This window comes from Cupressus sempervirens, chromosome 4, assembly GCF_028749045.1.
Source record: "Cupressus sempervirens isolate cs-2001-9-10 chromosome 4, ASM2874904v1, whole genome shotgun sequence".
In the NCBI taxonomy this organism is placed as follows: domain Eukaryota; kingdom Viridiplantae; phylum Streptophyta; class Pinopsida; order Cupressales; family Cupressaceae; genus Cupressus; species Cupressus sempervirens.
In genome coordinates, this window is record NC_143121.1 from 897,438,877 (window position 1) to 897,510,965 (window position 72,089).

The window sequence follows — 72,089 nt, forward strand, 5'->3', positions numbered from 1 at the left end:
CTGAAATTGGTGCAACAGAAGCCGCTTGTGTCTCCACGCTAGCAGGTGCTGATACTTCGATGGAAGTAGGAAGAATCGTGGTTACGGCTGCATAGGATGGCTTGGGGGCCAAAGGATTCAAGGCAGGCTTGACTTTGTGCCCAACAGTAACCCATTCTTCTTTTTTTCCTTCGACCTGCTTGACAGGCGTCGCTTTAGGCTGGGATTTGACCCTAGGCGTGGCCAAAGGGCAGTCCCTGATCTTTTGTTCCGCAAACTGGCACCTATAACAGGTGTTAGGTAGGTTCAAAGCCAATCTGGATTTCCATCGAATCCTTGAGATCTTTAGAAAGATCAACTTCAATGCAAACACGCCGCTGAGGGTGAGCATTAAAAATTTTTTTTGGCTCCTTGGTAACAACTTTGCCAAGGGCTTGGGCAATAGACTCAATAAAAGGCCAATAGGGCAAGGGTAGACCTGGAAATTCAACCCAAACAGGAACCCTAAGCTTTTTATCGTCCGAGACAGAGAAGTCTCGGGACCATTTCTGAAAAACAAGCAGAGAGGAATGCACAGACCAAGGGCCATTGGTAAAAATTGTGTCAGCTTGCGATGGGTTAGCGAAGCGAAATTAAAAAAAAACCTTTGGTAAGGTTTTGCATAGCGTCAAGGCGGATGCCATGCGGGGTCCAGCTTTTGTTAACCCATTCTCTGAGCATAGCTTCAGAGGAGTCCTACCAACAAAATACCCAATCAAGGTATGTTGTTCTAACTAGTCACATGTGGCATCAAATTCTTGCAAAGGAAGGACAATATCAGGCTTACCTCGTGGAAAACCTTCAGGACAAACTTGCGTGGGTGTTTGTTCGGTGGTGGCGCCATGGCAGTCCGAAGCAGCAACATGAACACCAAGAACAACTGTTTAACCGCTACCCAGAGCCATTATATCCTAACCTAAAGCTCCCGCAGTAAATGTGGTATGAAAAGTGCTGACAGATGGGGAGTGCAAGCGAAAGGCCGTACGCAAAAAAAATTGCAAGTTCGCATGAAGCAAGAAAACCCTAGCAGAGCGAAAATACCTAAGTTTCTTGCTCTGAACACTATTTTTCTTACTCTTTATTTCACAACTTACAATGTTTTCACCCATTCACAGTTCATGTTATTTCCCTATACACATAATATTTGGTGGAGCATCATTGATTTGAAAATTTGGAAACATTATTTAGGCTCTCTGCCTGCCTTGTGGGTTCGATTAACTATTTCTTGAATGCCTAGTTCGAAATGCTTGGGATAGAAGCATTTAGAACTAATTTTTGGTTGTGTCCACTTCATTTTCAAGCATAAAGGTTGTTAATTTGATTTCTTCAAGCATTTAATAAAATCAGTTATGGATGCTTGAGTTTTGAGAAATATCAATTAGGATTGGTTATGATAATTGACCATCTAATTTTTTCAAGAAACTTAAAGAAAGAGTTAAAATAATAAGTTTTTTCTATTCCTTTTTCAATTCTAAGCATGAGTAAATTTTCATTGGTTTTGAGTTTGATTTTTATGAGCATTTTAGTTGTTGATTTAATTTTTTCAAGCTCATACTTTTTCAAGCTCATTTTTACGATAACTAGTTACTCATGCTTTCTTTTTGAGCATTAATCACTCCTTAATTCTGATTGCTAGAATCTCAAGCACCATGTATTGCTCTTGATCTCTAACCCTCCATTTTAAGCATTTCTAATTCTTTAAGTTAGAATTTGTAATCTTTCAAAGTACTTTTAGCATTTAAAATTGTTTTGGATAAGAAATTTTAATTTTCCAAGTAAAGGAATATAACTTGAGAAATTTAAGTGAGTTTTTGAGACAAGTAGCCTCATTTTGAAGGTAAGAAAGAGGAGAATAATAAAATAATTAAAACTATTTGGAAAAATGTTTTTAACTATTTATTTGTCTATCAAAACTAGATTCACACAATTTGATTGAATGTTTGACAAGAATTTTTTTAAAATGGGTTGTACAAGGAAACAAGTAACATGAAGGCTAGTTATTTGTTGAAAATATTATTTTTTAAAATAAATATGAGAGAAGTTGTTGCAAAAGTGAGGCTCTCTACGATTTGGGATTGTAGAATCACTGTGAATTAAAAAATTACTTAATGTTGTTCACATCTATACCCTACAAATATATGCTTAAAATTACATCTCTAGACTCATTTGGTTGTACTTGTATAGCATGGGGAAAATTCATTTGATTTTTGACTCCCCATATTATATTATTGTTGACTTCTTGTTTAGCATACTATGTTCTTAAATGAGCATATAAATGATGTGGAATAGAACATTAATGTATGTTACACAGTTTGAATTCTAGTTATTAGATAGTTTTAGGTTGATATGGACATTGGGAAGAGAGAGTTGAGAAAAGGGCTTTGGTTGTGTAGGCATCCAATGGTCCTTTTATGATTAAAAAAAAAAGTGACATGGATATATGTTTGAAGATTAGAGAAATATTATAGTCCATTACAAAGAAGGAAGAGTATAGAAAGTGATGAAATCAGAATCCACAACAGAAATGAATTAACACAAAGAGGAAATGATGGACATGGGGAGATACATCAATCATCCAAATCATTGGAATTATATTTCATTCTAATTCATCTTTTTTATATTCCCCTTTTGCATACAAATGGTCCCATTATATAGCTATAAATGACCAAATGCATAATAGCTAATTAGTTTTGCCTATCTTCAATATTATCTTCCTAACTATCTCCTATATTCTATCCATAATATTTTCATGATTCTCTCAACAAAATCAATCTCTAAAATCTAACATATCCTAACTTTTGAACCAATTCTCCTCAAATGATAAATTGCATGTGTTTTCCTTCTCCTCAAATGATAGATGCATGTGTTTTCCTATTTCCTAAATGAATATCTACACTACTAGGAAAACCAATCTACAATCCCAAATTAGATTAATTTTACATAAATTCAATTCAACAAATGTGGCTTCCACGACTTGTAGAAATGCTCTTAAAGATTAGGGGTTGAAGAGATGGAGGGAAGAAGAACAAGTAGATGGGTGAGAAAATATGAGGGGGTCTTTCAATTTTAAATTTTTAAACTTCAAAGCTCACAATACACTTATTCTATAAAACTCTAACCTTAATATTCTAATAGATTATTTAACACTAGTTCAACATTTAACTTTTCAAATTTTTATATTAACCAAATTCACTACAATAAATTATAATTTTTAGTTAATTTTTTAGAATTGCCACCAATTAAACTTTGGTCTTCTTACACATATCTGATATATTTTTAATTAAAAAATAAAATATTGAAATATTGAAATGTGAATTGTTTATACTTTTTCCTTTAAGATTGCGAAGTGTTATATAGAGCTAAAGGAATATAGTAGATATTCTTTTGTCCATATTGTTATTAAACTAATTCAACATTTTTTATCCATGTTAATATTACATTGGAAAGGACAAATTACAAAAACAATATTGTCTAGGAGCAGGAAACAAGCAACTGAGGAACAAGACATACAAAAGCCATCCAAGCCCTCCAAGGTAAATAGTTCACACAATTAAGCTATAATTGTTTTTAATTTTAAAATTGATTATAATATGTTTTATTTTAATTCAGAATTATAAATCTAATTTGATAAATGATCTTGTAAAATATTTGGTTCCCTCTTTGACAACACCCTATTTTAGGTGGATTTTTCTCCAATCTATAGAAAAGTTATCTCCCCAATTAAGATTTTATCATGAATTATGAAAATGACATAGATACAAGATTCTTTGAAATCTTAGTTATTTTCCATTTTAATTTGAAATTACTGATAGAGAAGTGTTCATTATATTGAAAATAATTAACTAGTCTGGTGGTCTTTGAACCAAACTTTTTTCACTAATATCCTGAAATAATAATGGTTCCACTGTATGGATTACTGCAGGCAATAGATCCCCATATTTTTTCAAAGTTGCGCTCAGGACTGGGCAAATTTTGGAGCACATTGCGAATTATATGGGAGGAATATGCACCCTTTGAATTGCCAGAGTATAATAGCTTTTTAGCAAAAAACTATGAAATTAAATATCATCAAATTTTAAAGTCCTTGGCTGTCATTGGCAGGCATGATATGGTAAGAAAGAGTTGTATTGTTGTAGATTCTTTTGCCTCCATAGAATTGTATATTACATTCTGACGATTCTTGATGAATATGTGTATACGTTTCTTTAAATTTTAAAGGAAATAAATAGATTAAAAAATATAAAGTGTAAAGTTATTTCTCAATGTTGTCTGATAGCGTAAAGTTGTTTAAATGGTGAGAACAACAACAGTGTATGCCAGAAAGAGAACCTTGTAATCTAAGTGATGTTAGAAATAAACCACCTTCATTGACATTACCTAAACTCTCTTAGCTTTTATGTTATATTGTTTGTTTAGTATTTTAAAAGTTTGATATGGTACTTAAGAGTAAGAATACAAAGCTAAGTAGTGGAGAGATCAACGTACTTTTACATAAATATTCTAACATGCATTTTTAATTTCATTAAGAAATTATTAACTCCATCTTCATTAGTATGCAATTTTTAACTTAATGATTAGTATTCTCTATGGATCTTGTGAGCTTCAGTTTAAAGAAGATGGAGAAAATGGATCTGGAAATCAAACCGCTAGTGAAATGTCATGGGAGCAAAACTCTTTGCAGGGGACTACACCTTCCATTAGATGACTGTATAATATAATGCATGGCATTACAGGAATGAAACCGAGGCATGGGTGGGTCTAGCAGTAAAAATCACAGAAGAAATTGAACCAACAATGATGGTGGCTCACAAGCTGAGAACTAATTGGATATATAACTCAAGAAACTGCAAAAATAGTATATGTTTGAAAGTGATATTCCCATTCATTCTTGCACTAGTTGTGGCCATCTTTATTAGTATCATTGTATGGCCGGTACTTGCTACAACCCATAATAAAGATATAAAAAAACTTAAATACCAGCATCCATGATTGTTGCTATTTGGAGTTTGGGAAAATTGGTCATGTCTTTTGTCAAACCAATAAGTTCTCAAGTGGTGAACTACATGTCTCTGCCAGACCATAGCCAAAAGCTTGGTTATCATCAGAAGGTTATTGATGATATCTATTTGAAATAATCAAGACTAGCTAGGTTACTAAGAGGGGAGGGGTGAATTAGTAACCTCAAAACTTTAAATCAATTCATCACTTAACCATATAAATCATTCACCATTCATTCATCTAATCTATTGCATGCATGAGAAAAGATAAACATTCATAACACACGAAAACAGTATTTTGGTGACCCAAAAACCTTCCAAATAGAAAGTAAAATTGAGGTGGGGATGATACCCACAAAACTTCACTACTGCAATATAAAGTTTGCCTATTAGGGCTTACATTGACCACTTCTGATGATCTACCCTGTTAAGAGCAATTTAGACTACTAGGTCCACCTTGTTAAAGGTTTTACAAACATACAATGAAGTATGCACTCCGTTAGGAGATTTATACAAAAGATTGTTAATTCTACCCTGTTAAGGATTTGGAAAACTAATTCACCTGTCAGGATGAAATAGTAGATCTGACTTACAACTTGATTACTAAATAGACCTTGAAATATAGATCACCTCTTGTGACTGATATGTCTTTGCTACTCCTTAATGACCTTGTTGAAAGCTCTACTCTACTGTTGATTTGCATTTACTCTTCTCAAAACATTACATGTCCATTCCTTAACATGCTCATGATAATGATAATACTAATTACATTACAAATGATATAATACATTACATATATACCATTCCAATAATTACAATTGCAAGGTTGGCTAAAACAAAGGTAAATAAAATATTACTGAGTCAACCAAACAGTAGAAAACTCAGGCTCTTCAAGTTGACTCGGTGACCTTCTGATACTCGGCATCCAATGCATTACTTGGCATCATCATGCACTCAGTAGAAGTAGAAGCATGATCCATACTAATCACATGACGTAGCTTGGAACTCGATAACCATTGGAGACTCGGTAGACATAGTGTCACTCGATGAATACTGAAACCTTCGTTTACCTTGTTGTCACTTGGTAAACACTACACATTCATTACTCAGTAGAAACTAACTTCATATCATGCAAACTGATGAATCGATAGATACTATGAAGCTCGGTGACCATTATCTATTCGATAAACACTGTTGAACTACACATTCACTCGGAAGCCTTAGGAATGCTCAGTGTGAACTACTTAACTGGTGAACTTACAAGGTAACCACTGAATGCTAAGTATAAACTATGGATTGAGTGATGACTTCGGTAAGCATTCAGCATTAAATAAGTGTTGTCACTAATGACAAAATATAATATAGTGCCAACAATCTCCCCCTTTGGCATTAGTGACAAAAACACTTATGAGCCAAAACTTATGTACACTAACACTCTAATTTTTGATTTTTCAAAATTGATCTTTGTAAAGCTACTATATATACATATCTTACCTATCTCCCCCATACATATGACATTATATATACATATCTTTTATCTGTACATATATCAATCTATTTTCTCCCTTATTTCTCCACAAGTCTCTCCCTTGTTCTTATAATCTCATACTCCCCCTTTTTGAAAATAATGCCAAAGGATATATACAATATATTCAAATAGAGACATCAAAATGTGAGAGAAATTTGGAGTGTACCTTGAGAATAAGAGTCAATGTCTTATCCCAATTATCTTGCAAAATTGTGCAGGTGGAGAGGGCCACTTGAGTTTTTGCAAAAAGTTTGATCATATGATCTGCTACTAAAAAATTGTTATCTTGGACCAATGTTTTTAAATATGCAATATGTTTTTGCATCGGGTCCATAACTGGAAGGATCATATTCTAGATACCAATCAGTGTAGACCTGATCCTGGCTTCCTCTCTGAGTAACTTTGCCTACATTTCTGACAAAAATTTCACCTTCATGTGATGTGTTGAGCTTGAGCTAGGGTCAAGCTGTAACCTTTGAACACTAGCCTTCATGTCTACATCAATCTTATTCAATTTCTCCTTAATATCCTTGGTATACTCAGTAACATCACAATGCTTGCCAAAAAGTGATATTACATTAGTGAAGGATTGTTCAAGGTTGCTCAAAATTGCGGATAATTCTACCTAATTTATTGCAATGTGTTGAGCAATGTGCTCAAGCACATTATTGTCGAATTTCTTCTCTGTCTTCTCAATGAGCTTCTCTTGACCAGAAGTTTCCTCATTGAACTTATTTACAACCTCTTCTAATTGTAACAAAATGTGTTGATATGGATCAACATCAACACCTATAGCCTCAGTAATTATGTTTTTGGCATTCTCAATTATTGTGAATTCTCTGTCTCTCTCTTCTCTAAGTTGCTTCTGCCTTGCCTTTTGCTCTAATAGCTGACTGACCAATCTCATTTCATTGGCTATGGCAATGCCCAAATATATCTTAGGGATAACAATTTCTTTATCCAAGTCTATGTCTTCATCAATTGCCTTGCCAGTAAGTAGAAGTTTTAGAGGAGTCTTTGGTTTTACTTTTGTTCTTACTTCCTTGGATTTAGAAATGGAAACAATTATTGAAGTAGCTGGACCAGAAAAAAAAACTTGAATTGGTCCAATTGGAGGAAATCTGAGAGAAGTACCAACTGTATCCAAAATTGATGTGCCTCCCAACAATGATGTACCAATAGGTAATGTACAAGCTGGAATATCTACAATTGAAGAACTAACTAGAACAAAAATTGGTGTAGTTAAAGTTGTGGTAGACAAAATTGTAGAACAAACTAGCAAACTTACTGAACAAGTTGCAGTAGAAGTTGATACAATGGTAGAACTAGCAGTTGTGCATACTGCTGAGATAGATTGTCTGAGTGCTGATGAAGAGGGCTACAACTTGATAGATAAAGTAACTAATACTTCCATTGAAGATACCTAGAGTTGTGAGGTGGCAGGAGCAGATGGTATTTCTGATGTAGTTGCAATCAATCCTGCTAAAGCTTACTCCAACCTTGATGATGTTGTTAGCTTAGGTGGAGAGTGAGGAAGGGAAGCAATGACTTCTGTTGCAATCTTTGTTCTTCCTCTTCAACTTCTTCCTCTTTCTCTTCATCATCAACCCTTAGTGTCTGATAGTCTTCAACATCAACAGTAGCACATGGAGTGTTATCATCTTCTTCATCATCACTATCACCATCATCATCCTTGATCTCAACTAGATCATCACTAGGCTTTTGTAGATGATAGATATTCTTCCACATGATTGTTGCATCTCTTACAACATGCTCAATATCCTTAATTAAAATCAAACATGTGTGGAATCTGATCATCATTTTTCCTTCATTGTTCTTCATGGGTACCTTTACTTCTGCATTAGTAAGATTTGGCAATAGTTTCCTCAAAGATTTTTCATAGATATCTTTGGTTGTTTGTGCAGCTGACTCCCATCTTGGCTGCAATCTTACCAACAATTCCTTTGAGATTTGAAGAGCAATCTGGTCTAGGGAATACTTCCATTTTCCCATTTTGGTGAGTACTAGCTCCTCAATCTGTATCTTCTCGGCATAAGTTCTTGTTTCAAATTTTAAAGCCTTGAAGTTTGTGATGTCAGCTCCTTCTTCCATCTGTTTAAAACTTTCCTGAAAGGTAAGTGGAGGTTTGTTGAACATAGCTTCACCTTTACCTTTGCCTTTGCCTCTCCTGGTGAAAATAGTTGTGGAGGCTTTTAGTGGTTTGGTAATAATTACCCTGCCCTTCTTCTTTGTTGGCTCTGCCTCCTTTTTAGCTTCTTGTTCTTCTCCTTCTCCTTCTTCTTCTTCTTCATCCTCTCTTTTTCCCTCAATAAGCATTAAGGGACCAGTGGCAGTTTTCATCTTAGCGATTTTCCTCTTACCTTTGCTAATTGCTTGAGGTAACTTGATTTCTAGTTCAATTCTAGCTTTTGCCTCATCATATGTGCCAAATACTAGTTACTTAGGGTCTACAGGTTCATTTACCAATGCTTCAATGATGTCCCTAATCTCATCAATATTGAGCTCATAAGGGAGAGGTTTCACCCCGGGGCCTGACTGCCTAACTATATACTCTATCATAGTCTACCATGAAAAACACATCATCTTTGTAATCCTCAACAAATTTAGGAGGAATCATGAACCTATTGTTCATCCTTTCTTTGAGATCTTCAAAATAATTGTCCATTATGCTATCAAAATTTACACCCATTTCTATAATAAACTCATTTATTTGATACAAAATGGGAACATCCTTTCTCCATACAATAGAACCTTTAGATGGAAAGAATTTTTGCACATAAAAGAAAAGGCACATCAACAAAGAACCAAATTTGCAAGGGTTTCTCTTTGATGTCTGGATGTTGTCCATATTCTTGTTTAATTGTTTGAGTAGTAACTCTGATAGATCAAATTCCATGTTTTTCCTCAAAAATTTGAATGCTAAGTCCACTGCCTCACATGGCATGTTATTTAAATGACTAGAACTATAAATTTATGGGCAATTACATGAATTCCAAACCTCAACTCCACATCAAAAATGGTTCTAATTTTCAAACCTCTACCATCCCACTCTACTAGAGTTTTCTTCTAGAGTTCATCTTGACCTAGGGTTTTGGTGGATTTTGCTTGGCTCAAAATGGGAAGGCTAGTAATCTTGTGAATCATCTTTTTGGTTATCAATATAGGCTACTCCAACCATAACTAACCATTGTGTACGTGGCTAAGAATATACCTAATCCATTTTATCTGAAAACTCCTTGGCAGGTGTGTCATATGTGTCAACTCTTTTATTTTAGGGTTTCAATGAGCCATCAACACACATTTCCTCTAAAGCACTATCCATTTTTAGGGTTCCTATCTCTTGAATTGAACACTTAAAATGAGTGTGAATATCATTAATTAGAAGTACCTTTGGTGGAATTTGTGATTGTGCACCATTAGGGTCGAGTGCCTCTGCCTCTGCTAGAACTAGTTTGAAATTTGGTGCTTTCCACTCTACACCCTTGACCAACATCTCTGAACCCCTCTTTGCCTTGCTATTGCTGGTGCTTCTGGATGCCATTGCTTCTCAGTAAGTGATGGAAATTTTTGAACAAATTCCTTAGCTACAAATTCACTCGAAATCACTTGGAATTGCTTGTGTGCACCTGGAAATCTCTTTGCTCTATGAATACTGAGGACACAGTTAAAAATGAAGTTGAATTCTGCCCCTTTTGATGAAAATTCACCATTAATGCTACGTACCATACTAACGTAGTGCATGAGAGACTATCATCCACTCACTAGCTTGGTAGAAACTAGAGATTCAGCAATCAAACAAAACTTACATTGCTCCCGACCTAGCTCAGTTGAGTCTATGACCAACCTTGCTCGGTATGAACTGAACTCATGTGATCCTTTTGTATCTGAAATACTGATTTGGATTTTCTACTTTCTTCCATTTGAAATTTCTCGAGATATAGCTTGAAGATGTAGTTCCAATCCTTCCTTAGAAGAATCTAATTGGAAATGGTGGAGTCACCCACTTCTTCGATGACATTGCTATCATTTGGACTATTCTGCTCGATAGATTTAGGAATCCACTGCTGTCTCATCTACTTCCTGAAGTTATCAGCTTTATCTTTCTTCTCATCTTCAATTCTTCTTATGTTCATGCAATTTTTAGCTATATGACCAATTTCAGTGCATGTGTAACATCTTACTAGATTGAATCTCTCTTTCTTAAGTGATGTCTTGTGCAGTATATGCCAATGTGTCCATATTCTCCACAATAGTGACATCTGCACCAAGTGTTGTAATCCCAACCAAATATTTCTTTGACAATTTATTTAGCTGGATTGAATCATTTGGATCTTCATTCAGATGCCTTGTGACCTTCTTTCTTGCATTTATGACATTTGCCTTCAAATTTTGGTTTCTCCTCGCATTCATTAGCTTTATGACCATGTTTACTGAAATTATAGCATTTTTCATTGAATTTTTCCTTTTAATTGCTCCAACATTTGTTTGATGTATGACCTAACTTACCACAGTGTTTTCAACTAGGTCTTTGATTCATTTGGGCACCTTGTTTGGAAGATTCACCTTCTTCTTTGTAACAAAGTCTTGTTTTACCTTTTTTCCTATAGAGATTTTTCTCACTTTGTTGATTCAATTGATTCATATCTACCTATGATTTCATTATCCTTTCATTGAGTTGATTTTTAGAAATTAGATCAGCTTTCAATCTTTCATTGATCTGTCTTTCAGTGATTAAATCATTCCTTAAGCTTTCATTTTCAAATCTCAAATTTATGATTTCCTCATTGGCATTAGAGAGTTTATTGGTAAGACTTTCTTACTAAAGGGTTTGGTTTTGATTTGCATTGTTCCTTGCCTCCAAGTCTTCAATTTCCTTATTCCTTTGTTCCAAGATTTCACACATTCTTATTGACTGAACTTCTTGTTCTCTTTTTAGTTTTCTTACCTCTTCTTGTAAAGAGCCATTCTTTGCTAGAAGTTCTTTGATTGCCTCATTTGCTTCATCTGAGCTACTTGATGGGAAAAAATCTTCAATCTTTTCTTCAACATACTGATGGTCATTCATTTGTCTTGCAAGTTCCTTCCTTCTTTTCAAAGATTGGGAAAGATGCTCTTTTTCTTCCTTGAGTTGAGTTATGGCCATTTCTAGATCTAGCTTTTCATTCTCAATAGCTTTGTCAAGTTTGAATATCTCTATTGTCCTTGATCTTTACTCAAGATGTCAAACTTTATCCTGAGAACCACAAAGCTCTAATACCAATTGTTGAAAATAATCAAGACTAGCTAGGTTACTGAGAGGGGAGGGGTGAATCAGTAACCTCAAAACTTTAAATCAATTTAGCACTTAACCATATAAATCATTCACCATTCATTCATCTAATGTACTACATGCATGAGAAAAGATAAACATGAATACAATATTTTGGTGACCTAGAAACCTTCCAAATAGAAAGTAAAACTGGGGTGGGGATGATACCCACAAAACTTCACTATTGCAGTATAAAGTTGGCATGTTAGGGCTTACATTGACCACTTTTGATGACTTTCCCTATTAAGAGCAATTTGGACTGCTGGGTCCACCTTGTTAGCGATTTTACAAACATACAATGAAGTATGCACTCTGTTAGGAGATTTATACAAAAGACTGTTAAGTCTACCCTATTAAGGATTTGGAAAATTGATTGACCTGTCAGAATGAAATAATAGATTTGACTTACAACTTTATTACTTTATTTACTCTTCTCAAAACATTACATGTCCATTCCTTAACATGCTCATGATAATGATAATACTAATTACATTACAAATGATATAATACATTACATATATACCATTCCAATAATTACAATTGCAAGGTCAGCTAGCCAAATAGTAGAAAACTTAGGCTCTTCAAGTTGTCTCAATGACCTTCTGATACTCAACATCCACTGCATTACTTGACATCATCATGCACTCGATAGAAGTAGAAGCACGGTCCATACTAATCACACGACATAGCTTGGAGCTCGGTAACCATTGGAGACTCAATAAATATAGTGTCACTTGATGAATACTAAAACCTTTGTTTACCTTGCTGTCACTCGGTAAACACTACACATTCCTTACTTAGTAGAAACTGACTTCATATCATGCAAATTGATGACTTGGTAGATACTATGAAGCTCAATGACCATTATCTGTTCGGTAAACACTATTGAACTGCACATTCACTCGGTAGCCTTAGGAATGCTTGGTGTGAACTGCTTAAGTGCTAAACTTACAAGGTAACCACTGAATTCTCGGTATAAACTATGGACTGAGTGATGAGCTCAATAAGCATTCAGAATCAAATAAGTGTTGTAGCTAATGACAAAATACAACATAGTGCTAACAAATATCAATTTTTTGAAAGAAGAACTCTATTATAAACACTCCTAGAAGTGGGAGGTGTTTTCTTTTATATGGTGTTATGCTACATGGAGTTGGGATCAAAATAATGTTCCCAGAACAAAGGTTCCCAATTTGTCTCTTGCTTTCAGTGATAATCTTAGAATAATTGTCTTTGTGGATGATCTCGACCGTTGCAAAGAAAATGTGATTTTGCAGGTATAACTTCAAAAAAGTTGCATTTTTTTGTCATTGATGTAAATATCAAATATTAGTCTTTTATTCTCTAAAAAAAATTGTTACTACTTTCACCTAGCAGGTATTATCAACAGTGAACTTGGTTTTGGCCACTTGTGAGATCAATGTCATTTTGAGCATGGAAAATAGCATGATCCAGAGGGCAATAATTAGAAAGCACGGGAACAAAAATAATAGAGCTAATAACAATTTCAATGAGGACTTGGCAGACAAATATTTAAGGAAGATAATTCGACTACCCTTACACCTTTGTTGGTACCCAATATGGACATGGTTTTAAAACTTGTAATTTATGTTTTCGAACCACTTTGAAGTAAAGTTCAAAAAAGTTCAAAGAAGTTCAGAACAATTTAGTAGTTCGAATTGGTTCGACTTGCTGGGACAGGTTCAAATAATTTAATAGGTTCATTGGTTCAATGTGCATAATAGACATGTTCAGAGAATAGTTATCAATGGTGCAAGGTTATAGTTGGAATCTTCAATGAATTTTTTTTTCAATGGTTCAGTCTACATAAGAAGATTCACAGTGGTTCAGTGGTTCAAATGATCCATCCCACAGGTTCGAATGAGTTTGGGAGTTCAAAGAATTCAATCGGTTTGAGATGTTTTAAATGGTACAATAGGTTCATGGAGGATCAAATGGTTCATAGGTTCAAGGAGCTCAAATAGAGGTAGATTCAATGTAAAGGTTCAACAGTTTAGAGTTCAGGTTTGAAACATGACACAGCTCAAAGTGGTTCAACGGATTCGATGGTTCAACAATTTTATATACCTCCACTTAGTCTTTAATAAATTTTTACTCTGACATATTTTTCTCGATCACTCCGGTCAGATTTTGCAGCATTAGGATCTCTCCAACATATCCAAAAATGAAAGAAATCCAAAGGTGGAATAATTAGTTATGGCCCCCACATCGAGACCCATTTTACTGTCAAAACAAATCCGAAACAACAACAAATTTTCATTATTGTTTTGGACTAATTTATTCATTTGCCACTTGTCCAAATATGCTAAGATGACATTTGATTTAGAGAAAAATCTTTAAAAGCTGAATGTCATAAAAATCAAAGAAAATCTATCAAAGAAGGTGAAGAGAAATGGTTTTAAGATTTAGTTAAGGAAACTGAAAAGCTATGGGAAGTGAAAAGATAAATAAGCCAACAGTAGCAAGACAAAGGGGTTCCATTCTTCTACTTTCGGACTGTAGACTGTGTGCTCCAGGAGGGGAGGATATTTTCCAAAATTGTTTCATTTTCTTGTGAGGCTGTGGGAGGTAGAGCAAGTTTTCATTTTTCTATTTTGAACTGTGTGTTAGCAATAGGAGAATTTTTATTTGTTATAGCTTTCTTTAATGTTGATTGTAATTGCAAATGCATAATAAGGTCTTTGTATCTTTTATGCTTTAGGGAAGGGAGACTTGAAAGTTGATTGTATATCAAAACTTTGAGTTTGAGCGATCCTCTTTCCACTAATTGTGAACTTTATGTCACTTTAGTTTTCTCTAAATGTGCTTTTACTATCATTGTTCCCTATATACATTCAAATTGCAAGATATCTTCATAGCTCTATTTCTGCACTTTCTCAAAAAGATGGAAAATGTATTTCTTGATTTTATTCTTTGTAACATGTCGAGGTGAATAGACTTTGTGTCATTTGTCTTTTACTTTCTTGCAGTTGTTTAGTTTTTCCTCATCTATTCTGTGTCTATGGATAGATGCTTGTAATCCTTTCGTGCTTTCTGGTTAAAAGCATCTATAATTAATTCATTGTATATCTTGCACGAGGAGCCATACTTGATAAAATTTAGAGGAAGGTTATCAATCCAATGATAACCTATCTAACTTTTGGTGTTGATTAGTTCTCCCACTTGGGCAATCAGGGTTATAGTTGCACACATATTTTTGGAGGACAATCTGTTCACTAACAGATTTTTGGCGACTCTATTGGGGAAAAAAAGCGAAGATTTAGGTGCCTAACTTTTGCTTCCTTAGTTTTACGATCATCTCCGTGTGCAGGAGAATGGTGACTCTATACGCAAACCATGCCAGATATAGCAGCCATGAGAAGATCAAAGCTAGACCCTTCTCTCCTAGAACTTTGTCAAATTGATGATAAAGTGTTACATGACTTTGTGGACCATTTTAGAGAAAGTATTTACAAGGGTATCTAGAAAAATTTAAGCTTTGAAGAAGATGAAAGATCTTGCCTGATTTTGAGAGGCCTCTACAGAAGATTTCACAAATTGAAAGACTTGCAAAATCTTGACGAGAAAGTGGCTCAGTTGAAGATGCATTTGGAGGTAGACGATGATGGACCTCCCGTTATCTCGGTCTCACCCATGTATCTCAATCTCCTTATCATGAATGAACAAGAAGTACAACAAGAGTTACTCCAACCTCATGTTGATCCAATTTCAACGGATGAGAATATATGTAACAACAATGGAGGAAAGGTAAGCAATAATGATGAAATCTTGCCTCAAGATCCTTCTTCACCTCATGTAGAAAGTTTTTCAATTGAAGTTCATGATGATCATTCTTTTCTTAAAAATTCTACAGAAATGCTTTCTAGAAGTGTCTTAGTAGGAAATGAATCTTTTAAAATTATGAAAGATTATGAGAATGATGATTCTTTGTATGTGAATCTTGAAAAAGGCCCCTTTCCAGAGTCTTCTTGTTGTAAAAATAATACAGCAGTAGATACTCTTGATAATGTTGATTTTAAAATTGGTGCTGAAATTTTCTTTGAAAGGAATTCTATTATGACTGAATATCTGACCAAAAGGATAAATCTAGAAGCAAGATGAGAGAATGAAAATGCTTAGGTTGAAAATGAGAATCCTAGCACCAATGATCAAAAAGAAGAGGAAAAGTGTCATCATAAAGAGAATCCCTATATGCACATTTCAGCTGTTGTTCCAGACCTAGTTGAAAGTAAAGAGTTGAAATCTTTTCTATCATGCATAGAAAATAATAGAGGAGAAAATCTTCCTGTTGTTCTTGAGGAGACAGATTCACTGGCTGAATTTAGAAATGATATGTTTCAGCATGAGACCTTTTTTCGAAATGATAAGAATGCTGAAACAAAAATAGATTTGCAGCCCTCTGAGTTGAGAAGTTTTCAAGAAGATGATCATGTTTTACTCTAGATGGAAGCAACCTGGCATCAACCAAAATCAGCAACAGTAAAAAAGAGTGAAGAAAAGTCTGGAAATCAGGAGGGTAAATTTGTCTAGAGTGAGCTTAATCCACTTTCCATGCCAATGGGGTTTTGTGAGAATGTTGCTATCAAAGAAAATCCTCTTTTTCAGTCTCAAGATTTATTATTAAATAATGAAAATCTATTCAATTCTTCCATATTAGAAAATTCTGAAATTTTGATGGAAGAAGGAAAGGTTGGGGTTAGTCCCCTGCTAGTTGAAAACTCTGTTGAAACACCATGTGAAACTCTCATCTATGAGGAAGAGGAAGACATAATAAGCAAATTTTTAACATCCCTTGAGCAAGAAGATCCTTCTTTGAATAGTCAAGGTATGAATACAAAGAAAATAGGTTGTAAGGCTTTATCTGATGATTCATTTTAGTCTTTTGAGGGCGAAATTTGTAATGGTAACGAGGACAAGGTAAAAGTGTGTGTAGAAAAATTTTCGTCTCATGCTGAAAATCAGATTGAAGAAAGAGGTGTTGAAGTTATCACTCAGCTTGCAAATAGCCATGCTGAAGAAGAGAGAATCATAAGCAAATTTTTATTATCTCTTTAGCTGGAAGGCCTCTCTCAAGTCAGCCTATTTGATTACGATCCAATTCTTTAGAAAGATGGGGTAAAGATGCCTTTGGATGAAGATATTTTTGTTGAATTTCTTGTTGAGAGGAAGAGGTATGAAACTAACTTTCAACTGAGTAGTGATCTGGCTAGTATGTTGAAGGACACTCTTCTTAATGAGGAAGAGGAAATCACAGACACATTCCTATCATCACTCAAGCTGGATCATTCCTTTAATGATGAACCAAGTATTTGTTCAAATCAGATTAAGAATGAAGCATTCATTGATAATTTTTCTTCTCATTCATCTACATATGGTTTTGCTTATTTGGATTGTGGGAGTAATGTTGAAACATGTGATAGCACTTTGAAAAAGGAAAAAGATGGAATTTGTGGCATGTTTGATGACAATTTGGTTCTTGAAAGAGATGAAGAAAACACATATTCAAGGGTTGATCCCATGTTGGATGAAGCATCTCTATGGCTGCAACTTGACCATGACATTAAGGACCATGTGCAAGGATGGAATCTTGATGACAACATTTTTGAGTATTATGCACCATCTCTTGGTGAGGTTTCAATATTATTATTTTTTTCAGCTTGAAGTGAAATCTAATTTGATGAATGTGAAAGATCAATTCTTGAGTGAAGAAGAATGTTATGATTAGCTTTGGTTGTTTGGGACAGAATGTTGGCTTGCCAAGATTTTATATACTATGAGTTTAAGTTTCAGCACTGAAGAGATTGTCATCAAGCAATGGTATGGAACTTCTTTATTAAGACATGGTTTGCTGATGCAAAAAGGCTCCTACTTCTCCCAGTCGGTAAATAGATTCTCATGATTCTTTTCTTTCTTTTGGTTTCATGGTAGGTTCTATTCCTACCTTTGTAAATATTATAAATAAGTTTTTGGTTTGCATAGTGTTAGTTTGGAATAATGTACGAGCTTCATACTTCCTGGTAGTTTAGGTGTTTTGGTTTGTTGATTTTGCCTTGCGCTCCTCTGCCCTTTCTGCAAGCAGCTCCCACTCTTCTTTTCTTGTTGACTCTATCGCCCAATGGTTAAGGCACTTATCTTTTGCCAGAGATTGCTAGAGTTCTCTATTTTTGCATCAAAAATAGTCCCATAGTTAGAGCCCCTATTAGTACCCAATGTGGACATGGTTTTAAAACTTGTAATTTATGTTTTTGAACCACTTTGAACTAAAGTTCAAAGTAGTTCAAAGAAGTTCAAAACAATTCAGTAGTTTAAATTAGCTCAACTTGTTGGGACAGGTTCAAATAATTTTACAGGTTCGTTGGTTCAATTTGCATAATAGACATGTTCAGAGAATAGTAAACAGAGGTGTAAGGTTATGGTTGGAATCTTTAGTGCATTTTTTTTTCAATGGTTCAGTCTACATAAGAAGATTCACAGTGGTTCAGAGGTTCAAATGATACATCCCACAGGTTCGAATGAGTTTGGCAGTTCAAAGAATTCAATCACTTTGAGATGTTTTAAATGGTAAAACAGGTTCATGGAGGAACAAATGGTCCATAGGTTCAAGGAGCTCAAATAGAGGTAGATTCAATGTAAAGGTTCAACAGTTCAGAGTTTAGGTTCAAAACATGACATGGCTCAAAGTGGTTCAACGAGTTCAATGGTTCAACAGTTTTATGTACCTCAACTCAGTCTTTAATAACTTTTGACTCGAACATAATTTTTTCAATCACTTTGGTCAGGTTGTGCAGAATTAGGATCTCTCCAACATATCCAAAAATGAAGGAAATCCAAAGGTTGAATAATTAGTTATGGCCCCCGCACTGAGACCCATTTGACTATCAAAATAAATCCGCCCAGCAGCAAATTTTTATTATTATTTTGTACTGATTTATTCATTTGCCACTTGTCCAAATATGCTAAGATGACATTTGATTTAGTGAAAAATCTTTAAAAGCTGAATGTCATAAAAATCAAAGAAAATCTATCACAGAAGGTGAAGAGAAACGGTTTCAGGATTCAATTAGGGAAACTAAAAAGCCATGGGAAGTGAAAAGATAAATAAGCCAGCAACAACAAGACAAAGGGGTTCCATTCTTCTACTTCCGGACTATAGACTGTTTGCTCCAAGAGGGGAGGAGATTTTCCAAAATTGTTTCATTTTCTTGTGAGACGTGGGAGGCAGAGCAAGTTTTCATTTTCCTTTTCTAAATTGTGTGTTAGCGATAGGAGAATTTTTATTTGTTATAGCTTTCTTTAATGATGATTGTAATTGCAAAAGCATAATAAGGTCTTTGTATCTTTTATGCTTTAGGGAAAGGAGACTTGAAAGTTGATTGTATATCAAAACTTTGAGTTTGAGCAATCCTCTCTCCACTAATTGTGAACTTTGTGTCATTTTAGTTTTCTCTAAATGTGCTTTTACCATCGTTGTTCCCTGTATACATTCAAATTGCAAGATATCTTCATAGCTCTGTTTTTGCACTTTCTTAAGAAGATGGAAAACATTTTGTTCTTTATAGCATGTCGGGGTGAATGGACTTTGTGTCATTTGCCGTTTACTTTCTTGTAGTTGTTTAGTTTTCCCATGTCTATTCAGTATCTATGGATAGATGCTTGTAATCCTTTCGTGCTTTCTGGTTAAAAGCATCTATAATTAATTCATTGTATATCTTGCACGGGGAGCTGTACCCAATAAAATTTAGAGGAAGGTTATCAATCCAATGATAACCTATCCAACTGTTGGTGCTAATTAGTTCTCCCACTTGGGCAGTCAGGGTTATAGTTGCACACATTTTTTTGGAGGACAATCTGTTCACTAACTTTGCAGAACCTAGTGATTCAGAGTCGAGAGACTTTTTACAAAGCTAGCTAGGTATGTGGGATGGTAGAAAGGGGACTATCAATAAAAAAGACAATACTGGTGCACGTAGAAAAGACAATCCAAAGTTCTAAATTGAAACTTGCAATCCAAAGAAACCAAGACCAGGTGAATATCTCATTCTCTATGCCAATGGGATTAATCACTTTTTAAATTTACATCACCACTTTCACAGATTAATTCTTCTTTTTCCATTTTAATATTGTTGTAACAAATGCATAATTATATTTCTGAACAAATAAGAGCTTCGTCAGCTATTCAAGCAAAAAATATTCGAGATGAAATCTTTTTGTGCTGAATAGAAACTAGGAGACTCATGGTGTAAGCATTAGTGTAGTAAGTAGTTTAACTTGAGAACATTGTTTTCCCGAATAGATACTGCCCAACAAGGAGTAGCGGAAATGGAAGAGCATGACACAAGTGAGAAGCCAGGTGAATATGTCTTTCAAATAAACAGTATTTTAGCTGATGATTTGTGCAATGTCTGATACGATGACATAATTGACAACCTGTTTTCCCTCAAAATGTTTGATAGCGGAAGGCTCTCGAGCTGAAGAAGCAAAGATTGAGAGACATGACGAAACAATCAGCACTGAACAGAAAACAAAATTTGACAAAGCATTTTAAGTAATTTCAAATTTTGCAATCAAGTTTCATTCAAAATGTTTGCTGCACAAATATTATTTTTGCGTTACACCAAAGAGCCCGCAGCTTTTCAGATGAAAATATTCAAAAAGTAGTCTTCATAAGCGAAATAGACAATAGCTGACTAATGTTCTGAGCTTTACTGTAGTCATGATTTCAATGTGGCCCTTAACTTGATAATGTTGCTTTAACGAGCAGATACGTCCCAGGAAGAGTGACAAACAACTAAAAAAGCAGGTGAACAAATCATTCAAATGCACCAAGTATTTTGGTTGATGATTTTGTGCAATCTATGATCACAAAATTCACAGTCTGTTTTCATTGAGATGCTCATGCTGCAGATGCGACCCATGAGATAGAGATAGATGAACAGCAAAAACAAATAGAAAAAGCAGGTAAATCTATCATTCAAATACATGGAGTATTTTAGGTGAAGATTTGTTCAGTGTACAATACATATTTCATTATCGGTTTTCATTGAATATTTTTATAAGCAGTGAGGGTATCTCCATTCACACAAATATACGGCTATGTTTGTGCATTACTGGATTCGTGCAATTTAAGATCACACAATTCACAATCCGGAGCTGGCAAAGCAACCGACAGTAGAGCTTCAATCAGAAAAGATGAAGAAGGTGCAGGTTTCAAGTTCAATGACCTTTCCTCTATAATTAGTGTAAAGTTCATCCCGAGGTATAGCAAAGGAGAGAAGAATGCTTTCTGCTTTCTTCATGCTTGGTGCACTGCCAGTAGAAAACTTCCACGAGAGTGGAAATGTTTGTTGGCATACCATCGGTTGGCATGGAATATTTTGTCTCTAACCCCCGATGTTTATCCAGTGGAAGGATGGCAGGTTCAACTTATTTCGTGGATCTTCGTCTGCTGTGAATGGAGAAACCTCATAACGATTCTCATAAAAGTAAAGATAGCATTACTGTTAGGCCAGTGAATGGAGAGGCCTCATAACGATTCTCATAAAAGTAAAGATAGCATTACTGTTAGGCCACTAAATCTGATGTAATAGAAAATAATAAAAACATAATGGAAACTTTACTGTTTATTGTTCACCGAGATTCATTACATAAATAAAGTAGTCATTTAGCAATTCAACTATTATTTAATAACTATCAAAACTAAAACTTATAACCTAATTCTATAATCCTAATGATTAATGCGTTAACATCCCCCCCTTAATCGGAAAGAGTTACATGAAATTAGGAGTATTCTGAACTCTTGAAACTTTGAACTCAACTAGAAACATTTGCTGGTTGATCTGAACCATCTTTTGAAATCTTGTACCTGTGATGTGATCTAAAATCCATTTGAACTTGTAGGGTTCAAACTTTTATACTTCAGCATGTTATCCATTGTTAGACTTGAAATTTATATAATGAGCCTATTTCTTTGATAGGTCTCAGTTTTGTCCCTTTTGAATTAGCACATGTTGGGTGCATAATTATTGAAAATAGCACACATTGGGTGCAATGAACATGTATTGCTCATGTTACAATTTGAAAAGAGCACACATTAGGTGCAATAGAATAACACACATTGGGTGTTATGAACTTGTTTATTTGTATTACAATTTGATAAGAGCACACATTGGGTGCTATGAAATAACACACATTAGGTGTTATGAATTGTTTTCTCCATATGAAATTTTGATAATAGCACACGTTAGGTGCAATAAAATAACACATTGGGTGTTATGTATTTGTCCTTTATTTTAACTTGAACCTGGAACTCACATTGAATAATCTAAAATTGCATTCACTTGAACTTGAACCTAGAACTCACTTGAATTGAATCTGAAATTGCATTCACTTGAACTTGAATCTAACATATAAGAATATCCTCCCCTTGATAGATGAAAGGAAATGAATTCATGTGATAAGCTATTGGATTATTTTTATTCATACTTCTCAACCCCTATTGCTGCTACCTTTTCTACCTTATAATATTGTAAACTAAGCACCGGATATCTTGAAGACAATCTGTTAGTTTTCAAACTTTCTGCAAAATATACTTTGTCTATATAACCAATTTCAAACTTTTGAATATATAGACTATGATAAATTAAACTTTGATAAGAAATTTGTTGTAGAGCATCAGAGAGCATTTCTAAAACCTTCATGTCAAATGTCATTTAATCTCATCAAATTTATAGAATAGAAACATATCCACACATTTTCTCATATGAAACTCATTTGACTAATTACTTAATCTTCTCCCCATAGAAAAATCCTTAGATACTAACATTTCAAACCATATTCTTGAACCATTCAAAATCTTCACATAGAAAACAATTTTCTATTTCAAAATGTTCCATATCCAAATCATTTAAACTATCAATAAATTTGAAAATGGTGAAAATAATGGTTTGATTCCATAACCTTTCAAAGCCTTTTTAAAAATGTAAATTTTGTAGACCCAAATTGATCTAGCAATCCTTTTCTGGAGAATACATGGTTTAAAGATCATCAGAAATGACCAATATCTTGTGGGATTCGAATGCGAGACCATCTAGGATCAAAGTGAGGTTGAGGAAAGGAGAAGAAGGCAATTGTTTGTAGGTTTCAATGAGGGGATTGCAAATACAAAGCAATTTCATAGTGTGGGAAGAGAGACAGAGAAATCCTCATGAAGATGTCACTGGAATTGTCAGTTCGGCGGGTACAAAATTTTAGTCCAATGTTAGGGTTTTGTGGAGATGGGGACCGTAGAAATGGAAAGGCCTGCTATCATGATTTAAGGCTATGCCAGTGTAATCTATAAGGAGTACCCATGAATTGGTATTCTTTTTTATAGATGGAAAATAATGAAGAATGAAAAGTGGGGAAGACAGAAGGAAATGCCAATGCTTACAAACAGAGAGAGATTGAGCAAGATCGAGGAGAGGCAGATGGAAGAAGACTCTCTCCAACACATCCTTGGACATTCACTCCATCCTCTTTGTTCTCTTAAAACCATCCTTCTACTACATCAATTTTACCTGCTCTGATACCACTGTTAAGCTCGTAAATCTGATGTAATAGAAAATAATAGAAGCATAATGGAAACTTTGTTGTTTATTGCTCACTGAGATTCATTACATAAATAAAGTAGTCATTTAGCAGTTCAACTGCTATTTAATAACTACCAAAACTGAAACTTGTAACTTAATTATATATCCCTAATGATTAATAAGTTAACAATTACAACTTCCTTTTATTTCTAATCCTACCTTAACTGGGTTCACGTGAACAGAGAGAAAGCAGTAGTTAACTAATTAATTTCCTTGGCAAAATAGTTTACTTCTTGCAGCCACAGATAAATATTTTCATTTTTTTCCCTGATGCAAAATTGGAAGAATCTCAAGGTTTTGAGAAAGTGGAAAGTTGTAGAGGAGACCACGAGTGGGCCATCGTTGAGAGAGATTGTTGAGCATTACATCAATGACAAGTGGCCATAAGACAAGAAGAGCACCACAAAAAAGTAGGATGATGCTGCCATTGAAAGATCCAGCAGCCCCGAAGAAGAGAAGAAGATAAGTGACATTGTACCAGAGGAAGACTTGACAGCAGAGGGAGATGATTATCTCAAGGAAGCTCTAAGAAAGGTTTTGAAAGAGCAGGGGGAGATGAGAGAAGTCTTAAGAAAGGTTTTGAAAGAGCAGGAAGAGAGGAGGGAATTTCTACGAAAAAAATTGAAAGAGCAGGAGAATACTCTAGAAATAATCAAGAAGAAAGTTTTCGAAGAGGAAGAAGATAAGGTCGAAGGAGAAGAAAGCTCAATGTTGCAGTACATAACGGCTGAAGAGAAGACAAAGAATGAAAAAGAGGAGTGAAAAGAATGAGAAAGGTTGAGGGAAACATTGTGATGCTACAATGTTTCAATGGATGGTATTCAAGCCTTTCAAAAGTTCAGGTTTTACTGCCAGCCTAGATATCTTCCATGGCCATCCCCCGAACAAGCCTAGCAGGCAATGCTCATGTGGATTATGCTCATTTATATGTTGGTGAATAGGTGTTAAATTAGTGGTAAATGTGACTGATCCTTTCTTTTTTACTCGATAAAATCAACAATTTATAGCATAGATAATGTATGTCAGTTTTTCATATGGAAAGGGGGTTGAATTTGATAGGGGATAGACATTATGCTTTGAGTAAGTATATTGTAATAGAGGTGGATGTGAGATTTCCATAGTTTCCCTTTAAGTTATTGTGCTAGTGTGTTTTTGCAAACTTAGCTAGTCTATGTTTGTAAAATATATTTTAATTGTTTTTAGAACTTCTTCTCTCTTTTTTTCTCTTGCAAATACATTTATTTTTGCTACCTTATTTGAATATAAAATGGTGTGTTTTTTCTAGTGACTTGCCTTAATTTTTATATTACATTTTATGATTTGTATAATAATATTTTGAGTGTTGGAATCATCAAATAAGTTTTAAGGGCTACATAAATATTATTTATTGTTATAGTTTTCTTGTCTTTTTGACGTTGAAAATTTAAAATTTTATAATCTTTCATTTTTCGATTAAAGGAGTCAACTTTGTTTTCATTATTAAAAAAAAATTGATCATTTCATCTTATTTTTCTAAGTTTTAAAATTGACATTTTGCTTTGGATGGAGAGGAAATGTGTCAATGGAAGAGTTGTGAAGTTTTAAAATATTAAGAACATTAAAACAAATAGAAATTTAAAAGGCACAAATCACTCATTTATCCATTCAAGAGGAACATTAATGTTCAAGGGGGGAAATGACATCAGCGAGTCTAATAATGTAAACTAGACAATATTTTCTCCCTAAGCCATTCAATACAAGAGAAAAAGGGGCTTCAAAGCATAACTCTTAATATGACCTATCTTAGATTAGCAAAGCCCAAGTATGATGAAGGGATTCAAATACTTAACACAAGTTATATCAAGAAAGTGCACAAGTAAGACCTCTTGTCAATGCAATATAATTTAATTAAAGATATCTAATGTAAATGCAAAATTAAACTAATTGATTAAGTGAAAAGTGTAAGATAGGTCTAGGTACCAAATGTATGCAATCAAAACCCAATTAAGATTGTAAATTGGTCTACTATAAAAGATTGAATAAATGATAAAGTACTTTACCTCTAAAGTACTTTGGAAATTATAGATTTGAGACTATGACAAAACTTCCAATTATGAATCAATGATCACAATTAAAAACTCATAAAATGTCAAGTTTTTCCTAGGCCTCTAGGAAGATGTCAACCTAGTGGTAATATGATTGGGCACTTTATGACAAAGACACTATATTTTTTGGGATACATTAGCAAAGTTCACCCAACTTCTTCGTAAAGATTGGAGAGAGTAATCTCCAAATCTATGATTGTCAAATCAAATTTACATGAAAATTTGTTATAGATTGTGTGTGTGAATGGATACAAAGGGATTTTCCTTAGTCAACCCCCATTTTGGTGATTTCCACTTCTACGAATAGTTGTTAGAAGGAATATTGTGTATGTATGTTGTACTCATGAATCCTAAACTATAGATCTAGAATGTAAAAGAGTTAGTAAACGTTGAGATTCTACTCTATGAGTGAAACCTAGAATGTAAATGTGCTTGTAAGTGTAAATGTGTACAAAATATGAAGAACAAAGATCAAATATAAACATGACATAGAAACCATACCAAGCCCCCAACATTTTGAAAGTACTTTAACCATCTTCATGATCCCCTTGCATCTCCATGATGTCGTGTAATAATTGAATTGTTGAATTGAAGAAATGTGTATAAAGACCTCACTTTGCAATGAAAGAATTAAGCTTAACCCTTAAATTCAATATCTTTTTATACTAAATTTTTGAAATTACCCTCACAGGAGACGACCAATTGTAGTGAACAAGAATTAATCAAAATTTGAAATAGGACTAGGACAAAAATTGCCTAACCACCAAGGAACAGGGCAACTTGGGTCAACCTATTCTAGAATAGGTCGACCATTCCCTTGGAAGTTAGTGTCTTGGGTGTATAACCCAAGGTTTTGAGACCATAGAGGGCTTGAGTGTAATACGAATCAGGGATTGATAAATGAGCTTAACAGGAAATGGGGCTCAAAAAGAGGAGGGTGCATAGAAATTAGAACCTACCTTAGTCCATGGGTGAGAAAAAGGAAAATCAAGGAGGAAGTGTTACGTCCTTCCCCAATTTTTCCTATGGGAGAGAGAGAGGGGGGGAGGGAGAGGGCCCTAGTTTGTGAGGTTGCAACATAGTTCTATAGTGCATCTTTAGGACCTATATTTTCCACCACATCTACATCGATCTATTCTTCCAGTGTCACTCCTACTTCTTTAATTGTTCACTTGTCTAGTCTATTTGTCTCTCTTCTCCCTATTTCATGAGTAACCATTAGGCCTCATTCCAACTAGGTTAAGTGTTCATCTCTCCCTTGTAGGATCCTCCACTAATCACCTCTGTTTCATATGTCCCACCATTCCTAGAATTGATTAACATGATACATACCTAAGTTATTATAATCTCCTCCATGTTAGCTACATTTGAATCTCCTACGCACGACCATTATCCTAATGCCACAAGGTCCCACAACAAATAAGAGGTCAATATATCCTTCTTGTAAGAATAATCTTAAGAAGGGTTCTCTCTTGGCAACTAGACACCATAAATATATACACAAGGACCCTCTTTCTATTTCAATTCTTGCAATAGAGAAATAAGTAAAGCATGTAAATAAGTAAACATTCACACATATATGACGCAAGATATGATTACCTAGAAACCCTCCAATGAGAAGGTAAAACTAAGATGGGGATGACACCCACAAATCTCTACTACTACAGTTGTAAAGTGTATCCAATTAAGATTACAATTTTTTGACCATAAAATATGATCTACCTTGTGAAAGGTCTAACCTGTTAAAGGTTTACAAAGACTGTTAGGTCTCACCCTGTTAGAAGTGTGCCTAATTAGAGAACTTCAACTCACAATGAAGTAAGCACCTTGTTAGAGGATTTCAACACAATCTGTTAAGACTAGTCTGTCAAGAAATTTAACTGATTCACTTGTTAAAATATCTCAACAATGATCCTGCAGTTAGCACTCTACTACTAGATAATAGATCACCTCTTTGCATGTATCCTTGATCCTCCTCTGATTAGATCTCTCTATTATGTCCTTTCACTTCTTTCTCTATTCTTATCTAATTGATTCTGTTATTCAATTCACTTGATCACTACTCCTATGTCACACTAAGATTCTCTATTTGCAATGGCTAATGTAGGAGCATCTTGGGTGTAAGAGCAATCTTGCATCACCCAAAAATATATTCTTTTTAGTCTTTTCTATTTTAATAAGGACTAGTAGATAGGGTGGTTACTATTTATGGAAACTTGCTATTTTTAGTAAGTTTTTCATATGAGCTCAAAATATTCTCATTTTCTATAGGAAGGTTCATTTTAGAGTTATAAGCCTACCATAAAAATCTCATTGCTAGAGGTTAAGTATCAGAGAAGTTACTGCAAAATTTTTGGTGGAAAAATTTGTAGAAAAAATCTTCAAGCGTACCGTTGGAAGCCTTAGAGTGTCTAGATGGGGTCCAAAAACTCGACAGAAGGGTCCTTGCATAGTTTCGAGCCTATAGATCACAAGCTCGCATTTTTGAAAAGTGGTTATAATAGCCAATCGATGCAATGGTTTGAGAGTTATGGCCTTCAGAAGTTGGGCTACGTGAAATATCTAAACTAATTCTCAAAGATGTATTTGGCCAACTTTATATGTATTGTTAGGGTTCGTTGGCCCTAGGTATTAAGTTTCATTGTCTAGAACCTTCTTGGGTGGCATAGAATTGCCTATTTAAGAAAGGCCTTAACATTGTCTAGGACACCTCTAGGTAGTAGTTCGCAGCTTAGTCTTGTAGATTACTGTAATGAAGGTGCCCATGTGGGTTTGCATATTGTACTTATGAATTCTATAATTTTGCATTTGCGAGGCAAATAAGAAGTCCATATTTTGTTCTTGCATTTGCTGTTATTTCTTTGTTTTTGTTATGAGTTTATGGTTTTAAGAGGAGCAGCCTTCATCAAGTGATATTAGAGCTAGAGTTTTTGAGCATGTGGACAGATTACCGACTGTGAGGTAGTTCACACTAGGATCATGGTTTGGGATGAGTGTGTAGATAGCTCGTCAATTGTGAGGTAGTTTACACTAGGGTTTCAGTGAAAGCACAAAAAATGCCTCCATGAAGAGAGTGTGGCGGAAGAGCTATAGGTGTTATGCTTTAGGGTTTCAAGCCCTCCAAAGACAAATGCAAGCATTAGAAGAACAAATGCGTAGAGGAATAAATCTTCCCTTAAGATATGAAAGAGAGGATGAGGAAGAACTAGAAGAAGATATTGAAGCAAAGGCAGTTCTAAATCCAAAGGAAGAGAGCCTTTTTAGGGTCATCTCTAAGATTGGAAAAGGAACTAAGTTTGAAGTTCCCATATTTTTGAGAAATCTTCACCTAGAGGAGCTGATAAATTGGATCAATGAACTAGAGTAGTACTTTGAGTATGAAGATATTGATGATCCTAATAGGGTCCAGTTTGCGAAGGCGAAACTGAAGGGACATGCAAAGATCTGGTGGTGGGAGGTTTAGTTGGAGCGAAATAGAAAAAGAAAGGATAAAATCACTAGATGGGAATGGATGATAGCTAAATTGAAGCAGAAATTCATTCCCATGGATTATGAGCTTGATCTACTGAAGAAAATGCAAGGGTTGAAGCCAGCGAAAAAATCTGTTCAAGAGTATACAAGAGTTCTACTGGGTTCTCATTAGAACCAGCCATGCAGAAGCTAATAAGGAGAAAGTGGCCCATTATCTTAATGGGTTAAGGCCAAGTATTTAGGATGAGTTGAGTCTAGTTTGAATGAACAGTATTGAGGAGGCATACTAATTTTCTCTAAGAGTTGAGGAGAAACTGAACAAAAAGTTTGACAACAAGAATAGTGGAAGAGGTCACAATGGAAGATCTGGTGGACGATCTTATGGTGGCTGTAATGATGACCAAAAGAATAAGGATGAGGCTAGAAGTAGTAGTCAGAACCAAAGGGGAAATAATTATAATCATTTCCATCATTAGAAAAATAGAGATCAGAGAGGAAGAAGCAGAGGACAAGGATCTGGAAGAGGAGGCTTCTGTAGGAAATGTTTTCACTACGAAGAAGAAGGGCATAGAGCATTTGAATGTACCTAGCACCAAGGAAGGAAAAATCAAAGAATAGAAGGCTAGGCTAGAGTTGCACATGTTGATGAAGATGCCAAATCATCACATTTTGAGGATGCTAAAAGAGGAGAAGTCCTAGTTAATAGAAGAGTCCTACTAAGTGGTGAAAATGAACTTGATCAAAGAAGGAGCTCATTTTGCACAAGGTGCAAATGTGAAGATAAGTGTTGTGATGTGATTATTGATGGTGGAAGTACTTAAAATCTAGTGTCAAAAATGATGGTCACCAAGTTGAAGTTGAAGAGATAGAAACACCTACATCCATATCGTATTTCTTGGGTGCAAGATGACCATAAGGTCATGGTCAATGAGGAATGCTTAGCAAAGTTCAATATTGGAAGCTACTAGGATGAGGTACTATGTGATCATACCTGTGGACATATGTCATATGTTGCTAGGTAGGCCATGGCAATTTGACAGACATGTTATACACAATGTGAGAGCAAATACCTACACTCTAACCAAGGATGGAGTGAAACATTAGTTAAATTCATTGAAGGATAAAGAAGAAAATGTATATAGTGCTGTCAAAAATATGTTTTATTGATGGAAAAGAGTTTCTCAAAGGTATGAAGCGTGAGCATGTGTGTTTTGCAATAATTCCAAAAGATAGTAAAGAAGAAGTAGAGGAGGTGCCTGCATAAGTTACAGATATGTTGGGAGAGTTTTCTAATATTGTATTAGATAATGTACCTGACAAATTGCCCCCAATGAGGAAGATCAGTCACTAGATGGATTTGGTTCTAGGAGCCAATTTGCCAAACAAGGCAGTGCATAGAATGACACTAGTAGAAAGTGAAAAGTTGAATATGCAAGTTCATGTGTAAGAATTTTCCTTAGCATAAAATTCACCCAAGACCAAGGAATTCAAACACAAGCAAAAAATAGACTGGAGTATGATTAGAATAACTATAGTATTCAATTCAATGTACAAGTACACTAGGAGTGATTATATATAAAGGCCTTTAAGATGCATCTAGAATGCCTAGGAATCAGCATACTGATAAGTCATACAACAAGACACATGTCCACAAAATATGGGTTATCCTCCATTAAGCATAGAAGCAAGTGTGATGATGAGAGGATAAGCCTACAAAGGTGTAGCACAAAAAATAATGTTGTAGACACCATGTACTAAATTAGGAGTGCAAATAATTGTGTTGTCTACATGACAACTTAGTTAATTATGCAAACTCTAGTGTTGTAGACACCATGTGCTGATTTAGAGTTGCATACTTCTATGTTGTCAACATGGCAACTCATTAAACTACACGAACTCTTAAGTATCAACCTAATAAAAATTAAAATAATGCATTAACCTAAGTAAACTTAAGTAGAGTGAAAATAATGAATACTTATTTATACCAACACCCCGCCTTATGTGCAACTTGGGGGAATGCACTCAAGCTTAGAAATGCATGATGGGTCCTCGCTACAAGGCCATGTTAGGTACCCATGTACATAAGCAATGCTCTACATACAATGTGATGCAATGCAATCTCTCATAAAGCAGAGAAAGAGGGAAAACCTCATCAGAAAAACCCTCCTCCAAAAAGAGAGATAAGTACAAAAAAGAAGATGAGAGAGAGGAAGACGTCAAATGAGGAAAAGATCCCTCTTAGAAGAAAGAAGAGAGAAGTCAAGGGACTCCCCTTTCTGCAACATCCTGCACCCCCAAGAGATCTCACAAATGAGTATACTTGACCTCGATGAAGGGTTTGGTGAAGATATCGATGACCTACTCTGTTGTAGGACAATATTGTAATGCAATGATCTGCTCATGTATCAGCTCTCAGATATAGTGCATATGAGCCTCAATGTGCTTGGTCTACTAATGCTGAATTGGATGCTTAGAGATCTCAATAGCACTCTAATTGTCACAATGTATGACTATAGGTTTAGGTAGATCAAATCCAAACTTCTTTAGGATGTGTCTTAACCAAAGAGCTTTTGTAACTGCATTGACAACTCCTCGATACTCAACCTCAGTTGAAGAAAGAACAACAATATTTTGCTTCTTACTCTGCCAATAGATAGGGTCGAAACCAAGGTGAAACATATAACCTGAATTAGACTTGCGAGAATCAATATCTCCTGCATAGTCTGAGTCCGTATATCCAACCAACTAAAGTCATGTACCTAATGCATAGTGTATCCCATGAGTATGTGTACGATGTATGTAGTGTAAGATGTGTTTGGTAGCCTTTCAATGAAGCTCATGTGGCTCTTGCATGAAGTGAGAAACCATGCCAACTGCAAAAGCTATGCTAGGGCGTGTGTGTGTCAAGTAGATAAGGCTCCCAACTAACTATTTGTATAATGTAGCATCAACAAGTAGAGTGGTACACTTGGTCTCTAACTTGACACCTGAAAGAAAGGGAGTAGGAGAAAGCTTGCAGTCACTCATGTGAAATTGAGAAAGCAAGTCAAGAGCATACTTGGGTTTGGAAAGTGTGATCTCAGTTGAAGATTGTGTGATCTCAATACCAAGAAAATAATGTAGTAAACCCAAGTCTGTCATAGTAAATCTGTCGTGCAAAGAGGTCTTGAAACTGGCAATGATGGATGAATTACTTCCTATAATGATCAAGTCATCTACATAAAGCATGAGTATCAAGTGTGAGTCATCCTTTTGAAGAATGTAGACATTTAAATCAGAATGACACTTGGTGAATCCTACTGAGAGTAGAAAGGAATCCATCTTGGCATACCAAGCTTGAGGAGCCTATTTAAGACCATAAATAAACTTCTTCAATCGACAAACCATAGTAGAATCCTATATGAACCCCTGTGGCTACTCCATATAAATCTCCTCATGAAGATCACCATTCAAAAAGGCACTCTTGACATCTATCTGGTGTACAACCCAACCGTGAGCTGCAGCAATAGATAGTGTCAGGTAAATGGAGTTCATTTTGGTGACTAGTGCAAAAGTCTTTGTATAGTCAATACCTGGAACCTGTGAGAAACCTTTGGCAACTAGTCTAGCCTTATGCTTATCCACACTTCCATCTGTTGCAAATTTGGTTCGATAGATCCACTTACACCGAACCACCCTTTTTCCCTTAGGAAGGGGAACTAAGTCACAAGTGTTGTTTTTCCATCAAGGAGTTATATTATTCCTCCATAGCCTTGTCCAATTCTAGAATCCTTGATGCTTCCTTAAATGAATATGGATTTGAAGCAATGGCAATATAAGCATCTAGAAATGATTTGTGTTGTGACCTTATCCTCTGAGTGTCTGAAGGATTACCCACCAATGAACCTACTGAATCAAGGTTTTGTTGTGCCCAATGAGGTTTAGTGGAAGAAGAAGGAATGTCCTCAACTATTTGTGGACCCTGCAAAGGTGGTGTCCTACAAGTCAAAGTTGAAGGAATCTCATCTTCCGAGTCACTATCATCACTATGATCACTCTCCATGAAGGATGAAGAAGGAGGAGTTGAAGAAGCAAAACTTGGACAAGTTTCTTCAAAGTGAACACTCCTCTCATAAAAGACCTAATGCATCTTTGGATCCATGCATTTGTATGCCTTAAAATGGTTAGGATATCCAACAAATATGCATGGTTTGCTTTGAGGTTCTAATGTCTTTCACTTTTTTGGAGGTATCCTTGCCCATGCTAGACAACCAAAAACTTTGAAGTGATTTACACTTAGTTTTCTGCCACACCATGCCTCAAAAGGTGTTATTCCATCTAAGGCCTTATGGGGACTTCTATTTTGGATGTAATTGGCACAACACATGGCTTCTGCCCAAAACACTTGATCTAGAGACTTATGTTGAAGCATACAAGTGGTCATCTCTTTAAGGGTTCTATTCTTCCTTTTAGTGACACCGTTCTGCTATGGCGTGTATGCAACTAAATGTTGAAGATCAATACCCTCATGAGTGCAAAAGTCTATAAGCCTAGAGTTGACATATTCCCTACCATTATCTGTTCATAGAATCTTGATGGCTTTCCTTGATTTTTTCTCAACTTGAGCTTTGAAAGTGATGAACTTATCAAATACTTCACTCCTATGAGCAAGAACAAAGACCCAAGTGTACTGTGAAAAGTCATCAATAAAGGTGAGAACATAGCGAGCCTTACCAAAAGATGGTACTAGAAATGGGCCAACTACATCACTATGAACCAATTCAAGAACAAAAGTAGTCTTCCAAGACTTACCCTTGCCATATTTCTCTTCGGGATGCTTGCCTGCTTCACAACCTGGACATACACCCTCTGAATACTTGACTTGAGGTACACCAATGACCATATCCTTGCTGCTAAGTTGTTGAAGGTAGTGATAATTAAGATGTCCAAATCTCTCATTCCATATTTTACTTTGTGAATTTGAATGAGTCAACAAGGCAAGGGAAGTGGACTTAAGCACAAAATGTGAGAAAGAATAAAGTCTTGTCTCATGATTAACCTTTCCAACTGCCACAATAGAATCATCTTTGAGATTTTTCACCACAACTGTATCAAGGAGGAACTCCACTTTATTGCCACATCCATAGTGAGTTATTTGGTAAATGGAGAGAAGGTTGGTGCTAAGGTTAGGAACATAAAGGAAATCCTTGAAGATGCCATTGTTTAACTCAACATTGCCTTTCCCTTCAACTTTTATTTGGGTGTCATTGCCCATATAGATGTAAGGTACATTTGATGGTTTTAAAGAGGAAAACTGCTCCCTTGAAACACCCATATGATGTGTTGCTCCTAAATCAAGAACCCATTCCTCACCATTGTTTGTACTTACTACCAAAGCTTGTCCCTTACCTTTTGAAGTGGTTGAAGATCACTTATCCTTATAGGCATTTGGTACATCAATTTTGTGTTTCCTCATTAAGTTTACCAATTCATCAATCTGCTTATCCTTGCACTCATGTTCATCATGACCATTCTTCTTACAATAGGAACAAGTTTTCTTCTCCCTTTTGTTGGAATTGTTCCCTTTCTAATTATTTTTGGAAAAAGACTTTCCTTTTTGTGAAGAAGATTGTTGAGTGGAAGAAGATTGATGCAAGGAAGATTTTTGTTTAGAGGAGGATTGTTCTATATCATCTTGTGGCTTAGCCTTCCACTGCTTTTGCTTCTTGTTGGAGTTTGTACCACTTGAATTACCTTCATTAGCTACCAAGGCTTTGGTCTTGGAAGATTTGAGAATCCCCATACTTACTAAATTGTCATGTTCTAAGATCAACATTTCTGAAAATTTCTAAAATGAAGGCTTAATGTAGGCACTACCCATTGTTAATCTGTGAGTATTATAACTAGAAACAAAAGGAGCATATTCAGGTGGAAGATGAGTCATGATGTGTTTGATCATCTTTCCATCCTTGATGGATTCACCACAATCTTTAAGTTGTTCCCTATACATGTCTACTTGGGTAAGATAGTCTTTGATAATGTCAAAATTCCTAGGATCCAACTTGAGAAGTTTGTCCTCTATGGTGTAAGCCATGTCTTCATCTACTGTCCCATACAAAGCTTCAAGTTTAGCCCATACCTCTATTGGATTGGTAAGTTTCCTAACATGATATTTAATGGGATCAAAGATATTTTTCAACAAGGTTCCTAGGGCCATCTCTTGTTTGGATTCCCAGTCTTCTTTCCGACCTTCATCGGCATCAGCAAGAGGTTTCTTTGCTACACAAATTACATAACGCAATAAACATTTTTCTATCAATGGTTCCTTAATTTTTTCTTTCCAAGTAGCATAATTATGTGGAGTTAACTTTGAAAAAGAACCCATAATGCAAGAGCACAAGCTCAAGGAGACACAATACATAGTACACACCCCCCTTTTTACCCAATCAAAAAATCCTCCCTCAAAATGAATGATTTTGGCACTTTATATGTAGTGTGTTTACAATAGGCCACTTGTCAAAATGGACATAGTGGGCTTCTAATTTTGCTAATTACAACTTCTGTTTAGAGTACAAATCTAGAACTTTACAATGTAGCTCAAAAATACAACAATTGTGAAGCAATACAATGCAAAACAAAATCTATTTCTTAAAGTCATATTTTTGTCCACACAAGCCTACAATCTAATTGTAGATATGAAAAAAAGATAAAAAAATATGCACTTAAAAAAAATGGAACCTGAAAAGGAGTCTAGATGAGCCTATACAATGCATTTGAAGTTGCAAAATGTAGGATTGGACAGGTGCAGTCACTAAAAAATGTTATTTCTGACAAATTTGTGCACCAAAACCAAAAAAGAGCTACACCACTGAAAAGTTCAAAAATTTTTACCCAAAATTTTAAAAAAAAACCTGATTTGGAGTCTGAATGATTGATTTATGGCCTCTCAAAGTCGGACCGCCAAATCAAAACTACATCTGAAGAGGGTTCTGGAGATGAAAACACGATGTTAAATTTGATGGTCAAACAACTATCGCAGTAGTTCAAAATTGTCTTTGAATAACGGTCAGACAACCGTCAAATTTAGGCTCAAGAAATTGATGATGTCAGCATGACATCAGATCATATGGATTGTATGGACAATGACATGTCATGCCTAGTCAAGTTGTACGACTACCTACGTGGTAGGGTAGGCTGAGTTATCTTGGATGCATCCATTGAATCAGATGTCTGACATGGCTGGTTGATTGTATAAGTATGAACTGCTGACTGTTTGCTGACATGTTTGACAGCTGACGATTGAGGTGGTGTGGAGTCAATAGGTGTGGCGCTGACATGGACTGTCTGTCCTCATGGCAAGTAGATGTACAGATGTGTCCACCGTGGACGTGTTGTTGAGTTTGGGAGGTTGCCAAAAATTGTGTGCAACAGTGGTCAAATTTCCCAAGTTGCCACCACTGCGGATTTATGTTTTGGCTGAGCTGGGAAATATAATAATTGCTATTGTGGTTTTAAACAGTTGTTGAAACCCAGAAACTAGATGCCAAAATTTTGAGGGATTAGTCCCACATTTGTGGGGATTCAACTACAGCACTAGTTTAAAAGAGATTGTCCCGCAGTGTTAAATAACAAGCAGTGCGACCGTTTTATTTTGTGTTGCTGGATTTAAAAGCCAAACACTAGAATTTGGCCGTAGTAGTAAATGTGACCCGTCGATTGAGATTTGAACCACCGAATTTAAAGGAATATTCTCTACAGAAATAGATATGAATATTCCTTACAAGGCCAAGGTGTGACTGCCTGGTTCTATGCAAAAAAAAAAAATTCTTTGCATGCCCAACTGGGCTAAAAAAATTCAAAAAAATATGTTCTGAAAATGCAAAATTAATAGCAAATCTAAAAATTAATTAAATAGATCGAATAATGACAATACCAAATTTAAAAATTGGGCCTTAGTGTTAGTTTGCAAAAAAGAATTTCCTCACAATTGACTATGGCCTAAAATAGGCAAATTTATAGCTAATTTTCATCGAATCATTGCTCCAGACACAATGGCGAGGTTCGCTTCAGCTCTAGATGCTCCCAATTGTTGTAGATGCTCTGGATCTGAATTGGGTCCCTTTGAGAGATGAAGCAACAAGGTCTCCAATGGCTATGTGATGAGAATCTCCCTCTGCTCTAATATCGTGTAAGAATTTTCCTTAGTGCAAAATTCACGCAAGACCAAGGAACTCAAACACAAGCACAAAATAGACAAGAGTATGATTAGAATAACTGTAGTATTCAATTCAATGTACAAGTACACTAGGAGTGCCTATATATAAAGGCATCTAAGATGCATCTAGAATGCCTAGGAATCAACATACTGATAAGTCATACAACAAGGCACATGTCCACCAGATATGGGTTATCCTCCATTAAGCACAGAAGTAAGTGTGATGATGAGAGGATAAGCCTACAAAGGTGTAGCACAAAAAATGATGTTGTAGATACCATGTGCTGAATTAGGAGTGCAAATAACTATGTTGTCTACATGACAACTCAGTTAATTATGCAAACTCCAGTGTTGTAGACATCATGTGCTGATTTAGAGTTGCGTACTTCTGTGTTGTCAACATGAAAACTCATTAAAGTACACAAACTCCTAAGTGTCAACTTAATAAATATTAAAATAATGCATTAACCTAAGTAAACTTAAGTAAAGTATAAATAGTGAATACTTATTTACAACAAGAATGAGTTGTTACATAAAGGGTTGATTCGAGAGAGTCTAAGTCCATGTGTTGTACTAGCAATATTAGCACCAAAGAAGAATGGAAAATGGAGGATGTGCACAGATTCTAGTGCTATCAACAAGATCACAATCAAGTATAGAATTCTATTGCCAAGGATGGATGATATTATAGACTGTTTGAGTGGAGCTAAGTATTTGACAAAGATAGATCTGAAGAGTGGGTACCATCAGAGAAGGTGATGAGTGGAAGACTGCTTTCAAGAGAAAAGACGGACTGTATGAATGGTTAGTCATGCCTTTTGGGCTAACCAATGCACCAAGCACTTTCATGAGGCTCATGAATGAAGTACTAAAGGATTTTTTGGATAAGTTTGTCATTGTTTACCTAGATGATATTTTGATCTTAATAAGACATTGGAGGAGAATTTGATCCATATTTGCAAGGTATTTGATAAGTTGAGGGAAGAAAAGTTGTTGATAAACCTAAAGAAGTGTAGTTTTGTAAAGAAGGAGTTGGTGTAACTGAGACTTGTAGTTTCAGCAGAAGGTCTAAAAAGAAAGAGCTCTAAGAATCTTCCAAAATGAGCTTGAAGATGCTGGGAGATAAGTTTTACAGCTAAGCATTGTTAGAATTAATAATCTTTCCTTGGTTGTATTTATTTATTTATTTGGATAAACCAAGGTATCCCTTATTTATTATTTATTTTTCCTCTAATCCACATGTAAAGGACATGTCATTCTTGTCCTATTGTCCACTTGTGAGGACAACTCTTTTTTGTATTTCTTTTAAAATAGATATTCCTCCTTAAGAGGAACTTAACACTTTGCACACACATTTTATGAATGTGGCATTCATAGAAATGGGAGTTACACATGCAAAGACATGCAACTCCTTTCTCATCTCTTTAAAATAGGTTCTTCTCTCTCTGATTTTCATCTAGTCTCCATTATTCACATCAAGTTTTTGATGCTATTGTAAATGAGCTATTTTGTTGCATTTCTTCTCTCTCTCTCTCTCTCATTCTTAGGCTTTTGCCTCATTCATAATACTCACAAGGGGTTTTCTTTGCTTTCCCCTTATCAAATCCTTGTCTCTTGTGTTCCATCCTCTTTGGTATTGCTCCATTGATCTTGTATCATTTGTATGGTAAAACTCTTCTTGCTCTCTTGGATTAAATCTATTATTTCATGCTATTTCATTTTATTATATTTTATCATTTCAATCACTTTTTCTTACATGGTATCAGAGCTTTCTAATCCTTATTTTGAACTTTTGTGAAGGTTACCATATTGGAGAACTTTGTTGAGAGGAGAAGTGAAGAAAAAAAATTCATTCCTATTTTTTTTGCAAGTTTTTTATTCAATCTTCAAGTTTTTTTTCTAACCCTCTTTGGAAGGTTTACCGCCAAAGAGTTCTTCATTTTTATTTTTTCTAACCTTCTTTGGAAGGCTTGCCACCAAAGGATTCTTTATTTTTAATTTTTTTTATTATATCTAACCCTATTTCTGTTGCAGGTTTTTTAAGTTTTTTGAAATTCAAGTTTTTTTTCTATTTTTTGTTTTAGAAAGGAAAGTACAGCAGTTCGTATTTTTCTTATATCTCATAATTTATGATCTGCGTTTGGTTGAAATTTTAACAGCATTTAGAAAACATAAAAATAAAAAAATACTTTAAATTTCATTTGTATCAGAATAGTATTGCAAAAGTTATTGTACTATATGTGTAGTATTTTTTTTTCTTCAAGTTTTAAGACAGCAGTTCGTATTTTTATGATATCTCTTAATCCGTGATCTGAGTTTGGCTGAAATTTGAACAGCATTTAGAAAACATAAAAATGAAAAAACCCTGTAAATTTTATTAAAAATAGAGTTAAATTAAAAAAGTTATCGCTCTCTGTGTGTAACACATTTTTCCAGTTTTTCAAATTTTTATTTTTCCTGTTTCTTCAATCTGATTAGTGGTTTTGCAAGGAACATTATATTTTTTAATTTTGACTCTCTAAATATCTTAATAATTATTTAACATTCTTGTGGATAATAAGTCTCACTTTTTTTATTTCAAATCTATTATTTAAATTTTAAACGTAATTTTTAAATCATGTCGACTTTAATTCCAAAAATCAAGTTAAATAACTCAAACTATCATGCTTGGAAAACTCATCTTTCATTTATATTTCGTTTTAAGCATATTTTAGATGTTGCTATTGACCCTTCTATAGTTCCTAGTGCCTCAGCTACACAAGATGAACAAAATGCATGGAATACTAAAATTGAGGAAGCCCTTGGCCTCATTGGTATATATCTTAACCCAGATTTATATGTTCTAATTTCTCATTGCACTAATGCCCATGAAGCTTGAGATATTTTAAAGCAAACGTATGACAGGCAATCTGAATCACGCAAGATTCAATTGCAAGACAATTTGGAGCACGAAATGTTTGTCTTGCAAGAAATGGCATGCATGATTCTTTTAATGCTCAAAATGAACAAATTTATGGAAGCAGAATTGTGTTAGTGGAGGACCAACCTCTTTCTCTAAACTCTACTTCTCATATATCTACCTTTATTCCTCCTATTCTTTCGTACAATGCTAATGGTAATGATGCATTTATAGATCATGGTAATAATGCTAATATTGATAACGATAATAATGCTAATGTTGAAATAAATGATGTATTCATACATCATGACTCTTCCTCTAGTGATAAATTTGTTAAGAGAAAAAATAAATGATTTCAAAAAGTACTTAGTAAAAGAGATCAATTTTTAGAATGGGTGGACTTCAACCTAGGAGGATTAATTACTGCAAATATTGTTTGATGTTAATAATTCTCTTTCATCATCTTTGGCATTTCTCTTTAGTATGTTGCCTAAAAATTATGTTCTATATATGATCTTAATTCTATTTGCATGTTTCATACCATGATAGTTTAGGTATATTTATTCATGTGTATATATGGAGGCTCACATATATATTCTGATAAATATACAAATTATTGTGTCTCTTGTGACTTATCAAATATGAGTGCATTCTTTATTTCACATAAGTAAATTTATTTTATTTATTTTTCTTATTCCTTGGGATTATGAGTTATTATACACTATTGCCTTCAACATTTATTTTGTTCTACTGATTGGCACATAAGTGCAGTTTATGTTTTTTTAGCATCATTCTATTGCCATATTGGCACTTTATGGTTAATACCATTTATTATTGGAGTTTCCCTCCAATTTTAGTTAATTTGACCCATCTTGAAGGCATTTTACTCTTATTTTGAAGGCAGTCAATTGTTAATACTCATACTCCTCCCCTTTGATATCTTTGAAAATATCCCATATAATGTTATGTATACTTCTTTGCTTAAATCATGAGTCATGCAGGTTATGGATTGATCACCCATTAACTTGCAGTAAAATGACTTATTAGTGGACTATCTATATCCACGTGATTGAAGCATTTTTGATGTTGGATTCATTAGCTAACATTTTCTATGGTCTTTTCTTGAAAGTTTTGATAACATATTTGTTCTTTGCAGGATATGATTTATCTTGATTTCTTTGTGGTACCAACTTACAGTTATATTTACTCTATGAGAATTTACTTATACATAAAAAGTTTCTAACTTGAATATAAGATGAAATTATCCTTGTGGATAGTTGCCTTTGTTTCTATGTTTTAGGTAATCCATCAAGGCACATACAAGATATCATTATTTGTTGTACAGATCCTATGCCACATGAATCCACTTGAAGATGTAACACACTTGAAGAATTATACACTTCTCTTGGATCTCCAATGATGTACTCATGATAATAAGAGACCTCTTTCACAATGAAGATATTTCAAAAAAATTAAGTTGTAATATTGTAAATTGGTTTTTTGATAACATCTCTCCAAGTAAAGATTAAAGGGGGGTGTTAGAATTAATAATCTTTCCTTAGTTGTATTTATTTATTTATTGAGATAAACCAAGGTACCCCTTATGTATTATTTATTTGTCCTCTAGTCCACATGTAAAGGACATGTCATTCTTGTCCTATTGTCCACTTGTGAGGACAACTCTTTTTTGTATTTTTTTTAAAATAGATATTCTTCTTTAAGAGAAACTTGACACTTTGCACACACTTTTTATGAATGTGGCATTCATAAAAATGGGAGTTACACATAAAAAGATATGCAACTCCTTTCTCATCTCTTTAAAAGAGGTGCTTCTCTCTCTCATTTTTATCTAGTCTCCATTATTCACATCAAATTTTTGATGCTATTGTAAATGAGTTATTTTGCTGCATTTCTTCTCTCTCTCTCTCTCTCTCTCTCTCTCTCTCTCTCTCTCTCTCTCTCTCATTCTTAGGCTTTTGCCTCATTCATAATACTCACAAGGGGTTTTTTTTGCTTTCCCCTTATCAAATCCTTGTTTCTTGTGTTCCTTCCTCTTTGGTATTGCTCTATTGATCTTGTATCATTTGTATGGTAAAACTCTTCTTGCTCTCTTGGATTAAATCTATTATTTAATGCTATTTTATTTTATTATATTTTATCATTTCAATCACTTTTTCTTACAAGCATACATCAACATAAAGTGGAAAGTTCTCGAACAATATGAGAGGATAAGTATGACTTATGAGAGAACAAACTCCCGTATTGTCAACAACTTATAACAAACTCCTAGGCTACAACTAATAAATGAAATGCATTAACCTAAATAAGCTTAAGTAAATCGAATAAATAAATAATTATTAATTATTTAATCTAACACCCCCCCTTAAGTGCAAGTTAGGGAAATGTCTTAAGCTCACAAAACTAAGATGAATGGAGAATGGGTCCCGGCAATGAGGCCATGATAGGTACCCATGTACAAAGCAAAGAGATGCAACCTCTATAAACAGGGAAAGAGAGAAAATCACATGGGAAAAACCCTCCCCCAAAAAGAGGTAAGAACCTAGTGAAGAACTGAAGAAACCTCCAACTAGGGAAATGTCCCCTAAAACAGGAACAAGAGTGATCATGAAGAGAATCACTGAAGCATGAAGAAGCCACAAAATATGTCATCTGAAAGAAAATTGGTGATCTAAAGAACCTCCATGGAAGAAGAAGGCATGAATCAAGCATGTCTATATGGTAGATGATCCATCTCACCGAAATGCATAGGTAGCCAACCACTGCAATCGCCTTGTATATAGGATCAACCATTGAATACATAGCTCACACTATCAAACTATCAAAACATGGATGCATTAGAGCAATAGAACACCCCCCCCCCTTAATGAAAATGGGGTGTGATGACAGGCAACTGAGAAGGTAGGCCAAAGTCTCTTACAAACGAACCAAGAACGACGAGAGAGGAAGAGGTACAAACACCTATAAAGACATAGTCACACTGACTCTGCATGGGGCTAATATCATGAAAGGGACACTCACTTGACAAATGGAGAATGCCTAAAATAGCAAACAACTATCCCCCTCATGGTGCTTTATAAAAATAGTGCAAGTACAATTGAATCAAAACAATGTTCATGAACTCAAAATAAAAAAGTGACACTTTATTTCAATGTGATACATAAAAGTTCTTCAAAATGATAGCTACAATAATCAAAATAAAAAACAAGCTACAACAAAACAAAGTATAGCCTAAAACAAAGAAAACCATGCCAAGAAAATGATCATCGGGCCTAAAACACTCAAGATATCTACCATATAGCAAAAATGCTAAAAATATAATAGAAAGAGCATGGGCCAAAATCTAGTAAAAAGGACTACATTTCTGAAAAGGTGACAGAACCAACTTTCCAAAAATATAAATTTTTTAAAAAATTGACATGGGACGCAAAAGATATGCATGTCGGAGTCAAAAATAGAACTTCGGACTTCAACTAAAAAAATGGGCAATAAAAAATCATCAAAACTTAAAAATATCTACACCAATGTCTCCATCTCAGAACCATCTTTTTGATGCTTCTTTCGGATTGGAAAAATACCTCTGTATGCTCAAATTATGGCCAAAAATTTGAAGGTAGGTCAAAAAGGACCTCAGAGAGGTGCTTGTGGATGATGCAATGCAGATGTTAGTATTTCATTGCAAAAAAATTGACAGCCTATCAACTATCGAGGCAAAAAAAAGGTGCCATGTTGCATGTCCACGTGGTAGCCACGTGGCTGAAGATTGACGTGGCAGGGACCATGTGGCTAAGTGCCAACGTGGCACTCCTGCCACGTGTCACCCACGGACTGGTGCCACGCATCCAGAAGACTCCACGCAAGCAGACGTGTTGGTAGGGCTACTGGCGATGGTGGCAGCCTTTGGCATATCCGCTAGTGGTGTGGTGGGCTGGAGGCCCGTCGATGATGGCTGAGCTGTAGTGTCATTGCACCGGTCCTCCCGTGGCGCGGTCGACAGAGGCGGTCCCTGGGCTAAGCGCGAGAGGTACAGTGGCCAAGTGGGGTGGTTGTGCGATGGCCGCTAGGTGGTGTTGCGAAAAAAATTTTAAAATTTTTTTAAAGTGCAAACTCATCCGTACAGTCATACAACAGGCCCTAATCTAAACAAAATTTGCCTCCCAGAGCCCTGTCTCCAAAATTGACAAATTTTATATGGATCCTAGTTGAAAAGAACCTTCTAAATCCAATGGTAGTGTCTGTTTAGGCTGAAAGTGCTCCAAAAAAATTTTGTTCTCCTGATTTGAAGAAAAAAGCACAAACAAACTAGGGTTTGTGACTCCAAATCGCGGCTTCAAAAATCCTTCAACCAAGCAGCAGTAGGGAGGCTCTGATACCATGTTGGAGTTGATAAAATCCAACTCCAAAGATGCCCAAGATCACCTGCATGCGAAAACCTATCAAAGGGAAGCCAAGGAGAGAAGAGTGTGGAGCAAGGGAAAAACCTTAAATGGACATGAGAGAGAAAAAGATATTGCAACACAAGAAAATTGTATTTATAATAAGAATGAAAAGTGATATGAAAATACAATGAGGGAGCCCAAATATAAAGAGCTCGAGGAATCTTCCAGAATGAGCTAGAAGATGCTAGGAGATAAGTGTGACAACTAAGCATACATCCACATAAGGTGGAAAGTCCTCGAACAATGTGAGAGGATAAGTATGACTTAGGAGAGAACAAACTCTCATATTGTCAACAACTTATAACAAACTCCTAGGCTACAACTAATAAATGAAATGCATTAACCTGAGTAAGCTTAAGTAAATAGAATAAATAATTAATAATTAATTATTTACTCTAACAGTTTCAAGTAGATTGTGATGCTAGTGGTACTGCAATAGGAGTTGTTATCAACCAAGAAGGTACCCCTGTTCCTTATTTCAGTGAGAAATTGAATGATGCAAAAATAAAATATTATGTTTATGATTAGAAATTTTATGCTATAGTTCAAGCATTGAAGAAGTGGAGACACTATCTTCTTCTTAAGGAGTTTTTTTGGTATATTGATCATCAAGCTTTGTAATATTTGAATAATTAAGAAAAAATCAAACCAAAAGCATTTGAAGTGGGTTGAGTTTTTGCAGAGTTATACATTTGTTTTGAAACATAGGAGTGGGAAGTCTAAAAAAGTTGCAGATGCTCTTGGTAGAAGACAAATTTTGCTGACAAAAATGTAGATAGAGGTGGTTGGGTTCAAGGAACTCAGTACTTTCTATCCAGATGATCCTAATTTTGGTGAAGCGTGGAAGGCTTGTACATAACTTGTTACACTTGACAAGACAAAGTGGTTGGATTTTATGATCCAGGATAGTATGTTGTTCAGAGAAAGTCAATTGTGCATTCCCAGAAGTTCAATGAGAGAGAATCTCATTAAGGAGAAGCATAGTGGAGGATTAGTTAGACATTTTGGTAGAGATAAAACCATAGCTTTGGTGCCAAGAATTATTATTGGCCACAGTTGCAGCAAGATCTGAAGAAGTTTCTACAAAGTTGAAGAGTATGTCACATGGCGAAAAGAGTGAAGTAGAATACAGGGTTGTATCAACCATTACCTATACTAGAGGAGTCCTAGGAGCATGTCAGCATGGATTTTGTTTTTGGATTAATAAAGACTCAATGTGGGCATGATTCTATTTTTGTGGTGGTTGACAAGTTTTCAAAGATGGCACATTTTATTCCTTGCAAGAAGATTAGTGATGTCATTTATGTGGTAGAGTTGTTTTTTAGAGAAGTGGTGAGACTACATGGTCTACCAAAGGGTGTAGTTTTAGATCGAGATACCAAATTTGTTGGGTTTTTTGGCATACATTGTGGAAGAAGTTGAAGAAAAATTTGAAGTTTAGTTCATCACATCATGCATAGACTGATGGATAGATAGAACTGAATCACAGTTTGGGAAACCTGCTGAGATGTTTGGTTGGAGATAAGCCAAAAGGATGGGATATGATTTTACCACAAGCAGAATTTACATTTTATAATAATGTAAATAGGAGTACTAGTAAATCACCATTCCAAATTATATATGAGAGCAGTCCTAGAAATGCTTTTGAATTATGGCAATTGGATAAAAGAGAGATAAGTAGTGCTAAAGTAAAAGAATTTTTTGAACATTTGAAGAACATCCATGAGGAGGTGAGGACACACATCATAAAGATGAATACACAATATAAGGCTAAGGAAGATGTGAAAAGGAGGTATAAAGAATTTTAGATTGGAGATGAAGTCGTGGTTCATTTGAGAAAGGAGCATTTTCTAGTGGGTCCATATAATAAGCTATAGATGAAGAAGTTTGGATTGTACAAGATAGTGAAAAGGCATGATTCTAGAAATGCTTATGAAGTGGAGTTGCCTACTGAATTGAATATTTCACTAGTATTTAACATTTCAAATTTGACAGAGTATTATGAAGGAGGTAATGGAGATGAAGTTCCAAAAGCATAGTGGAATATTCTAGTAACTAATTCAGCTACAAAGGAGATTGAGGAGATACTGGACAATTGTGTTGGCAAAAGTACAAAGAACAAAACTTATGAGAAATATCTAGTCAAATGGAAAGGGAGGCTAGTGGAGGATTCATCATGGCTAGCAAGGGAGGAGGTTAACTATCTTGGTTTTCCTCTAAACACCTGAGATGTGACAAGGTCATTTCTCAAATTACCTCGGGTGTCTGATGCAAGAGCTTCCAAGGTGCAAGAGCAATCTTGCATCACCTAAAAATATTTTCTTTTCAATCTTTTCCATTTTAATAAGGACTATTAGACAGGGTGGTTACTATTTATGGAAACTTGCTATTTTTTGTAAGTTTTTCATATGAGCTTGGAATGTTCTCATTTTCTATAGTAAAGTTCATTTTAGAGTTATAAGGCTAACATAAAAATCTCATTGCTCCAGCTTAAGTATCAAAAAAGTTATTGTGAATTTTTGATGGGAAAATTTATAGAAAAATCTTCAAGCTTACCATTGGAGGCCTTAGAGTGTCTAGATGAGGTCTGAAAACTCGACGAAAGGGCGCTTGCGCGATCTTGAGCTTGTAGATTAGGAGCTGGCATTTTTGAAAAGTGGTTATAATAGCCAATTGGAGCAATGGTTCGAGAGTTATGGCCTTTAGAAGTTGGGCTACCCAAAATATCTAAATTAATTGTCAGAAATATATTTGATTGACTCTATATGTATTGTTAGGGTCTGTCGTCCCTAGGTCTTAAGTTTCACTATCTATAACCTTTTCGGATGGCATAAAATTGCCTATTTAAGAAAGACCCAAACATTGTCTAGGATAGCTCTAGGTAGTAGTTCACAGCTTAGTCTTGTAGATTATTGTAATAAAAGTGCTCATGTGGGTTTGCATATTGTACTTGTGAATTTTGTAATTATGCATTTGTGACGCAAATAAGAAGTCCATATTTTGTTCTCGCATTTGTTGTTGTTTCTTTGTTTCTATTATGAGTTTATTTTTTTAAGGGGAACACCCTTAATCAATGGCTCTCCATGCAAAATTCTCTTCCTGCTCTATCTTCTCTTCTATGCCACACTTTTCTAATGCTCTTGTGGATTATGGTTTGCCCTCCTTAAGAAGATATTTATGACATAGGGTTAAGTATGAATCAACGATCATGATTCATCTATATTGCCTCTTAATCCTTCCCTTTTTTTGATTGGATGCATGTAATTCATAGGGACCATCAAATAATATTCATCCTTATCATCTAGTATCTAAATATTAATCTTAAGTCGGCTCAAAAATGGTTTACATAGTAGTTTGTGCCATTACAAACAACTATGTCAAAATTGTATCACTTGACATCTGAAGTCCCTGGTGCACTGTAAATTCAATGCTATCACTTGACATCTAAATGAGTCAAAATGCACTACTTGCTCAACACTTGAATCATTCGACATATACTATCTACTCGGCACTAACTATTTACTCGACACTTACTAAGTGTCTCACTCGGTATGCTCTGTCTGACATGTTATGCTTGGCATGCATCACTTGTTCAACAAGAACTAAGAACATGGATTATAATGACTTAAGTGTGTAGACACTCATTTGTCAAAACCAATTTGAGATCAACAACCTCCCTCTTTGACATGAGTGTCAAAAACACTTGGTCATGCATTAATGATCTTATCTTATGAGCATAACTTAGATATCTAATCTTTGTTCGGCTTATATAAAAAATTTCTCAATATCAAAATTTTGAAACACATGACTTATCAGTAATACTTCAAAATCTCATAACTCCCCCTAAGTTGATTGTGTTGTTTTGTATTATATATCTGAACCAAAATCTTTATTTGCATAAGCTGAACTGTATACTTTGTTTCTTCTCAAAAATAGTATCTCCTTATATTGTTTTTCTCATTTCATTTGCTCCCCCTATGATGTTATCTCCCCCATATACTTATCTCCTTTATTATTCATTTCTCTCCCATTATTGCCATCTATGTCTCCCCATTATTCAATTATCCCCCTTTTTGACACTTATGTCAAAGGGTTATACACTTATAGTGTGTTTGTCCAAAAATGTTTTGTGGACCTCAAGTATGATTTTCAAAGCTGCATACCAGTTTTCACAAGCTACCTTGAATAACTTCATTTGGATGGCCATCTTGATAGCAAGGTGTACTAAGCCTTAATGAGTGGAAATATGAGGATCTTTCTTCATGAGTGTTTCAACAGAGGCTAGTTCCTTGTGTAGAATCTCCATATGTGGAGTCAACATTGACTAGATGTTGATCAGTTTGGCCCTTATGTTGGCTACATCTTCATGTAGCATGGCTAACTGACTCTAGGAGTTTAGTAGATTGTTGAAGTGTTTCTCACTCTGGGCTAGAGACCTTGAAAAATTTATGCCAATGGACTACACATGACTCTCAAAGTTTAGGATATGGCTCCTAACTTCCCTTGTGAAGAGTGTGGTATTGCACAATTTGGTGTATAAAGAGAAAATATTCTCTAGTACCTTCTTCACATTTTCAATTTTGGTTGCTAACTTAACCTGTGATAGTGCAATAGCACTTGATATCTTTTCATTTACCTTATTTTGAAACTTCCTCTTAGACCATTCAAGCAATTTCACATTTGAATCTAGGTCTGTCTCATTAACCTTCTCCACTATGCTGGTTAATTGTTCTATTATAGGCTTAGTTTCTTCTGGGTCTAGTAGATTGAATGCATCAAGAAAAATTTCCTTGATATCTATCAAAGCTTGCTTTTGTCTATGCTCCCTTCTGAGTAGTTCTTGATTTTTCTTCCTTGTAAGAGCACCTTTTAGTATGCTCATTTGCTCTATTGTGATGGTTGCAAGATCAAATTTAGGCAACTCAATCACTTCATCCAAGTTCACATCACCAAATGATGTGACTTCATCTGCCTTGGATATGCTTGGACTCGACCTTGATGATTGTAGGGGTATTGGTTCTATACTCAACCTTTGAAGAGCTTGATTGGGAAGAGTACCAATTTTTGGAAAAATCACTAGTGGTTGTATTGCTAATTTCTCCTCTGGCTTTGTAGTCAAACTTTGCTCTTTACTCTTGTCTTGTGATTTATTATCATTTCCAAATGCACCTCAAACTTGTGCTATAGGTGCACGAGTAACATCTTAACCTGCTTGTGCTTGAGTTCCTTCTCGCTCTTTTGTTCCATCATTCTGCTCTCTAGTAGTCTCATACTTGTCATCTTTGTTTTCCATTTCATCTCCTAAGACTGGAGCACTTTGTACCAATGTACTGACAATAGGAGTTGATGTCTCCTTCCTTTGATACAACACAATAGGTAATGTAGGCCGTATCATGATAGATTGAGGAGGGGGTGTAGACATTTCTTGTGTTTGACTTTCCTCCCCTGCATATGCCTTGTCTGCCTTCTCAATCTCATCAACACTCACCAGTTTTTCACAAAGTTTAGCCTGGGTAGTGGATTCTATCATAATTTTCTTCATGTCTTCCTCTATAAAGGGGTTGATGTGTTAAGTGATAGTCTCAAAAACATCCCTAATCTTCACAATATCTGTGTTTGCACTTATCTCATGTCGAGGACTGGCACTCGACACTAATGTATCTGGTACACTCTATTCTTTCTACTGCTCAACTTCAGCTAGTGCCTGTTTGTCTATGTTTATGTCAGTGCCTTCCTCATTTGTAACATTTTTAGTGTCTTCTCCTGTAGCCTCAGTTACTTCTAGTTTTTCATCTTTTTCTTCACCTACCTCAATAGTTGTCTACACAGCTTCCTTAGATGTTGACAGTCCATATGTCAGTTTCCATATTTGTGTGGACTTCTGTACAACATTCTCAATGTCATTCTATAATATACTGAATGTTCTATACTTTGGAACAAATCTTCTAGTGTATTTCTTAATTGCTTTTTTCATTGCAACCTTATTCAATTCTGGCATCACCTGTGAAAGTGTTGTCTCTATGATTTGTCTTTAAGTTGTGAGACAATAATTCCACTTTTGCTCAACTCTATCATATAAGCTCTTAGGTATGGAGTTGGAAACTTCAAGACCTGAGTCTTCTTAAATGTTGCCATCATGGCATATACAAAATCTTCAACTTGATTCATCTCAATCTTACCAAGATTGTCCAACTCAATGTGAGAGAATCCAGATAAATCAACATTATTTCTAATGTTCTTACATAAGTTGTCTAAATATAAAGAAGGACTATGACTTACCACTTTGAATTGGTCGTTTTCATAAGATTTTGTCCTCTCTTCATCAAATTCTAAAGGTGCAACACAATTTCTTCTTTGTCTCTTCTTAGACTCTTCATCTTTGCTAGCTGAACTAGCTTTCTTATCTTTTGGCTTTTTGTGTTGTCTTTTTTATTTGTCTTTTAGTTGTGAGACAATAATGCCACTTTTTCTCAACTCTATCATATAAGCTCTTAGGTATGGAGTTGGCAAGTTCAAGACCCGAGTCTTCTTAAATGTTGCCATCATGGCATATACAGACTCTTCAACCTTATTCATCTTAATCTTACCAAGATTGTCCAACTCAATGTGAGAGAATCCAGATAAATCAACATTATTTCTAATGTTCTCACATAAGTTGTCTAAATCTAAAGAAGGATTGTCTTACCACTTTTAATTGGTTGTTTTAATAAGATTTTTTCCTCTTTTCATCATATTCCATAGATGCAACATACTTTCTCCTTTGTCTCTTCTTAGACTCTTCATCTTTGCTATCTAAACTAGCTCTCTTCTCTTTTGGCTTTTCTGCATCTTAAGTCTTTTGAGCAGTGGCTCTTGTGCTAGCCCTTGTTATAGGAACTGCAGGCTTAGGTTGTGTGGGTTTTTCAACCTTCTTTGGCTTGCTCACTATTGGTGTTCTTGCTTTCCTCTTCTTCTTCTTAGTAGATGTAGGTGCTTCATTGGCTTCTTCTCCCTCAACACCTTTTGAAATTTCTACTTCCTCTTCTTGGTCTTCACCTAGACCTTGAGTGATGGCAAGTGGTGCTTGGGTAGGTATGTCTTCATCTTCTTCATCTTCTTTTGCCCCTTCACCAAATCTTTCCTTGAGTTTCTTGACCATTTTATTCTTCTTTCTAATGACCGACGCAGTCTTTAAATCTATTGTGATTTTAGATTTTGCCAAATCATAGTTCCCAAATACTATAGCCTCCTTGTCCACTTCTACAAGTAATGCTTTTATTGCTGCAAAGGCTTCATCAACATTGATCTCATAGCCTAGAGGTCTCAACCACCTCACTCTTGGAACTATGGCTTGTACGTATGTAAAATCAATATCAACTAGAAAGAAAACATCATTGAAATGTTTCTCCACTAGTGAAACTAGTATGCTAAGTCTTTTCTTCATTGACTGCTTAAAATCTTGAAAGTAGCTAGTCATAACTGACTCAAAATTGTCTCCAAGTTTCTCAATGAATTCACCTATTTGTATTGCAATAGGTATGTTTACCTTCTATGAAACTTTACCAAATGTAGGGAATGTATTATGTGCATAAAAGAATATACATACAAGAATATATCCAAATTTTCATTGTGCACTCTTGGTCTTCCGTATTGCTCCAAAATTTTCTGACAATTGTTGCAACTACAACTTAGCAAGGTCATATGCATGATCCTTCTTCACTATCTTTTAGCCCATGTCAACTACAATACAAGGTAAATTTTTCAGCCTGTTGGATTGATATAACTTGTGTGCTATAATCCTTACTACAAAAGCAATTAAGGAATCTGTGATTATATCAATAGTCATCCCTCTTTTATTCCATACAACCCTTGTATTCTTCTCAATTACTTCTTTTACTTCACTTCTCATTGTTTTAGGTCAGTGTAGGGTTGGATACCCTATCACTTTATGTACAATCTTCTTAGTGATCTTTACTAGTCCATTCTCCAACCATATAGAAATGTCATGATTTCTGCTTAAAATAATCTTTATCCATTTAGTTTTGAAGACGTTGGGGAAATCTAGGGCACAAGGTAACTCTTTTCTCTCTACAATTTTGAATTCTTCCTTCAAAGATCCATTTTCACATAATTTCCTGTGAGTTTCTCTTATTTCCATGTCTCCTATGCTACCCACCTTGCATGTGTAGCAACATCAAAACTTGCGATGGTATCATTGATAACGCACCAGATGGATATTTCTTATAAGCGATATCAGGGATGACTCTAAAATTACGTTGTTTGATCTCATTGCTTATTGACTATACATTCAAAACTTCCTTTCCCTCTATAGCCTTAAAAGTTGAAGAACTAGACGTCATTTCCTAAAACTAGGGTTTGCAAAATTCAAACTACATAGCTTGGCACATGATAAATATCTTTGCAATCTTGCTAAGATGGTGTCAAACAACTATTGAATCTTGTTTGCAAGCACTTGGAATGAATTCTTCAAATTTCCTTTAGCTCTTTGTACTCTTCTCCATGTTCGAATGATGTCAAATGAGCAAAAATTGATCAAATAGCCCTTAAAATATCACATTTAATTCTAAGTGCTTACACAATTGTAGGCTTGGCTCTAAGAGAAATTTGACTCACTCAGCTTCTATGTGATTTCCTCATGCTCAAAAACCATTATGAACTTGACCAACACTATCACCTATGATAGCTCAACATTAACTAGCATTTGACTAGGCAACTATAGTGAAACTTTTCATGCTTGATAGTAACATGAAAACTATCAAATCTTAAAGATTTCTTCCAAGTTATAATCAACACTTTGCATCTTTCTTCATGCATATATAATATTTTCAAAACTAAATCCTTGGAACTGATCTATAATATGCTTTTAGAAATATCAATCCCAACATACCTCTTGATTGCTTAGTTGGAGATGATGTGATCACCTGATCCATTGGATGAAGTGATCTCATTTGCATTTGTTGCACTGCAATCTTCTCTTTTTTTTCATGTCTTGTTCATCTGATTTCTGATATCTTCAACACTTGTCTTTCCTTTGCCTTTGTCAAATTCACTACTAGGTGCTTTTGACCTTGTTGGACAATATCTGCTTATGTGACCAGTCTTTAAACAACTAAAACATGTGGGTTGACTCAACCATCTACTATAATCACTTCTAAAATGTGTTCTAATACAATTCTCAGGAACATGTCCATACTCTTGACAATAATGACAACTATACCTAGTATTGTAGTCGCAATTATAAGAGTTGTCATTGTGTTTTACCTTTTTCTGTTTGTTTGATGACCACTTGGGTTTGGATTTGCACTTAGAGACTCTATGTTCATACTTTTGACAGTTATAGAAATATCCTTCAAATCTTTGTGTGTTCATGTTCTTTGTTCTGCATTCATGTGCCTGATGACCTTGCTTGTTGCATCTATGGCAGTGACCCATGCACTTCTGCTTAACATTCTGATTTGTAGTCTTGCTCCTGCAAATATTAGCAGTATGCCCCAATTTTCCACAATTATGACAAGTGAGTTTTGATTTCTTACCTTTGTTACTTTTCTCAACACTTTTGAATGATTCTCCTTCTTTAGTGTTGGTGTAGCCTAATCTAGTACTAGATCTCATCATCTTCTCAAAGTACTTGATGGCTTCACTACGTTTGTTGAAACTTTCAATAAACTCCTTTTCCCTTTTGAGATCATTGCCCAATTGTTCATTCTAAAATTTTAGTGTTGTGATCTCAAAGTCTTTACAATTTAGTTCATGATTAGAAATCATGACTTGATTCATTATCTCCAACTGCATGCTGGAAATTATTTGCACTTATGATGTTTTCTCCTCCAAACTGTTAACCAATGTCCTCTTGTCATCTTCAATCATGACTTTCTTTGCTATGGCTTTCTTTTTTGGTTCAATGGCCTCACAAAGTAGTATTGCTTGTGTTTCCTATTTTCTCTTTATGCTCATGACCTCTTCGGTTAGGGTTCCATTCTTTTCCATCAAATTTTCAACTACTACATCAAATTCTTTAGAGTTGCCTTTAGTGAATGATCTAGTAGTGTCAATCTCTATGTAGTGTGTGATATTTTCTTCAATGGCTATATTTTTCCTTCTCTTGAGTGAACGCCTTAGGACATCCCTTTCTTCAGTCAACTGATGTAGAATGAGTTGTATTTCAATCTTCTAGTTCTCAATAGTCTTTCCTAACTTGTAGATTTCCATTTCCAAGATCTTTCCTCAAAGTTGTAAAGCTTCCCCTTCTAGGGAACAAAGCTTTGATACCAATTGTTGGAAATACAATAAAAAAAGTAAACTCTTAGAGGGGGGAGGGGGTGAATCGGTGCTTTAAACTTTTATCCATAAAATCATTCACCTCACATCCATCTCACAATTTAATATGTAAACTGAAATATCATATTAAGCATATAAATCTAAAGCATGTAAATAAGTAAACATTCACACATATATGACACAAAATATGATTACCCAGAAACCCTCCAATGAGAAGGTAAAACTAGGGTGGGGATGACACCCACAAATCTCTACTACTACAATTGTAAAGTGTATCTAATTAAGATTACAATTGTTTGATCATAAAATATGATCTACCCTGTAAAAGGTATGCCATGTTAAAGGCTTACAAAGACTATTAGGTTTCACCCTATTAAAGGATTTCAACACCCTATTAGAAGTGTGTCTGGTTAGAGGACTTCAACTCACAATGAAGTAAGCACCTTGTTAGAGGATTTCAACACAACCTATTAAGACTACTCTATTTAGAGCTTTAACTAATTCACCTATTAAAATGTCTCAGCAATGATCTTGTGGGTAGCACTATGTTTCTAGATAACATATCACCTCTTTACATGTATACTTGATCCTCCTTTGATTAGATCTCTTTATTTTTTCCTTTCACTTCTTCCTCTATTCTCATCTAACTGATTCTTCTATTCAATTCACTTGATCACTACTCCTCTATCACACTAAGATTCTTTGTTTGTAATGGCTCTCCATGCAAACTTCTCTTCCTACTTTATCTTCTCTTCCACGCCACACTTCACTATCACTCTTGTGGATTAGGGTTCACCCTCCTTAGGAAGATATTTGTGACATAAGGTTAGGTATGAATCAACGATCATGATTCATCCATATTGCCACTTAATCCTTCCCTTTTTCTGATTGGATGCATGTAATGCATAGGGATCATCAATTAAGATTTGTCCTTATTATCTAGGATCTCAAAATAAATCTTAAGTTGGCCCAAAAATGGTTTACATAGTAGTTTGTGTCATTACAAAAACCTATGTCAAAATTATATCACTTGGAATCTAAAGTCCCTGGTGCTCGGCATCAACTATAACTTCAATGCTATCACTCGGCATCTGAATGAGTCAACGTGCACTACTTGCTTAGCACTTCAATCACTCAACACATACTATCTACATGACACTTGAGTGACTCAGCACTAATTGTTTACTCGGCACTTACTAAGTGTATCACTCGGCATGCTCTGCCTGACATGTTATGCTTGGCATACATTACTTGTTCGGCATGAACTAAGTACATGGCTTATAATGCCTTAAGTGTGTAGACACTTATTTGTCAAAACCAATTTGGGATCAACAACCCTTTAAGCACTACAAATATACCACTCTATAGTTTATAACACCTATAATGATGGCCTCCTATGCATATTCCATCTGGGTTTGATAAAAATCCTCCATGTTCATCATTTTGAGCTCTCCATAATCATCTACTAGATTTCATCTCTTTCCATTTGTTCAATCTTGCAAGCTCTAGCCTTCTATTTAATTTTACATTAATCTCTCCATAGTTATTTTGCACTTCATATCCATACTTGTCATGGGTTTTGACATCATTTTTGCAAGATTAAGCTCTTTATTCATATTTATGATATGTACTTGTACTCTCCTTGTACCTCACAGAGTCCTCTTTTCTCTCCTTTTACATTTCTTAGTATCTTTTAAGCATATCATAGCATCCTGTCAAATTTCTCTTTATATTATAACATTTATATTTAGTGCCTTTTTTTTTCAATAAGATTATCTATCACTAGTTACTATGTAATGTCTATGTTATCTATCTTTTTGGTGTTCGGTAGAGGTGGAAACACCCAAATGGGGGTTTGACCAAGGCAATCCTCTTAAACAAGCCGACACTTTTCCTTTGTTTTTTGTGTGTAAAATAGAGTTTTTTGGTGGTTTGTCAATTATCAGAAAGGATGACATTATTGATTATTGAATCAAGTATATCCTCTTCATTCTTCATCTCTAATTTTATTCTTTCTATTGTATCGTAACAATAAATAAATGATCTTCCATTTCATCATATATAATTCATTTTAATAGCTTTGTTTCAATCCATTATATCTTTTATTATTCTCATTTACCTGTTTTAGAAATCTTGGCCTTGTCCATTCGTTTCATGGTCTGAACTTGTGACTGTAGAACTTTGTATGTATGAGATGACAACGGATCACGCTAATATCCTCTAGACATGTTATAATATTTAGGACTCATGCATCTATTTGTGACAATGATCTAGCCATTTTTTTGGGATCGATCTCTTGACTTGCCTTTTTAGCCTTTGCAATCAGAATATCCATATTAGCCCACTAGCACCTCTTATTTGTATTTATTCACCATAAACTCACCAAGACCCCATTCACATATCATTTATCTTGTTTAATCATTTAATCAATCAACCCTAATATTGTTGGTTATAGTATGAACACATCTTAATCTCATACTTGGTTTATTTATTCAAACATTTGCACACTTATCTCATTTAAACTTTAACATCAACTCAAATCATTCAAACTCTGGGGCATATCTTCCTAGCACTCCTAGTCAACCAAGTGAGGTGGTTAAAAGGGAATCATGCATCCTTTTGATATTGTAACCAATCTTTAGGGGTTGCATTATTTACTCATCCAAATCAACCATTATGTTTACATTTTGTGGGTTGTTACTTTTATGATTCTATTTTTATATGTTTTGACTTTGTACCTGACATATTATGGCAGCTAGGTTTATAGGAGTGTAGGTCCCAAACATATCAACTGGCATACACCTATTGGACCTCATGTTCCTTTTGGCTCCTCTCTCCATTTTAAAAAAAAAAATTCCTTCATTAAACTTACATTTAGTTGGTTCATTTAGCCATTGTTGTTTTAGGAGATCAAATTCATTTTTAAGAGTTACTTGTTAATATATTGTCGTATGGATTTTATAGAGTCTTCTCATTATAATTTTCCTAACAATGAACCTATGGGTTCAATGTAAGTAAATATTTTATAGAAAAAAGAGAACATATCACAATATTAACTTCATTGAGGTAAATGTTAATATTCTACTATTTTTGAGATTTACATTCCACGCAACAAAACATGCCAATTAAGGGGGGAAAATGCATAGGCTACCTACATCAGAAACTTTTTCTTTGAAAATATGAATCTTCACTATGAAGAGAAAGGTAAATACTTTACTATAGATTAATCAAAGTTGTAAAAATATATAACAAGAAATATTTTAATTCTAGAATTGACATAATTGCAAAACATTATTACATGTAAAAATTAGATTTTTCTTAATAAATTTTTGTTTCAAATGTACTCTTCAAACAACTCAAATTTCACTTTTCAAAGAGATGTTATCTTAAAATATGTTGATTATGTTATTACCCCTATAAAATTCTAATTTTTTGCATTGGCTATCTAAGGTTCTATTTTACAAAATCATGTTATTACCCCTAAAAAATTCTAAGATCTTCATTGCCTAAGTAATGTTCTATCTTACAAAATCCCCAAACCCTATGTTTTCATATTTAAAATTAGGCTTTGAGCTTTATTTTAATGGTGTCTTGTTACTATCCATAGCTAGTCACTACACTCATAGCTTGGACCCATTATAGCATTGTGATGACCAACTGTATTTCCTTCATTTGGTTTTCAAAACCAACATCTTTTTGAATATAAAGGAGTTAAAATGCCCTAATGATTAAGCATTGCAAAAGGGTAAAAATATTCTCAAGCTGCCCTCGTCTTAGTCAATTATTGTCATGTTTATGACACCCTATGAGTCTATGAAGGCTATCCTCCCTATTACTAAGGGAGTTGCAGAACTATGAGAAGAGCTTCCATATTCTTGTGTTATATTTCTTTGTCAGCTTGGATTTGAATTCAACCCAATGTTGTCTACAAGCTCATGAGGCCCTCAAATCTTCTTTTTCTCTATTTGTGGATTAGGGAGAGGAACCAATAGTCATGAGGGCTACCTTCATCAACATGTAGCCACTACATGGGATATTGTAAGACCTTCGTCTCTTTTTAAAAATGTAAAATGGGCATTGAACTACTTACAACAAAGGTTTGAAGGTGACTCATCATGCATCTGGTTATAATAGTGCACCTAGTGAAATGTGTCCAAAAAATGACTTTTTAAACATTAGACCAAAGCTTAATCTAAAAATATCTAATAATTTAATTTAGAATTATCATTTATTGTTAATAAAATATTGTATAACTATATGAAATGTAACATATATGCAACTTAAATGGGCCAAATAGATATTATCAATCATAAATATTTGTTATATATAACTTTTATATTTAACACAAAATGACAAATACTTCAATACAAAAAAATTATTTGTTATAAAAACAACGAATTATTATATAAAATACAACCTATATCCGACTCAAAGGGACCATTAGTTGAACACTAAATATTTTTGACAATCTCACACATTTCACAAGAAAATACAAGGCATTTATTACTATTCACCTTTCATATTTGTGATCAGACATATTATTGGTATGATTTACTCTATGCACATACATTGCTATCCCAATAGTCCTACACATAAAAATAATATTTGTACAGTAAGATATCTATGTTTATTTCTCTGAGCATCTTATTTTATTAAGTGAACATATTATGTTTTGAGTGACACATATATATTAGATAGCTATGATATTTTGTTTGAGACAAAGTTATTTATTTCACACATTAATGAATTTATTTATTTATTTATTCTATACCATTTATAAGTTTGAACGTTCATGTGTTCAAGTATTGATATATTTTTTATCAACATTTGAATTTTTTATATATTTTCAAATAAACCAATCAATTACTATATATAGTAAAAATGAATTGGAAGATTGATTAATATGTTCATGATAGCAAAGATCAACACACTATCCTCCCACAAAAAATACCAAAAACAAAACAAAGTCCAGTTTTGTTTTCCAGATTCACAAAAATGTAGTGATTTTTCCCAAATTTTTTGTTCTTTTCAACTAAAAACTATGTAGATCAAAAAAATCAAATGCTGAAATTTTCAAAAAAAATCCGTGATTTTTATATCTTTTGAAAATTGGTCAACTTTACTTTTTGTGGGAGGATAGTTGTGTCCCAACTATTAGACCCCCCTCAAGCATTAGCTCTTTTTCCCCTAGTAGCAGCATTGCGTGGTCAAAAGTTGATTGTATGAGATCAACATTAATGGGATCCACAAGCTTAGTAAGCTAAATTAACTAGAGAGAGAGTAGGGGTGGCAAAGAGAGGAAGTGTGAGAGAGAGTACGGGTGGAAAAGAGAGAGTACGAGATGGGGGAAAGAGATTTAAAGTAGGGGATGGGAGAGAGAGGAAGTGTGAGAGAGAGTACAGGTAGGGAGAGAGAGATTAAGAGTAGGGGATGGGGGAGAGAGAGAGTAGGTGATGGGAGATAGAGTGGGAGAGGAAGAACTTGAGAGAGAGGAGGATGGGAGTGCATGTGTGTGAAAGAGAGAGAGTATGGAATGGGAGAGGGGGAAGACAAAGTAGCTCAAGAGAGAGTAGGGGATGCAAGAGAGAGTAGGCGATGGGAGAGGGAGTGGGAGAGGGGGAGACTGGGGGGAATAGAAATGTGTCTAAGAGAGAGAGAGAGAGAGAGAGAGAGAGAGAGAGAGTAGGAGATAGGAGAGAGTGTGAAAATTTAAGAGAGACTAGAGGGTAGCAGAGAGAGAGAGAGTGGGGAGGGAGAGAGTAAGAGTGAGAGTAAGAGAGAGAGTAGGCAGTGGGAGAGGGAGTGGGAGAGGGAGAGCAAGTGAGAGAAAAAGTAGGGGATGGAAGAGGAGAGAGGGGGGATGGGTGTGTGTGTGTCAAAGAGAGAGAGAGTCAAGAATGAGAGAGGGGAGAGAGAGATAGAGAGAGTAGGCAATGGTAGAGGGATGGGAGAGAGAGGGAGAGAGAGTGAGAGAGAGAGAGAGATAGTAGGCGGTGGGAGAGGGACTGGGAGGGATAGAGAGGTGGAATGGAAGCATTTAAGAGAGATAGATTAGGGGATGGGAGAGAGTAGGCAATGGGACAAGGACTGCAAGAGAGAGAGAGAGGGGGGGGAATGGGAATGTGTATTTATTTACAAGAGAGATAGAGTAAAAGATGGGAGAGAGTGTGAGAGTTTGAGAGGAAGTAGTAGGGGATGGGAGAGAGAGTGAGAGTAAGGGATGGGAGAGAGAGAGAGAGAGAGAGAGAGAGAGAGAGATTAGAGAGGAAGAAAGAGAACTTGAGAGAGATAAACAGTAGGCAGTAGGAGAGGGAGAGGGAGAGGGAGAGGGAGAGGGAGAGAAATAGGCGGGATGGGAGTGTGTGTGACAGATGTAGAGACTAGGGGATGGGAGAGAAGAAGAAGAGTGGGGGGATAAGAGTGTGTGTATCTATGAAAACGAGAGAGTAGGGGATGGGAGAGAGTGGGAAAGTGTGAAAATAGGGGGTGGCAGAGAGAGAGTATGATGATGGGGGAGAGAAAGTAGGCAATGGGAGAGGAAAAGAGAGAGGGGGGATGGGAGTGTGTGTGTGTAAGAGAGATAGAGCAGGGGATGGGAGAGAGTGTGAGAGTGTGAGAGTAGGGGGTGGATGAGAGAGAGAGTATGACAATGGGGGAGAGAAAGTATGTGGTGGGAGATGAAAAGAGAGAGGGGGGATGGGGGTGTATGTGTAAGAGAGATAGAGTAGGGGATGGGAGAGAGGGAGAGTGTGAGAGAGTAGGGGATGGGAGAGGAGAGAGAGATAGTAGGGGATGGGGGAGAGTGTGAGAGTGTGAGAGAGTAGGGGTTGGGAGACGAGAGAGAGAGAAAGGGATGGGGGAGAGAAAATAGGCGGAGGGAGAGAGAGTGAGAGAGGCAGAGAGAGCTTGTACAAGATGGGAGAGAGAGAGAGAGTAGAGAGGGAGAGAGAGAACTTGAGAGAGAGAGATAGTAGGTAGTAGTAGTGTGAGTGTGAGAGAGAGTAGGGGGTGGTAGAGAGAGTACGACAATGGGGGAGAGAAAGTAGGCAGTGGGAGAGGGAGAGAGAGGGGGAATGGGAATGTGTGTAAGAGTGACAAATTAGGGGATGGAAGAGAAGAGAGAGAGTAGGGGATGGGGGAGAGAAATTAGGTGGTAGGAGAGGGAGAGAGATAGGGGGGATAAGAGTGTGTGTGAGATATCTAAAGAGCCAGGGATGGGAGAGGAGAGGAGGTGAGAGAGGTAGAGAGAGTAGGTGGTGGGAGAGGGACAGTGAGAGAGAGTAAAGGATGGGAGATAGTAGGAAGAGAGAGAGGGAGGGGATGGGAGAGAGAGTAGGGAGGATGGGGAGTGATGTGTTTTGAGAAAGTAGGGGGTGGCAGAGAGAGAGTACGACGACGGGGGAGAGAAAGTAGGTGGTGGGAGAGGATAAGAGAGAGGGGGGATGGGAGTGTGTGTGTAAGAGAGACAGAGCAATGGATGGGATAGAGTGTGAGAGTGTGAGAGTAGAGGGTGGCAGAGAGAGAGAGTACGATGATGGGGGAGAGAAAGTAGGCAGTGGGAGAGGGAAAGAGAGAGGGGGGATGGGGGTGTATGTGTAAGAGAGATAGAGTAGGGGATGGGAGAGAGTGAGAGTGTGAGAGAGTAGGGCATGGGAGAGAAGAGAGAGAGTAGGGGATGGGAGACGAGAGAGAGAGAGAGAGAGAGAGAGAGCAGGGGATGGGGGAGAGAAAGTAGGCGATGGGAGAGAGAGTGGGAGAGGTAGAGAGAGCTTGTACAAGATGGGGGAGAGAGAGTAGAGAGGGAGAGAGAGATAGTAGGTAGTAGTAGTGTGAGGGTGAGAGAGAGTAGGGGGTGGTAGAGAGAGTATGACGATGGGGGAGAGAAAGTAGGCGGCGGGAGAGGGAGAGAGAGGGGGAATGGGAATGTGTGTAAGAGAGACAAAGTAGGGGATGGGAGAGAAGAGAGAGAGTAGGGGATGGGGGAGAGAAATTAGGTGGTAGGAGAGGGAGAGGGAGAGAGATAGGGGGGATAAGAGTGTGTGTGAGAGATCTAAAGAGTCAGGGATGGGAGAGGAGAGGGGGTGAGAGAGGTAGAGAGAGTAGGTGGTGGGAGAGGGAGGGTGAGAGAGAGTAAAGGATGGGAGAGAGTAGGAAGAGAGAGAGGGAGGGAATGGGAGAGAGAGTAGGGAGGATAGAGAGTAGGGAGGATGGGGAGTGATGTGTTTTGAGATAGTGCATACGTACTATAGTTATAATTTTTGGACATCAAAATAGCGCATACGCGCTATAGAATGTATGCACTATGGCTTGAGTGACCCAAGCCATAGTGCATACGCGCTATTGAAAATTAGAAAAAAAAAAAAAAAAAACTTGTCATCTTTTTGGCACCACAACTCGGTGCATATGCCCATAATACATATCTATAGTCAACGATAATCTACATTTGATACAAGGGTTGTTTAACAAATTTCCACCGATATAATGATATGGTAGACATAGCAAATGGATTCTTTTCATTTTAATAAAGTTAATGCAAAGAAGAACCTGTATTTGCTCTTGAATAGCTGGCACAAACTTATGCAATTTGTTAGATTAGGATTAAATGTGTTTTACAACAAATAAATGTGTTTTAGGATTAACTTAATGGAGGAACAAATTGCATTCCAAGTGCATTCTTCTGTCTTAGGAAATTGGAAGACTCTTGTGAAAGTTTGATTCCATTTGCCTATGGTTGAGCAAGATTGCAGACATTCCCTTGCAGGTTGAGTTGTTGATGTCAAGATGTGGCCTCTCTATGGCTTGTGATACCATTGCTGGAATTTTATGGTATTTTGATTATGAATGAGTACTGGCAGTTTCCATTGCTAGTACTGAAGATTATCCTTGCTAATGGACTGGTTTATATCTGTTTTGTTGCAGCAATACAACAGCTGTTATCTTTGAGGGAAAAATGTCTTCTACTAATCTATTGACAAGCATACATGAGAAGGTTCGTATGTCCCCTGTTGCCACCCCCACTTCTACCCTTGTGGGTATCCCTGTTGTTGGTTCATCTAGAAGTTCAAAAGTGGTGTGGAGTAGAGAGATTGAGAGAAAACTGTTAGACTTTCTCCTTGAGCAAGTTACTCTAGGAAGGAAAGCTGAAGGTGGTTTCTGTAAAGAAGTGTGGATTGTCATAGAAAGGAGATTCAATGAAGAGCTGAAGTTAACTCTTGTAAGAGATAACTTCAAAACATGGTGGAAAACATGGAAGTCGGTGTATAGAATAATGAAAGAGTTGTGGAATACAAGTGGGTTTTCTTGGAATGAAACAACCCAATGCATGGATGCCAAGGATAGTGTATGGGATAACCTTTTGAAGGTGATGTTCTCTTCAAAGTATTTTTCAATTCTAATATCAAAAATTTATCTAATTATTCAATTTTTCCAATGTGTAGAGAAACGAATTCAAGATTGCAAAATTTTATAGGAGGCAACCATTCACCTATTTTAATGATCTAGCAGTCATTGTCAGGAATGACATTGTAGAAGGAAATTAAGCGGCAACAACACAAGATCATGAAGATGGTAACTTTTTTGATGAGGCTGCTGCTAATTTGGATGATGATGAGGGTTTTAATACACCTGTGAACATTGCTGCTGATCTAGATGAAGATTTCATTCAGTCAAATCAATCCACTGCATCCACTAGAAACAATTGTTCCACATCTACGAGTAGAGGGCCAAAGAGGAGGAAGGCAAGCATGGCCGCTTCCTTGGATGTGATTTCTAGAAGTATCCAAAGGATAGACGAGGGAATGAAAATGTCTCACAGTATAAGAGTTGATAAAGATGATATTAAGACAGAGGCTTCCAATTTGTTTGCTGCCTTGAAAGCAATCCCCAGATTTAGTCGGGATACTATGACTAAGGCATCTGACACTTTTATGTGTGAACCAATAATGGCTATTTGGTTCTTAGAGATGGATGCAGAGGTGAGAGAAGATTATATAAAATATAAGTTTGAAGGATTATAATATTTTTGTTGAAAGCAACATTTATGCTAATGTCACTCTTTAACATTTATGCTTATATTTGATGGATCTCCATACAAACAACATTGTGGAATATTTGCCAACTCATTTGTTGTTGTTCTTATGTTTATATATCCAATCCAATTGATGCTTCCCATGAGTTGTCATCTTTACATTTTGTACTATACTATGATGATTGTCAATGCACACAATATTTTATCGATCACTGGAAATGTTTTGCATTAGCAACATTTCTTAATAGTGTTGTGCATTAGCAGCATTTCAATATAATTTAGAAAACAACGAATGGATAAGTGTTTTTTTTTTTTAATCTCAAGGATCAAATTCAACTTAATGGCTTTTGATTTAATAATTTGCACTAGTATTGGATTATGTTATGTTGTATCAATACTTGTGACTTATTTTAGCTTAAGATGAAAGGATTAAAAATTGTTGATGGTTAATGGTTTGAAATATGGAGTAACATTGATGTCTGCTAGTTTTGGTGTTTTAATTTATGTGTAAAATTATATCATCTTCACAACTGAATGTAATTTTTAATGTTTTATATCTTCATTATTTCTACAGGGTTGATGGATTTGAATTTACTAATATGTGACTGTGGTGTTGGCCCTATAGTACTCAAGACTTCACACACAACATATAATCCACAACGTAAATTCTTGTGTTGTCAAAATGCCAAAAAGGTGGTTACTAATTTTTTTTCTAGGTTTACATTTTATGTAACAACTAATTATTGTGACAACCACTAATTTAGATTTGGTATTTAGGGGGAAAGTGCCTGTAACTACTTTCAGTGGGTCGATGATGTCCTATCGGCATCAATAGTAGCAAAATCTATAACACATGAAAGTAATGATTGCAAGCTATGCAAATTACGAGAGGGTGAAAACATGTTTCTTCGAAACATGTTTTGTATTATAATTGTTTCAATCTTACTAGCATATTGGGACCATGTGCATAAATGAAGTCAAAAGACAGAGCGACTATGTAGACTATAACCTTTTTTATGATTTTCTGTAGAAACGATGGACATATTTAGCAACGATTTGTCTATTTTTTTCTTTACAACTTATTTATGATCATGGTAACTAATTTATGATTGTGGTTTGTAAAAGTATATGACCGATATAGTCTCATACCATTGGCTTTAAATTGTTCTAGTTTCTATTTTTTTACAAATGTTGAAAATAGTTTCATTGATCTCGTTTCTTATTTTGCATGAGTCTTTTAACAAGAAGGGTTCTTCGTGCATTGCTGTTGAACTAATATGCTCAAAATCTCTACTATGATCCATTATAAGGATTTAGATAGAAAATTGTTAATTTTGGTTGTTTTGTTCCTTTTAACATAAAAATCTATGTGATCATAAATTCTTCATTGTCTTATCAAATTTCCAATATGATCATGATGAAAAATATATGTATGCCAACCCAATGAGATCCTAAGTGCCCCTTAATTGTAGCTCGCATTACTCTATTTTCCTTATAAACTCATTTATGCACCTTCTCTCAATTCCTCTAAAGCATTTGCAAGATACTCAATAATCAACTCACTTTTTACTATAATTTGTCAAATTTTGTTAATAAATAAATTTAGAAAATTTAGCTTCACTCCATAAAATTAAAAAAACAAAAAAAAAAATTCAATAAAATGTAAGGGAAAGAATATTATATTTAAATTTTTTTTAAAAATAAACATATTCCAATTCCTGTTGTGCACAACCAAACATGGAATAAAGGTATTCTCAATCAAATTCTTGATGACCCAAACACAGAATAGGAATACGTATTCTCATTTTCTATTCTAGGAATAACAAATTTGGAATATGTATTCCTATTCTCGTATTCCTATTCCTGCCACCAAACGGGCCCTTAAGCCATGTTTGGTTGGGGAAGATGAATTTCTCTCATAACCAGGTTATCTGATAACCAGGTTTTTGAAAACCTGGTTATGTATTTTAGGAAGATAGTTGGACCGTTTGGTTGACACAGAAGATGAATTTTCAAATCCATATTCTGCATTTGGTTGCCAATTTAGAAATTGGAATTGGAACAGAATATGACTGGGAATATCTTTTTCTTGTGTTTGGTTGTTCATTTTCGAATTGGAATTGGAATTTGATGTTAAATTTTTCTATCTTATTTAATTAGTGAAACACAAGGATTATAATGAGTAAAGTATTAATATTTATGATTTAATTTATTTATAATTAGACTACATTATTATTATTTTTTATTCTTGAATATTCACAGTTTTATTTTGTTAGTCAAGAATAAATAAAATGATTATTATTTTTTATTTTGATTCTATTTATTAGCAAAGAAAAGTAAAAAATAATCATACTTGCAATCATTTGTACAAAGTTATTTTTTGTCCCATTGTTGGAAATTGTGATCATATATATTATATATTTTTGAAAAATTATGTAAGACAAATTTATCGTCTAATTGAATTTATTGTCAAGTTCATCTGAACTTCATAATTGTCGAACTCGAACTCAAACTCGAACCTTGTGACTTAGCCGCTAAATATGTGTGTGTTTGTGTCCTCCCTCTATCCCTCCCTGTGTTTGTGTTCAACCACGAGATTTGGCAGAAGGATTGGACACGATAAATGTTGTTTATGCTGATGAATTATTGCCTACACTATATGAGAATTCTCGCATCTCTTAGGACTAGTTGCCGACACAGAGAGGGATTGTGAGGCGTGTTGTGGCTCTTTGTGGGTATCTTCAAAATCCATTGACCATGGTTGCAACATTATATAGTCTTGGCAAAGAAATATTATCATTGAAGCTTCATTCACTGGAACATTTCTTTACTCCAGATGAAAAGTATGAAGCTGTTGAGCAAGTAATAGTTACAGCAACCAACTGTAGAGGTTATGAAGCGACTTGTCTTTATAAATGCTATTGGTTTTTTTAAGGGTTAGAGGGAATGGACAAACAGCGTCCGAAATGTTAGAATCTGAAAAGATTAATAACCCAGAAAACTAGTGCAAAGAGTAAATATCTAAACTATGAATGCAAATGATACAAAATCAAAATAGCATCATAGAGTTAGTCTCCAAGAGAGTAATGCAAATCCTGGAAGCAAAATAGCATTAAAAGGATGCAAAAACAAGAGATACAAATACAAGCCAGGTAGCATGCTTATGTAGGCTAGGAAGAGGGAGGAGGTGACAACACCAACCAATAAGGAGCAACCATCTATTGGACTAAAGATAGAAAGGTATCTTCCCAAGATAGCTAATGGATACTCACATGTGGGAAGGTGACACCTCACAACCATTCACCTAATAAGACATGCTTTATTAACCTAAGCGAGATTATTAAAAGTGTAGTAAAAACCTAGCAAAATAGGAAAAATAAAAAACTACACTAACATGAAAACCATGTTATGGATCCATTAGATGATACTAGAATTTATCCAAAGTCATATGAATTTGCTAAGAAAATGGTTAAGGACATATATTGTGAAGAAGCTAGACATGATATAGATGATATGGATGAGGAAACACAAGAAATGGTTGTTGAGCATGTCAAAAAATATCCTAATTTATTAAATGCCCTTGATATTGATGAATATGCTAGAAGTGTGGAGCAACTGACATCCAATAAAAAGTAGGAAACCCTTGCTGACATAAAGAGTGAATTGTTACATGGATTTCAGGATTTGAGATCACCATATAAAGAGCCATCCCAGGATGAGGAATTTTATCTGCTGACTGAAGAAAATGAAGAGGCCCTATCAATGGGAAAAATTGTCCAAGCAACAACCCACAGAGTCCAAAATCATCATATAATTTGTGATTTGGAATCAAGCTTGACAGGAATAATATTGAAAGAGGAGCTTTCTGATGATCTAGATATAGATCCTATAGAAAAAATTGCAGAAGGCAGCATCCTTACCTGTTGGGTGAAAACTATGACAAAAGTGAAGTATCTAGTTGAGTTAACTTGTAAAGAGAGTTCACTGAAGAATGATAACTATCAGGGTGAACATGATAAGGATAAGGAGGTTAAGGATCCATATTTTGCTGAAGAGGATTCCATTTCAGGAAGTGAACAAGAGAATGAAACCATTAAGTTCCTAGTAGATAAAGAGCCAAGGGAGATTATTATTCGTCCAAGCTTGAAAGGGCCTACTCACTTGATTCTAACACTGAACATTTTCAATGGAGTTTATGCACACAAGGATATTGTGGAGGGAGGAAAAGACCAAAAGGATTTTTCTAGCTATCTTCGACTTGGAAAATACTTTCAATTGGGGAGGAGACATTTGAAGATCTTGATGAGGTCATAGACAAATATATATTCAAGAGAGGATAAGATATTTCAGTATTTTGTTCTACTATTTTGTGAGTCATAAAACACACATCAACAGACACCTTTCTATAGATGCAAGAACACACAAGCTCCTCTCTCTCTCTCTCTCTCTCTCTCTCTCTCTCTCTCTCTCCCTTCGTCCCTCCATCCCCCCTTCCTATCCTGCACTCTCTACCCCGCTATGTATCTCTCCCTTTTAATAAATTTATTAAGTTAGTTAATTATTCAACAAAATATGCAACTAAAATTTTACGTGAAATATTATATAGGAAAAAATATGCCATTTTACATTCACATACATTAAACATTTGATGATAACTTTAACAAGAAAAATGATGCTTTGTCAATAATTGCTCTTAAAAAATGTGGAATTTTGGCAACACAGATTTTACATGCAATTTTAAAAAAATGATCATGAAAATCATTAATCACATAAATCATATTTTAACATCATGAAATTCTGATAATGAATTTCACATAATTACTACAATATGAAAACTTGCTAACTTGATAGAACAATATCCATGATTTGAATGGTGGTGTGAAAACACACCATTAAATATGAAAACACTGAGAAATCCACGATGTATGCCTTTATGCCCCACATTCGACGGCACACCGTTAAATATGAAAACACCAAGAAGTCCATGATGTATGCCCTTATGCCCCACATTCAACGGCAACCCTCTCATGCTGCGTAATCTTCCCATTACTATCTTTATTGTTAGATGGTCAATCCTGCATATATGAACTAAACATGCTTGAAAAATTAAAACCTGATTTTTTTTTAATGGAATACACCAAGGAGTGGCATCAAAAATATTGATTGTTTACAAACACAGTAAACAATCATTAGATAGCTCATTTTTTATCAGCATGTGTGGTCTTGCAATATCAGGAAATCAAGAGCAATAAAAAAAATGCAAGAGAAAGACACTTTATCAATACCGTTGACAATCTTGCCAAGAAGCACATACATAGGAAACCAAATTGTGGAAGAAAAAAAAACAAGAAATTTAAAAAATATCCAAGCAAATTAGGAATATACATATAACATGGGACATAATCATGATTGTACAATCATCTACCAAAAATCCTCAATACTTTTGATAATCTTGTCAATGAGAACATACATAGGAAATCAAATAGGGACAAAAAGATAAAAAATAAAAACATATGCAAGCAAATTAGGACTATAGATATAACATAGGATAGAATCATGAACTATACAATCATCTAGCAAATAACATTTCTATATGCTTTCAAGTTCTACAATTGAGCATTCATCATTTGCCACTCCTTGTGTATTCCACATATGTATGGTTCAAATATAACTCTAATTAACAATGCAATGAACAACTATACCAAACATTTACGAGATCATAAACTATGTGTTGTGAGAGATCAATGCAATACCATTAAACAAAGCCAACTAACCCTCTGGAATTATTTCACATGCCAATCGTGTGAATGCCAATGAAATGAAAAACTAAACTATGTATTGACCAATGCCAATCATGTCAATGAAATGAATGACTAAACTATGCATAGATCAAGTATGTGATGCAGAGCCACACCTTGGAAAACTCAGGAGGAATCAGTCACTCAACTGAGTTGCTTCAAGGGGCATCTACAACCTCTAGGATCACACACTAAAATCAGATTCAAAACAAAACTTTGAAAATAAATCCCCCCCAAAAAAAATTCTTGCTGCCTCCGGATAGACCTGCACTCAGACATGAATAACTTTCGAACCAAAAAATATTTACTCAATCCAACCATTGAGATTTGGAATAACTAGGTTTCAAACAACATATAAAATTTTTGGAGAAATCCAACAGTTCAAACATGAGATATTGACCACGCATCAGAGTACATTTTTCTGCAAAATATTGCTTCTTGCTGTCTCTAGATAGACCCATGAACAGACATGTATAACTTTTGAACCAGACAATATTTTCTCAATCCAACCGTTGATATTTTGTGTAACTAGGTTTCAAACAACATATAAAAATTTGAGAGAAATCCAATGGTTCATTTGGGAGATATTACCCATGCACTAAGACTAATTTGTTGCAAACATACCGAATTCAACCCAAAACTAAAACCTTTTAATCTTCTGCAAACTATCAACTTGTTTCCAGTGAGAAGATAAGAAAAATCCGTTCAAAACTCAAACCATCGAAAACTTGCACAAAGACAAAAAATGAAAAAAAATTCCATATCTTCCAAATTCGATTCCCTTTTTCTACATAGCCGACTGGCTCTCATTTTAAAACTGACTTTCTTTTCCTAATTAAAGGATGTGAAACGTTTTCTTCTTATTTTAGAAAAGAAGAATGTCTTCTATCCAAAAAAAGGATAAGAATCTGAAACGTTTTTTCTACCAATATTAGACAGTCATTTTCTAAATCAGAAATATTTCAAAAACTGCCTACTACCTATTATTGGATTCTAAAAATCATTAAACACTCCACCTACGAACTAAAAAAAACTATTCTAATTTAAGATCCACACACCTGGTCCTAGGTGGCTATATCTAGAGAGCTTATCGAATTGCTACTCTAGGTATGCCACCACATGTAGGACGTTATTACAAACTTCAAAAACTAAAAGCATTTAAAATATAACATTAAATTTCCTATTACATTTTCAACAATGTTGCCTTATGTAGCATTTCTCTTCTCTGCCACTACAGCATACTCCCCTGTAGAATGAATCTCAAGTCGTCTTGAGATGATGTGTTGTAGAAATGAATCTCATTCTTCTTTCGAACTTTCCAATTTCTTTGAACTAGGATGAGCATATCTACAAGAAAAACA